Here is a 69,379-nt window from a genome sequence, read left to right as displayed (position 1 = left end):
ACCCAGCAGGTGCCACGCCCGGGTGCAATAGGTTAAGCAGGGTGGTAACCGATTGCATGGCCGCCTCCAGCCAGACCGTGAGCCCCGGTGTGTGACTGTCCTGGTGACGTCTCCTTTGCCCTCTGGGTGGAGGCAGCTGTGGTGGGTGGGGGTCTCTCTGGGCTAGGCCAACAGCTTTTCCCTTTGGGACAGTGACAGCGGCTGGAGGGACTGGCCTTCCCTCGGGTCTGCTCACTCTAGACCTTCTGTGGCTGACTCTCCAGGGATGGCCTGGGGCTGTGCATACTAATAAGCTCCCAGGGGACTCAGGATCTGAAGTTTGGGAAATTTGGGGTCACCATTCCCACAGGGCTTCACGTCCATGACGGTCATAACTCTGTGAAGCAGGTGGCTATTCGCACACCTATTCCCAGGTGAGTTAGGGGAGGCTCAGAGATAGGAGGAGACTTGCTAGAGGCTGCACAGTCAGGACATGTCGCATCTGCAAAGACACATCCAGGCCCCCTGCGTTCCTGCTCCTGCACCCCTGAGGCTTAAGGCTTGAATTTGCATTGTTGCACTGATGACATTGCAGTGGCTGGGGGGAGGTGGGGAAGCAACTGTCACCTGTATCCTGCAGCCCCTGGAAGTGGAGCCGGCGGCTTGGATCTTGCAGACAGGGCTGGCAGCGCTGGGGCCACCTGGTGACGGCTCCAGGAACTGCAGGAAAGTACCCAAGAGGACACAACAGAGGGGATCTGCACCCTGCCCCCGCTCTGGCCCCCAATCTGTGCACAGCAGGCAAAGACCACTCCATTTGTTATGGTGACACATCAGCTGCACAGAGGCACCAATGTCCATTTGAGGGGAGTTCTCATTTTGACTCACGTTGAGAAACCTGGAGTCTCTGAGTCACTTCTGCTCAGCTCCAGGCAAATTAGGGCTCCTTTGGGCCTCAGTTTCCCCGTCTGCAGTGGAGAGGCTGGATTAGATCTCTGGAGACCCTCTTGACTCTGAAAATCTTCTACGTCGTGAGTAAGGACAACTGATGACACTGCCATACCGCTAAGACAATTCTTTTTTGAGTCTGAATGTCGGGATTTGGGGAGAGGTCTCAGACACCTCGAGCTTGGAAATGAGCTTTGCCAACTTCATGGGAAAGAGAAATGAGGGCTGGGGGCTGACGCGAGCCCGGGTCTCCTCCTGGGCTCTTGCACTGGCCAGGCGTGTCCAAAGATGCTCAAATTAAAGCGTAATTGAAAAATGAGGCTGTAATTCCAGGATAGGGGTGGCAGGGCCCTGGGCTGCTGACTTAATCAGGAGGCCTAATGTCATTACCTCCGTATTAATAACAGGCCCTGAGCCGCAGGGAGGGGCCCTGCCCTGGTACTCCAACACTTTCCAGCTGATGGGGCTTTTCTTCCTCCGTTTTCCACTGCAGACAAATGCCACCTGGGTTCTTTCCCCATTCCAGAGAATTCCCCGGAGCGAGATAAACATGGGTGCAGATGGACTTTTTCTTCCTCTCTTTGAAAGCTTTGAGCAGGACAGAGCAGGACAGAGCAGGACAGAGCTGTCACCTGGGAAGAAGGGATGGTCTACGCCCAGCAAGGCCCTCTCTGCCTCCCCGGGCCTGGAGACCCTGCCGCTCCTCTGGGGAGGCATCCCTTTCTTTCCCTGCCTTTCCTTCCTGCCCTCAGGAGGACGCTCTCTCCTGCCCTCCTCCTCCTCAATCACCCAGCCTCTCCCTTCCCCTCCCTTTCCCTCCACGTCGCCAAAGCACACAGGCCCGTGGCACCTTCAGGCCCAGGGAAGCAGAGGCCACAGGGAATGTCCTCTCCGGAATGCTGGTGTCCTCAGGCTGTGGCCCAACCACTGGCCTCATTTTCATTTTGGCAAATTTGGCAAACACAGAAAAGCCCAGAAGGGAAAATGACAACATCCCATGTCCCCTCTACTCTGAATTAACTACTGCTCACAGGGGGCGTGAATACGTATTCGTAGGTGTCGTTTTTGTTTCCAGACTTTTTTTAAAGGAAAAATCGCTCTCTTCTTTATTTTTGAAAAGGACACATGCTCATTTTAAGGAAGTCGAACAGCCAGGAAGGTAAAGGGGAACCAACAACCGCTGCTGAGTCCCGCCACCCCGAATGCGCCCTGCTGGCACTCCGCGGTGTTTGGTCCTGTCATTTCGCTGCGTGTATCGAAGAAATGAGGCCAATGGTACGTAAATATTTCCTCTTAAAAAATTAGAACCCTCAGATAGAGTTAGAATCCCCTTTGTCCGTCACTTTTATTCCAGTAGGAAACCGCTGTTGTCACTTTGCGGCGTGTCCTTCGGGCCCCTTTTAAGCACGTTTACATGCTGTTGGAAATTCACAGAAAACACAGGGGGTTGTGTTGTTTCTGTTGTGTTGTACTGGTCATTTGCAGCTGGCTTTGCTCTCCCCACCCATTTTGAGCTCTACTCCCACTGACCCTCCTTCCTTCATTCTCCCCCTTCCCCTCCTCTCCCCTCTCTCTTCCCCTCCTGTCCCCTCCCCTCCCACACTCTCCTCCTTTCTTGCTTTTTCCCTCAAGGCCCATCCACTCCCTAGGCCTTTGGGTGTCTGCAGCTTCCCCGGGCACACCTCTGAGCTCCTGTGGTGCTTACCTGCTTCCGCTATTGCACTTATCACCTTATGAGGCAGTGATGTGTTTGTTCTTCTCCCCTCTGGGGTTGCAATCTCCTCTCTATTGGCACCTAGCCCCGCGGTATCCATAAATGTTTGTTAATGAATGTGAATTAAGCCACTTCAATGGAGCCACTGTCAAACACGGTTTTGCTTGCACACCTCCAGGGATAGGGTACTCACTAGATCAGGTAGAAGCAGTGGGCTCCCCCAGCAGGACCTATAGTGGCTCCCCGTGGCAGAGTCGGGGATCTCTAGCAAAGGGTGTGGCTGTCTTGGCACACATAATGTGGGGTGACAGAGAGAGAAGGTGCACTGGAGTGAGACTCGTGTAGTGGGTTGAATTGTGTCTCCCCAGAGATACATCGTGTCCTAACTCCCAGGACCTGCGAATGGGACCTTATCTGGCAATAGGGTCTTTGTAGATGTAATCAATTTCAGATGAGGTCATACTGGATTAGGATAGGCCCTTATCCTTTATAAGAGACAGGAGAGGGAGATCTGGACACAGAGACACAGAGGGGACACAGGGGAGAAGGCCGCGTGAAGACAGAGATTGGAGTGATGCTGCTATAATCCAGGGAATGCCAAGAATTGCAGCGACCACCGGAAGCTAGAAAGAGGCAGGGTCCCCCCCAATCCCCCAGCACCTGCAGAGGCCCTGCTGACACCTTGATCTCAGACTCTGGCCTCCAAACTGTGAGAGAATAAACTTCCGTTGTTCTAAGCCACCTAGGTTGTCCTGTTTTGTTATGGGAGGCCTAGGAAACAAACACAGCTTGTTATGCGGCAAAAACTAACTGATACACGCCCTGATTTGTTACGTGGTCATGTGACCTGATGAAGCCAGCGAGGCTGTGCAGGACTGCCAGCTGCTCACCGAGATCTGTCTCCTCTGCTTCCCGGGCAGACGGCCAAGCTCACTAATGGAGTGGGAGCCGGGGTGGGTTATGCCATTGCGGGGCTGAGGCTGGGAAGAAGTGGGTGAGTCACCTGTTTGTATTTCTTTTCCCTTCTGCCTGCTGGATGTGTGTGACTACAGGGCCCTTGGGTAGGGAGCAGCAAACGTGAGCCTAGAGGCCAAATCTGGCCTGTGGGCATGTTTTTGCCTGACTCACAATCTAAGAATGGTTTTCACATTTCTAAAGGGTTGTGAAAAAAAGAGAAGGAAACAAAGAAAGAAAGAAAAAGGAGACTATGTGACAAGAGACCCTCCAAGCTGAATATTTACTATCCAGCCCTTTGCAGGAAATATTTGCAGACTTCTGCCCCCGCGGGCGGTGGGACCACAGGAAGGAAGGAGTCAGAATCCTTAAACCGGCACAGGGTGGGAAGAGCAGGCACACCCACTCTGGAAGTTCCGTGAGGGGGCGCAACTTTACAGTTGGAGCCGTTACAATCTTCGGGTCTGTTTGTCCTTGCAGCTCAGTCCTGCCTAACAAATACAGAGACACAGTGAGATTTTCATTTAGCATTTTCACCTCCTAGATCTAAAACCTGAGATGAGGCAGGAGCAGCGCTGGTGGGACCTACGCCTACAGAGGGGAGGCATGTGACAGAGTCAGAGAGCAACCTGGTCTCGATGACACTGCCTGCACCCTGGAGCTAGCTGTACCTGCAGCTCACCTGACCTTCTCAGCTGACAAGGCCCAATAAATTCTCCCTTTTACTGGAAACAGTTTGGGACTGTTTCTGTTACATACAACCAAAAAGGTCCCTAACCTAGTTGGGTATTATGACAGCAGTAACCTCACATCCGCTGTCTTTCATTCGCAAGCTTTGGTGTTTTCAGTGCTGGCTGTTACAGTGAACCGGCGCCGCATCTCCTTAACAAGCAGAAATCCAAGCGGGGGGTTAAAGGCCATGGCTTGGAGCAGCTGCCCCGGAAACAGCTCTGACTTCAGGACAGAGAGATGAGAGTTGCGATGCCAGGTAAGAGCTTGTCTTTACTCAGCTGATAAAAATGGGAGCTCATTTACAGACTGACGTGGACTGACCACTAAAATAAATCAGGTGAAAAAGGCCAGCACGGAGCCATGGTCAGATGGGGCGTGCTACACTCGTGTCCAAACGTGCACAAGACAGAAGGGGTCAGAGAATGTCTATGCCACGGCTTGGAGCTGCCCAGACCATCTCTGGAAGGAGACACCAGGAATTGGCAACAGTGGCTGCCCCCAAGAGGGGATGAAAAACAGGAATTGATAGTAGGAGAATATACTTTGCTTTGTGTGAGACGAATTGTTTAAGATTAGAGATTAGAGAAAAATGTGCTCTCTCTGATTCTAACTGATGCTATTTGCTTCTGTGACTGTGCTTGCTTTTAGTTGTTTGTTAAATGTAGTTAATCAGAAACAGGAATAAGAGCAGGAGTGACTCCATGACAGGCTGAACTTCCTGGAGTAGGTCTAAGTTTCGGTTTTCCCAAAATGACGCTGCCCTTTCCCTGAAATGACGCTGACCACAATTGGCGGCGGCGCGAAAATCCCGAGGCTTGGAGCCACTTTTAAAGGAACCAATCAGGAGCCAACACGATCAGCCACTTTTAAAGGAACCAATGAACTAAGGAGGGGGGAGGGGAAGGTGTGTCCAGCGTGTCGTGTGAAACCTGTGTGTCGTGTGTAAAACAGAAAAAGGTATAAAAGCTTAACCTCTACCCCAAGGCGGGGTCCTAGCCCTTAGAAGAGGCCATTGTTTTGGTGCTCTGGGACTTGGACCCTAGCTCGAGCTAGCCAATAAACTCCTTTGCCATTTGCAGCCTTGGTGACTCTGCCTCTTTGTTCCTGGGGCTGAGGGGAACCGGCTCTAACAGGGACCTGGGGGCCGGGGCCGGGGAGGGGTGAGACTCACATTTTACTACCTGTTCTTTTGCATCTGCAGGGGAAGGGAGCACAGAAAATGATGCTGTAGCTCTCAGGGCTGATGGAGGCCCCGGGGGCAGAGGGAGGCCCAGGGTTTGGGATCTGAGACTCACCATCTAGACCCCAGGGGCCATCAATGACCCTCCCAGAAGCGGACCAGTGCTGTCTGCCTCTTGGGCCTCTCTGCTGTCAGTCGTGTCCCCAATGTCAGGGTCAGAGAGGCCAGCACTTCTCACTAAGTCAGAGACAACCCAGAAAGACCAAACTGCCCTTGACCAAGAAGCTGAAAATAGTGGCAGTGATTCATAACGCATGATGGACATGCCCTGTGGCCCCCGCACAGCCTCTGGGTGTGTCCTCAGCCCTCTTGCAGCCCCTGCTTGGGAGACTGAGCAGTGCTGGGCGGTCACCTCCAGGCCGGTCTCTGGGCTCATCCTCCAGGCGGCATCTCCCCATTAAAGCTGCTGTAAAGAGGTCCTCTGGGGTGGGGGGACAGCTGCCTGTGGGCTCTGTTGCCTCCATCTTCTGGAGGCAGATGCTGAACCGCGGGGCCCCAGCCTGGCAGCAAGTGCTGGCTTCCCAACAGGTCACCACGGGGCCACGGAAAAGGCCAAATGTCCCAGCAGCGCTGTGCAGGGCGCAGGGTTTGCAAGAGGGAGGCTGGGGCCCAGCCTTCCTGCCTGCCTTGGCCCCCACCCACATGCGCACCCTGGTGCGTGCACCCACAGGCGTTTCCTTCCATCTGCAGTGGTCTTCTCCCACCAGAACCGCTGCTCAGCCCATCTCTCGGAGCCCACTGTGCCGATGCCCTCCCTGCACCAAGCCTCAATTCCCTCCCAGCATGTCTCAGAGACTAGCGCAGTATCTTCCAGGGGCGACCCATACCCTTGCCTACCCTTGAACCTGGAATCCCACACAGGCTGGACTAGGAGGCGGATAAGAGTGAAAAGCCTGCACCGTTCCCTGTCCCGGGGACCGGGTCCTTTAACTGGGCCAGTCCCCAGGCCTGCTGCTCCTCCAACAGGGGCAGTAGAACCAACTCTCACAGGTTCACCTCATCGGGGTGTCAGGTGGGACTGCACGCGTCTGACACCAGGAGTGACCAGCTGACGCTCAGGCTGCCCACCCTCCACCCTTGCCATGTGAAGTGCCAGGGTATACAGTAGGTGCTCAACAAGTTTGAGCTGTTGTGAATAAACTACTAGCAAATACCGATGGAGCTGAGAGCCAGATTCATTGCACAGCCGCCTGTGTGGGCCATGGTGAGGCGACCCCTGAGCCCTGGGCCACCCCACGCCCTGCAAAGCACCGGGAGGAAGGGCTCTGCCCCCGCTGGCAGGGCCATCCTGGACCAGGCCCCCATATCTGCACCCCCATCTTTGGGGACACATCCTGGAAGCCCGGGGGAGCTGCGGGGTATGCCTATCGTGTGTTACGAATCCCTCCTCTGTGAAATGGGATCTGGAAGAATCTAAGACCCACGCAATCATGAAAAGACATTCTCCAGCCGTCGCTGTGGTGCTGATGTGCTCAGACGCCTGAGTCCACATGTGAGCATGTACCAGGCAAAGTCTCCCACCCTGAGCCCGAAGGAACCTGGGTGCTCGCTGTGCTTCCAATTGTCAAGTTCCTTTTGGGCAGCGGTAACCCCCTCCATGCCTCAAATATTTACAAACATACTATGGTCCCAAGTGGGTCAGCTTCACTTGTCTTTGCTTAACTTGCTTCTCACGGGGGCCGTAGGGTGGAGAGGGCATAAGGGCAGGGATGTGATCTTAGAGCCACTGTGGGAAGAGGCATCCCCAGGCTTTGGGGGAGAAAGAGTGGGAACAAAGAAATTTGGGGGACAGCCCAGAGGGCTGTGGGAGCCCCAGGGGTTAATCATTCCTGGACTGGGGGATGAGTGGTCTAGGTTCTCTGGAGGGGGCAATACTTGCACTGGGTCTTGAAGGATGAGTAGGAGTTTGCCAGAAAAGAAGTAGGGGTGTAGCTGTAGGTGGAGGACATGACATCTACAAAGGTGGAAAATGGATGGTCTGGAGACTCCAGAGACCTCGAGTGGACTCTCTGGCCACACCTGTCTGTCCATGTTCCCTGGACAACTTCAGAGAACTGGCACAAGGACTGGGAGTGAGGGTGGTGGAGGGAGCTGAGGCTGGTGGGGACAGCAGGGCCTTCTGTTTTCTCTCCCCATGGCTGGCCCACCTGCCCCCAGGCAGCGGCCCAGTCCTACCCCAGCCCCGGCCCAAGCCTTGCTTTGCTTGTGAATCTGTCAACCCACCTCCCAAATGGAGGGGTCCCAGCTCCTTCCCCTAACACTGTCCCTGCTCCGCTGTAAATGCAACGCACTGCGGTGGCCACTGGTCTCCCAGCTTCAGCCACGGCCTACCTGCCACGTGGCCCCCGACGGTGTTGCTCACTTGTGGAGAATCCTCAGGACTGACATCACCTTTGGAATACGGTCAAGGAGCGCACAGGCAGGAGTGGGTGGCAGAGGGGACAGGCAGGAGATGTCACATGACAGACGCCCCCCCAACCATGCTGGTGCAGCCCAAGCAGCATCCCTTCTGACACTATCCTCGAGTCCAGCCGTTCCCTTCCCCGTGGGCACGAGCCTCCTGTGCCATCATGTACTCACTGGAATCACTCTCTTTTCCAACTCAAGTTCCTGTGTTCGGGAGGAAAGCCACCGCGTGCATGGACGGTCTAGTCCTTGGCCTCGCTGCGCAAGTCAGGGGCTTGGAAATGCCCCGTGGGGACCAGCCAGTGGCTCGGGGACCCTTGGTGCGGGCCTCTCACACCCACCTGCTCGTGCTGCATCATGGCGGTCTGTGTCAGGGTCTCACTCGCCCCCCTGAGCCTCGTCCTCCCCCTGCCCTCTGCACCCAGCCCCGGGGCCTGAGGGCCCAGCTTCCCCACGAAGACAACATGAAGCCATTTGACTAACTCCTCCAGTGGGCTCCGGCTTCAGCAGTTTGAAGAGGCTGAAGTGCCCTCTGCTGGTGGCTGGCACCTCAGAGTGACGATTCCAATTTGGGAGCTGAGAAGCCCACTCAGCCAGGAGGCGAGCCCCACCCCTGCTCCTTCTCATGACTCATTGCCCACGGCCTGCCCCTGTGGTCCCCTCAAGGCACTAAATGTTCACCTCTCCCCTCCCAGAGCACTCCTTCCCAGACTTACCCCGCTCCTATCTGCTACACCCCAATCATCTCTAAGACCCAACTAGGAGTCACTTCCTCCAGGAAGCCTGCCCTGACTTTGCCCAGGGGAACTGGCCTGTTTCTGTAGCACTGCATACTCCTTATCTGTCCATCAGCCCCTCCCTGCTGGAGACCGTGCACTCCCCAGGGGCCGGACGATGAGCCTTATGTCCTCGGTACCCACGGCAGAGCTGCGCAGGGCAGGGGCTCATGTGGGCAATGTTTGTTGAATGAATGATTTTAGTGTCAGTTCACTTCAAAGGTTGTGAGCAGGACTGTTTTGAAGTGGGTACCTTGGAGCAAAATCCAATGCCCATATATATATATTTCTTTTTTGGAAGGACAAAAGTAATATATGTAAATATATTCTCATTGAGAAAAAATCAAACAATATAAAAGTTTATAAGCTATAAAATAAAACCCCTCTCCACTGCTTTGCATCCTACAACCTTTCATAAATCACTGCCGTTCTCAATTTGGGGTGTGTTCCTCCCAGACTTTTCCCAAGCATTCTCTTTTACTTTATTTTACTTTTTCCTTTCTTTTTTGTTTTTTACATAAATGGGTCACACTATACACATAATTCTGTCCTTTATTTTTTCCATGAAATGCTCCATCTCGAAGTCCTTCAAAGTCAGCACCTGGAGGTTTACATTGTTCTTTTTAGTGGCTGTGAAGTGTCCCCAACCCCAGGACTACCGCATTGTCTAAGGCCCAGGCTTGTCAATTACACCTCAATAAAGCTGGGATATTGGCCAGGTGCTTTGTTTTTGGTTTAGCGTTTTTTATTTTAATTTTAATGTAACTTATTTTTTGCAGCTGCAAACAACATTTCTGCAAACGTCCTCACGCACAACCCTTTGTGCCCGTGTGCACGTATTTCCGTAGAATTGACTCTTGGAAGTGGAATTGCTGAGTCCAAGGGCATATCGAGATACTATCAAAATACCCCTCCACGTGCTGTCCCCACCACCCACTCTCTGAAAAGTGGATACCAATTTACAGTCCCATCAACAATGTATAAGTGTATCTATTAATATTTCTCCACATGCCTGACAGCAGTGGGTGTTATTAGACTCTTGAAAAATGTTTTGACATACCTGATCATCCCAGCCTTCAGATTTAGCTGAACCTGGCTAAAATGGGTAGTCAGGTAGCCTTCAGAGAAAGGAGGTTGGGACAGGGTACACAGTAGGTATACGAACCTCCAGTCTCTTGGGGCAGCAGCTGGTAGCCCCACTTCCTTCTCTTGGCCAGGGAGGGAAGGTCCCTCCCCAAAACCCTTGGTCCTGGACTCAGAGCCCAGGCCCCTCAGTGGTCCCCCACGAGCAGAGGGGCTCCAGGGCCAACCCAGTCCTCAGAGAAGCTGATTTGCTTCTGGCAACATTTCCAGTCCTAATGTGACCCCAGGCGGTTCCTAAGGAAGCACCTCCGTCCTCTTCTCGGAGAATGCTCTCCGCAAGGGAGAACCAGAGAATTACAGACTTGGTTATGCACAGTGAGGCCAGAGAATTTGAAACAAAGTCTTATGTCCTGCAAGAGCCATGGGTTTTGGAACATAAACGTGCCTTCTGAGATATCAGGAGTGGTCCCCGGGCCCACAGAGAGGGGCTCACCTCTCATTCCGCCCCTGCCCCACCCTAGACCAGGAGGATCGCATTTGGAGAATGAAACTTGGAAATAGCTTGTCGTTTGTGTTGTCTAGAAAGACCTGGAGGAAGGGACCATGGGGCATTGCCAACATTTGCATAGTCCCTATTCACCCAGATTCCGAGGGCTTCCTGGCCGGCGCCCCCTGGGTGCGGGGGCAGATCCCACAGGTGGTTTTCACAGACTTTAGTCTTCTAAGAGCCCAGGATGGCGTCAGGGCTTGCTGGCCTTCCTGTTTTTATTCTAATGGGCCTTACACAAGGACCTTAGAATGACTCGTAGAAAAGCCAAACTAGGGAAGAGGGAGGGCAGGCCCTAGCGGCTCAGTCACCGAGTGGAGGCCGTGGGAGCCCCACAGGGACTCTCATTACTGACCCAGGAACCCGAGTGGTCTCGAAAATGTGTCTGCAAGAAGATCGGGACAGGAACGTGGGTGCTGAAGGCAAACTGGAGACTCACTGGGTGCGGCCCAAGGCCAGCAACACCTGGGGACAGACGGAAATACTGCTGCTGAAGTACACTCCACGTGGGCCGGTGTTGAGTTTCCAACCTGCTTCCATTTCCATGAGGGAGGCAGCACAGGTATTATGTGTCCCATTTACAGATGGGGACACTGTCCAAAGAGCGGGGGCTCCCCCAGGTAGCACCCCTGCCCCAGAGGTTTTCCCTCGCGGCTTCTTGGGACCTGTAGGCCTATTCGCCTAGCCAAATGCTTTGCATCTTTTAGGACTCTCTGATCAACATGCTGTGTCCTGTCATTGCGTGTTGTAACTGTGTCATCTCCTTGCCACACTGGGTGTCATGAACTCTTTGAGAGCAGGGGCTGTGTCTGCGGGATCCTCGGACCCCTCTCCCGGCTCCTCCACCTGCTCGGCCTGGCCTTCCCCCCAGAAGGTGCTGAGCAGATGTCTGTGGAATAGAGGGACAGGAATGTGAGTGGACGCTCAGAGATACCAGAACAGTGTCACCGTAAGCCCGAAGCCAAAGTTAGCGAGAGTCGCAAATGTGGGGGCCACCTGCTTGGCAAAGACAACATGGGGTTTCTGAGGATCCCAGCTGTGCTTGGGGAAAAGGAGAACAGACAATTCGGGGATGGGGATGCGGGAGGGTGGTGGAGGGTGAAGGTGGGAAGGCGGAGGGGCAGCGATCTGGAATACCTTGAATGTGCTGGCAGGGGCGGGGCACGGGCCGCCGGCCTGGGCAGCCTCGGTGCAGGCAGGTGGAAAGAATCCTTTGCCAGAAGTATGAGGCCCTGAGCAATTCCATGGGCTCCCTCTCGTGGCCATTCGAGGCCAAGGCCGAGCACTCAGAGGAGAATCCTGCATTTTCCTCTTAGCCAGGATGCGGGGAGAATGGGTTTGGAAGAGCGGGGAACAGCTCTGGTCTTGGGGTCAGAATTCTTGTCCAGACCATACCACTAGCTCATCAGGTTGCTTTGGGCCAGCCGCTCCACCTCTCAGCCTCAGTTTCCTTATCTGATTAATACGGGGGTTGGGCGAGATGAACAGGTCTCACAAATGGAAGTGCCGGGCCAAGCACTTTGTGGTGTTACCTTGGCCTCCTCCAAGGACATGGCAGGCAGGTGCCCCCTGACAGGGAAAGGCTGAGGGTCAGAGAGGTTAAGTGACTTGCCCGTGGCCATTCAGCCAGTGAGCAGCAGAACTGAAGCCAGGCTTGTGCCTCCCGAGCTCCTCTCCCCTGCCCCACAGTGTTCCTCACGGTTTCTGAGGTCCCTTCCATCTCTGACTATCTGTGGCTTAAAGTGTCTACTGGAGAAAAGAGACTCACTGGAGAAAAGAGACTCACAGGAGACAGTGGGGTCCTGGCAGGTAGACAAGACAAGAATAAGTCAGCTGACAGGACCTTCAGGCCTAGAGTAACCTCATAGACAAAAAGCATAGTTTTTGCAGGAGAAGAAGTTATGGCCACCATTCGACTAGCCACCAAACAATGATCTCTGGGCCAATTGCCCCCCAAGAGGCATGAGGAAGGGCACCATTGTTTGAAAACATGTTGAACAGAACCATCATCAGATGTTGTTTATTAACCTTGCAGCTGCCCACATCAAGCTTGCTGCCTCTGAGCAGCTCAGCAGTTCTTGAATACCCGTCCATCCATACATACACCCGCTCCTCTCCCCATCCATTCATCCTCCCACCCATCTACACATCCATCCTTTTATCCATCCCTCCATCCACTCACCCACCCATACATCCTTCCATCCATCCCTCCATCCACCCACTCACCCATCCCTCCATCTACCCACTCACCCATCCCTCCATCCACTCACCCACCCATACATCCATCCACCCACCCATCCCTCCATCCACCCACTCACCAATCCATCCATCCACCCATCCCTCCATCCATCCATCCCTCCATCCATCCATCCATCCCTCCATCCACCCACTCACCCATCCCTCCATCCACTCACCTACCCATCCATCCATCCATCCATCCCTCCATCCACCCACTCACCCATCCCTCCATCCATCCACCCACTCACCCATCCATCCATCCCTCCCTCCATCCATCCATCCCTCCATCCACCCACTCACCCTTCCATCCATCCACCCATCCCTCCCATCCATCTGTCTGCTTATCAAGCATTGCTGAGCCCTGCTCCTACCTGGCCTTGGTCTTGTCTAGCCCTGCAGGAAATGGGTTGAGACAAGGCCGAGCTGCTGCTCCCAGAGCCAAGGGCCCAGAAGCTGCTTCACCCTCCAAACACAGGATTAGAGTGGACAGCTCCCCCAGGCAGGGATCTTTGCTTTAATCAAGGCTATAACTCCAGAAAGTGCTGGCACATAGTAGGTGCTCAATAACCAGTTGTTGAATAAATGTGTGGAAGGGCTCGCCCACTTCCTAACTGGGCTTTGCAGCCAAACTGTCCTCCCAGCGTTGTCCCAGGCCTCGAAGAAACAGTGAGCATGCCCAGCTTGATGTGTGGGTGGTATTGCGGGTGCCGACTGTGGAGCCGTGAGGGCCTGGGTCCAAGTCGTGATTCTGCGCTTTACTGAGAGCTCGGCTTTCATGGGTGTCACCTCATACAGCAACCCTGTGAAGTGGATACCACCACGCCCATTTTACAGATGAGGGAACTGGGATCCTGAGAGATTGAGCCACTCGCCTGAGGTCACAGATTTTGGCAGTCTTAAAACATGGCCCCAAAATTCTTTGACACCCCCTCCTCCCATTGACAGGCAGGGTCTGTGTCCTTTCCTCTGGAATCTGGGCTCAGCGGCTGCCTGACCAAGAGAATACCATGAAAGTGACATAGTGCCAGTTCCTGGGCCGTGGTCATAAGAAGTGGTAGTTCCCACATCTTGAGATGCTTGCACTGAGCCCAGCCGCCATGCCGTGGGGAAGCCAGAAGGCACGTGGAGAGGCCAGGTCCTGCAGACCCCAGAACCCATCTCTTACCCACTGTCCCATGCTGCCTGAGTTTACCTGGCACATCTACACTTCAGATGTGTTGGCCGAGGCGATGGGGCCCTTGAGGGGTGACTTGGGCATGCCTACGAACACTCCTGACTGTTCTGTGGGCTGGCGCATCTCTGCTGGGCTGGTCCCTAGGAGGAGACAGATGGCCAGAGCGGACCAGCTCCCTGAGCTCCCTGGGCTCAGCCCTCAGGCCTGCCATTCCTAGCTGTGTGAACTTGGGCAAATCACTCCGTGCCTCAGTCTCCTCCTCCGTACAATGGGCTTACTAAGGGGAACCCTACGGCCCCGTTGGAGGATTCAGCGCTCAAGCTTGAGGTGCTGTGTGCCTCCGTACAGTGACTGTAAAACTCTTAGCAAGGCTTAAAAGTCTCAAGGGACACCAGCTCAGGCTTGCCAACGTTCAACAGGAGCCATCAGAGGCTGGGGCAGGGTGCCGGGAGGAATGACAGGGGAGATTCAGATGATTAGTGTTGTCACTGCAAGACCCTCGCAGGACACTGATGCCTTTGAACTTGGGGCTGGTGGTGGTCAAGTCCTTGAGCACTGTTTGCGGCTCCGTCTTCCCTTCCCCCACCCCTTGGACAGCCTTGTAGCCTGGTCAGATCCAAGTTATCCTTGGGACCCATCCTTGCCTCTGTGGTCCCAACAAGCCCAGCAGAGTGACTAGAATCACCCCCACTTTAGAGATGAGAAAAATGAGGCCCAGAGAGATGAAATCGCCTGCCTAGCTTAGCAGAGACAGGAATAGAACGGGGTTGTCTGATTGTAAGGTGTGTGCATTACCTCTGCGGGGACAAACATGCTCTGAGGGGTGCCTGACACATGCCAAGCACTGGAACACATCCACGGGGACAGTGCTGGCCCGGGGGAGCCCAGCCTAGGCGCTGGGGTGGAGGTGATGGGCCGCAGCATCCAGTCCCAGCACGCCTGAGCAGCGCGCGGCAGCAGCCAGGGAACCGGGTGCCCAGGGCAGGCAAGGATGGCCCTTTGGCTGATCACGTAAGTCCCTTTCCTGTGGCAAGACTGTATATCAGAGAATTCTTTAGAAGTGTGTCATGCTGGATTTGGTCACAGACAGAGTGGTAAGCAGAGGCCAGGAAACAAATGTCAGACAACGACGAGGGGGTCTCCAATATGTTACCCAAGTGGGACAGGCACTCCAGGCAGTTGGGGGTGGGTACTGGGAATCCATGAGACCAGAAGGGACAAAGCCCACCCCGACCCCACCTTCCCTGAAGGGGCTGTGGTGTAGACACAGACTGAGCCCAAACCCCAGGTCCTCTGCCGCCCAGCTCAGTGACGAGGGAAGAGTTCTTCTAACTCCCTAATCCTCGGTTTCCGAATCTGTCCAATGGGAAAGACAATGGCCACCTCAGGTCTTATTCATTCATTCGTGTGTCTGTTTACTGAGGATTCCATGAGCTGACAGGTATAAAACTCATGGCGCATCACTCTTCAAGGGGAGTAGACCCCTGCCCCCACCCCCTTCCTCTTGGCAATCCCATTCCCAGGAGGCAAGGGTTCCTCTCACATGAGGACGGTGTGTTCGTGCAACTCCTCCGAGGGACAGTGTGGCCAGGGGGGCGGAAGTCAGGCAGTGAAGGTGCACTTGCAGTTTACGATTTATTTTGCTACTGGCCATTGGAGCCCCCAGAATGGCTCAGGAGTCAACCAACCATTTCCCTCCATGTTCTGGTTTGTTCATTCATTCATTCAGTCAGTCATCGAGCATTTATTATGTGCCTACTGCATGCATAAATAGATGGGGGACTCAACCTTTCTTCCTAACCTTACCTCTCCTCCCTCCCTTGCACTCTTCCCTCCACTGCACTGAACTTCTTACCGTCTCCACTCTCCAAAATGCCCAGTGTCCTCCGTGTCTCGGTGCCTTTACTCAGGCCGTGGTTGTTGCTGTCACTGCCGCCTCTCCCCGCTGCAACAGAGCAGCGTGTTAGAAAGAGCCCGGGTTGTAGAGTCAGGAGGTATGGATTTGAACCTTGATGCTGCTTCTCGCTAGCTGCTAGGTTCTTTAGCCTCCCTGAATCTAAGTTTCCTCATCCGCAAATGGGAATAATATCCCGGTCTATCCCAGGAGGTTGTTGAGAGAATGAAATACGATCGGACACGTAAGACATCTACTGTGGTTAGTGCTGTCCTGGAGTTGAAACTTTTCATAAGTGTCTGTTGAATTGGCCTGATGAACTCTGGCCTGGGAGGTGGGAACCTGGAGTCCTGGTCGTGGGTATATGTGCATGGATAAGTCACCGCCCTTCTCTGGGACTCGGATCGCTTGATTAAAATCTTGGGGTTGGGTTTCCTGAACATCAAGCTTTTGTGCCCCTGGCTTTGTACCTATGACTTTGAACTGGGTGCAGGGACACCCGGCACGCAGCTGGCTGCATCTCCCTCCTCCCCCCCAGGGAAGACATCACTAGTTGATCAGAGCATTCCAACTGCTGGGCCCTGCGGGGGGCTCGGAATCTTTCCACGGGACACCTGCCAGCCATCACCAATCAAATCTGAGGTGGCAGTTGAGATTAAACGGACTTTTCATTCCCAGCCGGTGCCTGGGTGGGGTGAAGAGGCGCATCAGGAAGGTGCTGAGGACACAGTCAAGGTGACGGCCGTGAGGTGGGGCAGGGGGTGGTACAGAGCAGTGGCGCCAATGTGGGGCAGTGGTCCATTTGGGATGGCCCACAGGGGCACAAAGACACTGCCGCCGTGTCATTTCTGTCCCAACAGCCCCTCTTTGTGGGGACACGTGCCCAGGATGGCTTCACCTGGGCAGGCTTTGTCTCCATCCCGGAGCAGAGGTGAAGGTGAGGGAGGGGCACCGACTGTGGACCAGGCGACGTGTTCTTTTCTTTTTCATGGATGGTCCATAACCCTCACTGTCAGCCCCGCCGGGAGCTCGCATCAGCTCCTCTTTCAGGCTGAGGAATGGGAGGCTGGGAGCTTACCGCCCGTGATGCTTGGTCATAAACTATAATGATCTGCGGGGGTCGGGCTCCTGCTTCGCCCCTCCACTCATACCCCTTTCAGGAAAGCACAGCGGAGCACAAATGGGTTTACCCGATTTTATTATGCTGAATCTGCTCTAATTTTATATCAGGAAAAAGCAAATCACTTGCCAAGTTTGGGACTCTTATAAGTGACACTGACTTGTGCCACACCAGTGCCACAAAAGTGGCCACGTGTGCAGCATGGAGTCCAAGAATTGCTGACGTCATTCAACAGGGACACTGAGGCCCAGGGAGAGGGTGGTGACTGGCCCAACACCACACGTGCAGGCAGGGGCAGAGTGCCAAGAGCTCATCCTCACAGCCAGTCTCCCTTTAGTGGTACAGTCATGTGGCTGAAACCACTTCCAACATGGGACTGGATCACACTGACAGTCGCCTCTGTCACTGCAGTTGGGCTGCCTCCAGGACGTCACTAGGTCTCTGCCTCCTCTGAGGGCATGGCCACGCCGGTGCTCGGCCCTGGCTGTCAGGGCAGGAAGCCCTCGGCTGGCAGCCAAAGGGGTTTGAGGCCTCCCATTCCCAGGAAGCATGTCTGCTGTGATTACGGCTGACGGCAGGCCCCGGGCTGGTTGTAGTGCCATTACGTAAGGGAGTTACATAAATCATCTTGCGATGTCCGCATCCCACGTCCACAGAGGCACTGGCCGGGCCACCGTGTCCCCCATGCGGCTTTCGTATGTTCCCTGAGTGGGGGGGGTTGGGCCTAACTCTCCAGGGCCGGGGCGGCTGGGAGGGTCTGTGGCCCTGGGCCAGCAAAGCCCCTGGGGGCGCGTTAGGCCCGTGTGCGGCTCGCAGTCGTCAGAGGAGCAGCGTCTCAGGATCAGCCCCGTCCCGGCTCTGTCATTTACTGACCATGGGACCCTGGGCAAGTTTCCTAGCCCATTTGTGCCTCTGTCTGCTTATCCACTAACAGCAGTCACGGCCCCTGGGAAGAACAGGTGACAACGTATGTCATGTACTTTGATCAAGCAGGCTTTCACATTATTATGATCGGGTGTGAGTGTGAGCACAGGGTGGCCGCCAGAACAGAGCTTCCACCTGGGTCCTCCTCCCACCTGGCTCTGCCGCCCTGGGTGAAGCACTGCCCCTCTGTGGGCCTCTCTTTCTCCATCTTTGAAATGAGAAATTGGTCCATCTTTTGGAACTGAATTTTCTGTAGAGGTCAGAAAATGTTAAATCTCCTTCAAAACTTATTTTTGGCAATTTAAAACATTATGTTCTAAAAACTGTATCAACAAACAGATGCACATTCAAATGCATTGTAACTCACAGGCTGTTACACCGGGCTGCCGACTGGTCAACTCAGGGGTCAGGTGACTCCTCTGGGGACCAGGTAATAAAGCTTCTCCCGAGATTCCTTTTCATTGATGGCTGTCCTAAGATCACAAGATAAATTTCGAAGAAAACTACCATTTCAGCTACTTATGTCTATAAATCAAGACTGTAAATGTTCTGCAACCGAAACAAAGTGTGGCTGGTGTGAGACCGGAATCCATAACTCCTGATTTCAAAGGTTTATGTCATCAAAACAGCCTCCTCCGTGTCCTAATCCACTGTTTGCAAAACAAGCAGAACGTATGCATTTGAATGTGCAAAGTAACTGTGTACTCAGCACTTTGCTGTCACAGTTTTACACATTGGGCTTCCAAACATGCTCACATGGACATCTCTGCTTAAAAGCAAGCAATTTGAGAGCCGGTTGCCCCAGATGACCTCCTCGGGTCCCCTCAGGCTTGGCCTGCGAATGTGCCTGCCAACTGCCTCTTCTCACTTGCAGTTCCAGTCTACACACATTCCAGGCTAAAGCCTGTTGATACCCAGAGGATCTGGATGACGGTTTGTTAGGATGTTGTTCTGCTTCATTGTTGCGTGGGCGTAAGATGGCTGTTCAGTCATCGAGGCAAAGCGGGGATGCCACCTCCACACCCTCTGGTCCCTGGCGCATAGTAGGTGCTGGGTGGGTTGGTGTGAAGCAGTGGGTGTCTGAGGCTGGATGGTCTGATGCCCTTGAGGCAGGGTCAGCACAGCTGGATCTCGGAGGTCCCCGGCAGCAACAGCTGGGCGGGAAGGGGAGGTCAGCAGCCCCAGCCCATCTGAATCCAGTTCAGTTCAAGTCGGCACAGCTCACTTGCCTTTCAGAGAGCTTCATGGAAGCCCTGTTCCGGTGCAGGGCGATTCAGTCGTGAAAGGGTGTGTCCAGCTTTCAAGTGCCACATTTCTGTAGGATCACAGACAATTCCTCATCAAGTACAGCCACAGCACCACAGGGTCTCTCACTGAGACCTGCTCTGGCCGGGACCATTCTAGTCACTGGAGATACAGAGATGAACTTGAGGACAAGCTCCCTCCTCTCCTGGAGCTCACCTGGGTGGGGTTTGTGGCAAACGATAAACGAAAAACCTAAGCCAAGAAGCAGCTGTTTCTAGTCCATAGTTCAGTGGAAGGGGAAAAGTATTTAATTCATAGAACATTTGGTAAGAAGCTACTCTGTGCCAGGTTCTGGTAGGGGGCCAGATTACAAAGGGCCTTCTGTGTCTGTCTAAGGAGGTTAGACTTCATCTTTGACTCTACGAACATAGGAATGGGAGAGGGTGTCACTAATGATTCTGGGAGTTGGTGGAAGGCTTCCTAGAGGAGGGGATGTTTGAGCTGGGCCTTGAAGAATGCCAAGAAGACAGGGATAGCTGAGTTGGGCCCCAAAATCAGAGGTTTGAGGTATCTATGTGTGTGTCACCAACTGTAAATAGCGAAAATAATTCCCTCCCCACCCAGACATGGGACCATAATGAGAGAACGACTGGGAAAGGGCTCTCTAGAGGGAGGCAAAATTATTATTACTGCTGTCGTTCCACCTGTCAGTACGGCCTGTCCGGAAAGCTTGGAGGAGCCTCCCTGCCCCTGCCTCCCCACCCTGTGTCAGAGGCAGCCCCGGAAACCTGGCCTGAGGCCTGGGCGTGGCGTCAGTGCGGCTAGATCAGGTTCTCAGGCCACTGTGCCTTGAGCCAGTAAGACCCTCTCTCCTGACCTCCGGAAGCTGCAGTTCCCAAATTGCTGAGTCAGAAGTTGACAATCACTCCCTGACCTTGGGATACAAGAGCAGGACCCAGGACTTGTGTAGAAAATCTGGTCTTCGAGGCCTTCCAAGCCGAAGGCGCCAGGGTAGCGGCTGGGGTCAGCGACGCGGGGTGGCGAGTCCAGCACAGGCTCTGCACACGGGCGGCCTGGCTTCGAGATCTGGCATCAGCTGCGCAGCCTTGGGGAGGTGACTCACGCTCCTCGTTTGCAAGTGGCAACAGCAGCACCCTCGCGGAGCTGCCCAGGGGGTCTGGCCGGGTCTTCCCCGAGAGATCATCGAACGTGGCTCTCGGCGCAGAGAGGGTGCCCAACAACTGTCAGCTTTCTCCGTCCTGTTTTTCTCTCTGCTTTCTTCTCTTCCCTCTTCTTCCTTCTTAACTCAAAAAGCGGTTGGTGAAAGAACAGCCCACGTCATGAGCTACAGCAAGACTTTTTAAAGACATCAACTTCACTCCCACGGAGCCCCCAGCCTGTCGGAGGAGACACCATGAGCAGCGGTGCCAGAGTGGGTGACACGGCTGCAGATGCGATGGCTTCTCGAGGAAGCTGAGACCTGAGCCGAGTGGCTCGATGCCCTTAGAAGAGGCGTGTCCCAGAGAGAGGGAGCAGCACGGCACAGATGCAGCGCACAGAAGGCCAGCAGGGGATGAGCAGAGCGCGGGGAAGCAGGCAGCTAAGAGAGCGGGCGCCGGTGCCGGAGGGATCCCAATGCCAGGCTGTGCCCACCAGCCTCACGCAGTAGGCAGCAGGGAGCCATGGGGGGAAACGGGCAGGAGCCCACCCTGGTGACCGTGGGCCAGCAAGGATGTTTCCTGCCTGTGCCAGTCCAGTGGGCTGGGACATGCCACAGAAACACAGAGCCCCCCAATCTCTGGCGTTTAAAACAATGAAGGTTTAGCTCTCGCTCACGCCAAGGCTGCTGCACACAGGGGCAGCTCTCCAGAGCACGTGGAGGCCGCACCTACGGCGCATCTGTCTGAATCCACACGTCCCTCACTCCTGCGGCAGGAAAGGGGCATGGGAAATACCGCACTGGCTCTTCAAGGCCTAAATTGTGTCGCTGCTTGTCAGCACAGGGCCACCTCCTCCAACCCCCTCGTTTTGCCCGTAGGGACCCTCAGGCTGGAAGGGACTTGGCGTGGCTTCAGGCTACCGTGGGCGGGTGCCTGATCCTGACAGTAGCTACCTGTTGGCCAGTGGGAGGAGTGAGCCCGTCACTCCTGGTGAGGCCCCGGCCCTGCCCTGCCGGGGCTCCCAGTCTGGGTGGGCGGACTCAGGAGGGGGGCCCTTGGCATTTCAGGATGGGGCACAGAGGTGTGGACTGGTGCACAGACCACCAGCCATTGGGCTGACGGAGGGCAGAGGGAAAAGGCAGCAGAAGAGAGGGGAACAGGAAAGGAAGGGGAGGGAGAGGAGGGCAGAGGAGGAGGCCGGGCCTGGGCAGACAAGCGAGGGGGCGTGAACGGGCCACGAGCTGGCTGGCACGGCGGCACGGCCATTAGCATTTCCCAGGCAGCCTCCCTTGCCTTCGGCCTCACCTTCCCTCCGGCCAGTGGTGGGCAGGGCCAGCGCCGGCTCTGGGCTCCTCGCTCGCTCAGAGCGGCCCTGCTTGCAGCCCTGCTGGCGTTGGCACGGTGACAGTAGCCAAGTGTGCAAACTTGTGCCATTGTCCCCAGGCCAGGGGGTGCCATGGAGACTGGCTAATATGACACAGGAAAATGTTTGCTGATGGCAATTCTATGGGCTTTGTCCACCTCTTTCTCCATCATGACGACTCGATTTAAGTCCCTAACTGTTTGACTACAAATGCAAGGGGACCGTGCAACGCCAACCTTTTGTCCGGCCGCGCTGAATGGGCAATTCAGGCTTTGTGCAGCTCGATTGAGGAAGCAAACATAAAGACAAGATTCCTGAGGGCTCCGGCTCCTTCCCATGGATATCCCAGCTCCTCGTTAGAGCCGTCCTCGGCCACCTTTCCCGACAGACATCAGTGGACCTCCCGACCTGGCAGGCCTGCTGTGCCCGATCCCTGGGGGATCCCGGGGGAGGGTGGTGGGGAGAGAGAGAAAGAGAAGGAGAGAGAGACAGAGAGACAGAGAGAGAGAGAGCCACTCGACGCTCAAGGACAGCGGGAAAAGCAGCCCGCCCCGGCTTACCCCGTCCGATTGTCTGTCTGCACTGGAGCATGGCAGCCGTGGGCCCCGAGTCTCCGCTGCGCCCGGCCCCTCCTGAATTCTGGACGTTTTAAACACACACACACACACACACACACTCCCCACCCCCTTGAGAAACCAGGGAACCGAGGTCAAGGGGAGGAGGGGCGTGGAGGCCGAGGGGAGTGGGGCTGAAGGGTAGAAATTTACCGGGAAATGATTGCATTTGGGAGCTGTCTTTTTTGTGATGGTCCCCATGGTGACAATTTGTGACAGCAAAGAATGTGGGAACGGGGCGCCGCTGCCTGATTGGGATGCTTTGTATCTGGAGAGGCGCTCCTGATTGGCCTGAGGGGCCCCCCAGCTCCGGGGAGTCGTCCTCCATTCAGCCCACTCAAGGGCTGCACAACTGCTTCCAGCCGGACGGAGCGCGGCCCGCCGCGCCGGGCCTGTCCCAGGTCTGCGGTGGGGAACCTGCCGGGCCACGTTGGCGGGCCCGGGGCCCGCGCCTTCGGTCAGTGTGGAGGCCCAGCGGCTCTGGCCCGACTGGGTGGGGGCGTGGGGCCGGCGGGGGCCTGGGGGAGGGGCGAGGTGCTGTGGGTGGCGGCGGAGGAGGCATGAAATTGCTGCAGATGCTTCCTCAGGGGAGTCCCTGCTGCACGCAGCCTGAGACCAGCCCGCAAGGCAGGTCTCGATTAAGTGCCAGACAGGGGTCCCGCCTGGTCCTGCGTGAGAGCTGGGGGTGGAGCGTGGGGACTGAGGAGGGGGGCTGTTGCTCCTGGGACTGGGGGCAGGGGTGGTGGGAGGGGGAGGCCACCACCAGGAAGGAAGAGGGCTTGGCCTTGCTTTAAACTGGAGCGGTTGCCTCGGCTCAAAAAATAAAAACCTCTCTGGCAAGTTGTGCACGTTGGCAGCGTGGTGTGTGGGACACACGGCAGGCTGGGAGCACGGGGGCTTGTGCTCCAGCCCCAGCAATGCCACTTGTAGCTGGGTCACCGTGGCCAAGTTGCTTCACCTCTCTGAGCCTCAGCTACAAGAAGAGGGCAACGGACCCCAGGGGGCTGCATGAGGCTCTGTTAGTGCCGGTTCCATCGCAGATACTCAGGAAATGCTCGGTGACCGGCACAGGTGTCCCCCTACCTAGGGCTCTGTCCAGGGCTGAGGGGTGCTGGGGTTGGGGACACTGTTTGCAGCCAGGCGGTGCGGCCTTTGGGGAGGCCGGTGTGGCGGCCCGGAGAGATTCCAACGGCCTGTTGCACTCCCAGGTCAGCTTGGTGCCCTTCCCTGGAGCTGTCGGCCGCCAGCAGAGCCCACCCTCTTCATGGAAAGCCCCGAGCAGTGGCCCCCTGGTGATGGCATCCGACAGTGACGTGAAGATGCTGCTGAACTTCGTGAACCTGGCGTCCAGCGACATCAAGGCAGCCCTGGACAAGTCCGCGCCCTGCCGCCGCTCCGTGGACCACCGCAAGTACCTGCAGAAGCAGCTCAAGCGCTTCTCCCAGAAGTACTCCCGGCTCCCGAGGGGCCTTCCCGGCAGAGCGGCCGAGCCCCACCTGAAGAGAGGGTCCGAGGACCGGCCCGGGAGGCTGCTGCTCGATCCGGGCCCCGAGTCCAGCCCCGGAGGGGGTGGGGGCTGCAAGGAGAAGGCCCCGGGGAGTCCCTACGGCGAGGAATGTCTTTCTAAGGAGCAGGTCCTGCAGGGGCAGAGTCCAGAAGCCACCAGGCCTGGCCAGGTGCCCATGAGGAAAAGACAGCTGCCCGCGTCCTTCTGGGAGGAGCCGAGGCCCACCCACAGCTACCCCATGGGGCTGGAGGGGGGACTGGGCCCCAGGGAGGGACCTCCCTATGAGGGAAAGAAACATTGCAAGGGCTTGGAGCCCTTGGGGCCTGAGGTTGCCCTGGTGCCCATGTCCCCAAGGGCACTGGCTGAAAAGGAGCCGCTCGAGATGCCTGGCGTGTCCCTGGTGGGCCGTGGCAATGCCTGGAGCTGCTGCCCCTTGCAGTACCATGGACAGCCCATCTACCCGGGCCTTCCGGGGGCCCTCCCCCAGAGCCCTGTCCCCAGCCTGGGCCTGTGGAGGAAAAGCCCAGCCTTCCCCGGGGAGCTGGCCCACCTCTGCAAGGATGTGGACGGCCTGGGGCAGGTGTGCAGGCCTGTGGTGCTGAAGCCCATCCCCACCAAGCCGGCCATGGCCCCGCCCATCTTCAACGTCTTTGGCTACCTCTAGCAGGGCCCCAGGGCCTCGGCCCCACCTCCAGCCTACAGGAGTGTCGGGGGCTCCAGGCGCTCTCCTGTGAGGAGGGGCTGGGTAGCGGCGTGGCTTCCTGGGCATTCCCCAAACCCCTTCCCTTTGTGTGTGGGGAGGCTGGCAGGACTGGGGCCGGGGCAGCCTTGTCGGGCTGTGGGGCTGGGCTCTGTGGGCCCCCTCTAGCCAGGCCAGAGCCCAGCAGCTCACCCGCTGTCCCTGCGCAGACCACGGGCAGTGGGACTGGGCCCTTGCCTGCCAGCCACCCCAGGAGCCAGTTACACACCTGTTCATCTGCCACCTACTGTGTGAGCCAATCTCAGTTGTTTTTTTTGTTCTTTGTAAATATTAAGAAGGTTAAATGAATAAAGACATTTCTTTTACAGTTTCCACATCTTGGGTGTCATGAGGTTGACTGGTCCCTGGGCCTAAGGTAGCACTGGCTGTGGCAGGCTGAGGGCTGCTTATGGCGGTGGCTGGTCTGGGGGAGGCCAGGAGTGACTGAAGCCTCTGAGATGTCTGGGAAGGAGAGCTGGGGGCCAAGGGCTCAGTTCAAAGGAAGGACGATGGGGAGCCCTCAGGGAAGGACACTCTGGCCTGAGCCCCCAGGGGGTCCAAACTGCTCAGGAGACTGGGAGCCGGAGCCAGGAGAGGCGGGGTGATGTGGGGCCGGCCCCTGGTCTCGGGGCTGCCTTGCCCCAGCTGCAGGACGGTGGGGTGGGTGGGGTGGGTGGGGTGAGAACAGGCCTCTCTGCGGGGATTTCAGCTCTGCTTGCAGCCTCAGAGCAGACCTGTGCCAAGGTGGTCACGCCACCTCCGGCCGGGGGAAAATCAGGCCAAACAGGAGTTCGGTCTCCGAGGACAAAACAGGTGTCCTGACCAAATTGTTCCTCTTTTAAGCATAGTCTTTGGTTCTATGTCCCCAGACAAAAATAAATAAATAGGTAAAAATGTTTAAAAACCCCATGCAAAGCAATAATCCCTAGCTAATTCAGATTCCCAGTTACCCGAGGACAGCCCCCTCCTCGGGCAGGTCTGGCACATGCCCCCTGGCAAGGGAGTGATGAGGCTTCTGCCTGTGCCCATGTAGAGGTGGGCACAGGTGGCAGGCAGTGGCCCTAGGTTTTGTCCTGACAGTGCCCAACTGGCAAAGCCACTGAGGGGCTTCCACCTGCATGCCAGCCGGGTTTGCTCTGCTGCCGGGGACGGGGCTCTGCGGCTGACGGTGGGCGACCTGCCTGCCAGGGTGCGGGGCTGCTCATTTTGTCAAAACACAGTTACCACAACGAAGACTGGTGCAGGGGCCGGCCCTGGCTGGAGACTCTGGCACTCCAACCAGCAGCGTGATGTGGGACAAGTTAATCTCCCCTCTGAGCCTCAGTCTCCTCCTCTGTAAAATGGGGGACTATTACAGATTAGGGCAGCAAACAGATGCAGCTCCCTCTTCTGCACCCCAGGCGAGCATCGACGGGTCACCAGCTCCCTCCTCCAGGGCCCAGACATGGCTCTGACCCTTCCTCACTAACGCAGGCTCCAGGAGTAGCGGTTGCCAAGGGCCCTTCCTACCCCGCCTTGTCTTACTCCCACATCCCCCAGAGCAGGTCGTTCACGAGGGGAAGCCCACTCACTGGGAAGCCATGGGGTTTCTGGTGGTTTGTGCCTGATGGCCTCAGAAGACTTCAGAGCCAGAGAACTGTATAGCAAAGAGGCTCAAAGCTCACATCCTTACCCTGCCACCCATCAGCTGTGTGATCTTGGGCAAGTTACTTAACCTCTCTGTGCTGAAATTTCCTCATCTGAACTATGTGATTGGTAATAGATCCACCTTGTAGGTTGTTGTGAGGCCCATGTGAGTGCCTGGCACACTGTACCACATGGATGCTCAAAACTACCAACCAAGTGACCTCTTGTAGTTATCTGGTACTGTCTGTGGGCCACATGGCCCTGCCACATGGGTATTTTAATGTTTATGGACTGTGCTGTCCATGGGAACAGATGCCTGAGCATCCAGCCAACCACACCCCCTAAAGGGGGAGCCGAGCTCTGGGAGACACGTTCTCTTGGGGTGCCACCTGGGCTGCCCTGCGTGGGCCCTCTGCTGAGACCGGCAGTCCCCACCCACTGCCCTGCTCCTCTCAAGCTTCCCAGCGGGAACCTGCAGATCCACTCATTCCAAAGTCACCAAGTAGAAACCTTTACTAAGACAAGACCCAACAGAAGCCCATGGCACCATGATTCCGCCACGTGGCAGCGAGTTGGGGGAAAAACACACATCTAGGAAAGTTTAGGTATTTAAAAAAAAAAAAGGAAAAAGCAGCCGCAGTTACCGCAGCAGATACTCCCCTAACTGGAACCGGCCCAGGACCTCCCCACTGAGCCACATCCACAATTCCCACCACTGGGTCAAGCGTGCTCCTGCCCGTGAGATGGAGCCTCTGCCGGACCTCAGGGCTGGGGTGTTCCATGATGTCGGGAGGCTTCTCTGAGGCTGGAGACCCTCCTAGGGGGTGTGGGGGATGGTGGCTTCTGCAGAGAGAGATGGCTAAGTCCTCTCAACAGGAGTGATAGTCAAAACATGTAACGAACAGCACAACTTGAGCACTGACCAGGCAGAACTGACCCACTGGAGCAGGCCCTGGGCCAGGCATTAACCCGTTAGCTGCTGGATTGTGGGAGGTGGGGACAGGACCTAAGAAGTCCTCGGCTGCACATAGCACGTGGTCGGAAGGGGCCCTGACCAGTGCTATGACCAACTGGCCAACTGGTATGGACATACGCACATCAATATTCTAAGGACCCAAGTATTCCAAGCGCGTCCGAGGCCAGGGTCCCAGCATCCTGCAATGGTGACGATGCTGAATGCAGCGGCCGAGCCCCCTCCCCTACACCTCCACCCAGCTCCCTCAGACCAGCACCCGCCCTGCCCCGGGCCAGGGAAGAGGTTTGCAGCTGCTGCCTGTTAGAACTCTCTGGGATATAAGGTGGCCTGCGAAATGCCACAGTTTAAGGGTTTGCCTCGTTTCTGCCCCCAGCCCACATGCACCCCAAACAACTCACAAACCGGCCCTGTCTGCCTGAGCCCATCCTCACCTGCCACCCTTCCAGGCACTTTTGATCATCAGTCACCCGAGGTTAAAATGCTCTCTCCTGGCTGCTGACTCAGCAAAGGCTTTCCTCAGTCAGGGTCTTCCCCACGAGCGGAGCCTGGTGGCTTCCCCCGGGCCCTTGGGGTTAAGCGACCCCGAGGAGCAGGGGAGGGGATGCAGATTTCCTCTGGGATTTCTTTAGGATCCCTGCGGGCTCTGTGGGATCTACAGCAAGGCAGCGTGGGACCGTGGCCAAGCGCTGGAAGCCTAAGGACACCCGGGAACCTTGCTGTGTGTGTCCTGGCAAGTCCCTTCCCCTCTCTGGGCCGGTTTCTCATCTGTACCATGAAGAATTGGGCTAGAATGGCTGAGCCCCCTCTGACCTGTGGCTGGAAAGTGCTGCGTGGAAGACTTTTCCTCTTCACACAGACACTGGGATTTACTGACGCCACAGAAACCCAGTGTGTCAGAGCTGGCGAGGTCACCAGGGGCCACCACGTCTCACTGTACAGATGAGGAAACTGAGGCCCCGGAGGAGTTAGCAATGGCAGAGCCAGGCCTGGAACGAGGGCTCCTCCCACCCAACCAGCTGCTTCCTTTCCAAAATCCAGAGACTGCTTTTGACCTTAAGTCTCCACCAGACCCTGGCTCGGGGCCTGGCGCGGGCTCTCGGCCAGGGGCGCTGCTCTGGTGCCGCGGCAGAGCCGCCCGGCCCCCAGTGGCTCCGATCACGCTTGCAAGGAGAACGCTGGTGAGTCGGCGCAGCGTCCGTCGAAACAGGGCATGCCAGGTCTCAGCCCAGGGGACCTGGAGAGACCACGAGAGAACGCCATGGCCGTGGCGGGCCTCAGCTCTCCCCTGCTCAGTCCACAGGGCCCCATGAGGCCCAGGGCTTCACGCACACCCAGGGTTGGTGCCTTTGCAAGGGCTGACCACGGCCACCACGCCAGCACCGCTGCCCATAGCGGTATTTGGATTTCCCCCCTGGCATCTCAACTTTTATAGCAAAACAGGGCGAGCATGGCATGAAAACAGAGCGGCAGGAAACCAGTGTACAAGACGATCCCAGGTGCCGGGAGACAGCGGCACTGAGCACCTGTTTGTGATGAAGCTCCTGTTTCCGTGGTGATTACACCAGGAGAGGAAAGCCCTCTGGGTCATCAGGTCTCTCCTGGTGGAGAAACAACACGCCCTCTTGGGTGGTTCAGAAACCTACACAAAGTGACACGTTCAGGGGCCCCTGTGCCCTGTCTCCCCCCACCGCCGGCCCACCCCACTCCCACTACTGCCAGGGGCCAGCGCTGAGCACCTCAGGCCTCCGGGAGTCTGATGAGAGGGACTTGGCCGGGCAGGGCGTCATGTGTGTCACGTTTATTGTACTTGAGGAACCCCCCAGGGTCTCCCTCCCCCGGCCCTGGGCCATGTCCTCCTCTTCATCTTTGGAGGGAAAGAGCAGAAGTCAAGGGGACAGTTTCACAGAGCAAGGGGGAGTGCTCGGGGAATGCTCTGAAGCCAGGGATGGAGGAGGTCCCCGCTGGCCCCCAACTTCCCCAGACCACCTCAAATTCTGCCCTGGCCCCTCCCCTGGCCCCAGGAATGGAGGTTTCTGCCATCCCCAGTGGCACCGAAGGTCTGGGATCTACGCATCAGTTTGAAAACAAACGATTCTTCTCCTGCTTGACACGTTCTGTTCTCTGCTCTGGCCAAAGTGCTGGCCCTCAGACCCAGCGAGATCCCGGCAGCTGCCATAGCTGAGAGGGAGGCAGCCTGCAGCCTCATCTGTCACCAGGTCCCTTTGGGTGTGGGGACACTACCGTCCTGAGACTTAGTAAAAACAGTCTGAGGGTCACTCCTCTCTCCCAGTGGCTCCAGTTACTGGGTGTTCTCGTATTTCAGGTATCTAATCAGTCTGCCCGGGAGGGGCAACGTGTCTAGGAGTTTTATACGGTATTTCCCAATGGCTTTTCGAACTCGCAGCCGGCAAAGGTGAGCCAGAGGTCTTGGAGGTTCTGGAAAAAGGAGGGAAAGAGAGATGCTGATTTGTCATTTGCAATCGGCAAAGGGTGTGCATCTGTGATCTCCCGCCTAACGGGAGGTGCCCAGCTGACATGGCTGGGTAAGAGGGCAGGTGCCTGCTGCTGGTAACCTGGCCCCTGCCAGCTAAAGGGATCTGGCAAGGCACCTTCCGGATGGTTGCCCTTCACACCTTGCCCACGGCCTCTTTATCTCATGCTCCCCCCTCTTTACACACAACCTGGGCCCCCAAACACAGCCTTAGTGACAGGTCAGAGCATCTGACTTCTTAAGTGCCCCCACGTGTGGAATTCAGCTCTGAGATCCTAGCTGTGCAGAGAGGTCAGGGTAAGGGGGCGCGTCCCAGAATCTCAGCCGGCTGCCTCCCCCAGGAGTCACGCAGTGGAGTTTTCTCAGCTGGGGGTGGGGGGAGGAGAGGGAGGAGCAGGGACCGATGCATGTAGGAACAGAGTCACTTACTTCAACCCTGGGCACAGAGTCCGGCACAGAGAAGGTGTTTGTTGAATGACAGAATGTCATTCATTCATGCATCCACTCATTCGTTCATTCATTCAACAAGCACATGCTGAGCCCCTGTGCTTGGGCTGGGGCATAGAGGTGCCCACTCAGGCGCTTTGGGCAAGGGCTGCACATCAGGTGGTGCCCTCCAAGTGGGGTCCTGAGGAGGGGGCAGGAATTTGCCAGGTGAGGAAGGGAGGCAAGGGCACTCCAAGCAGGGGAAACAGCAAGTGCCAAGCCAAGGAAGAACAGGCGAGTAGGGGGTGTGGAGGGAGGGCGGGGGGCCAGGCAGCGGGAGCCTACTGAGGTATCCACGCGCCTGTCAGGGTGTTTCTGACACTTCCCCTGCCTTGGGGCCCGCTCAGGACAGGCCTCCCCTCTGGGAGCTCAGCACAGGGCTCCTGGGAGGCAGAGGACACGGAGCCATGGGCAGGCACCAGTCCCAGGCATGAAGGGTGACTGGCCAGCCTGCAGGCTCTGAGTGCCACCTCTCTGAGCCTCTGTCTGCCCTTCTTCCCAGAATAATGGTGTCGATACCACACCGTTAAATGAACAAGCGCGTGGAGAATGTTCTGAGGGTAGAAGGTGGGCTTTGAAGTAGCCAAAATAGGCATTGGTTAAGAATGATTTGTTCTACCCACTGACAAATGTTTACCGCACGCTAAAGGTCTCTGCAGGCGGAGGAGACAGACGGGTGGGGCCCACATCTAGGCATGGACTGCTCCACCCTCTAGTGGCCAAGGATCACGGTGACAGCAACCAATAGGTTTACTGTGCATCCAGAGCTGCGGCCGGCGAATGGGCAAGTAGATGCCTCCCTCCCTCTGTCGCCGCCCCAGTGACTTTGCCAAAAGCCTCAGTTCAAGGGCTTTCCAGGCATCTGTGGGAATGAAAAACCCTACAGCAGGTCTGGGTTCAAAGGGTGTGAGGATCAAGGAGGGACTTGGTGAGTCAGAGTTGGGGCACAGAGGGCAGCAGTCTCACCTGGGGACAGGAGCAGCAGTAGAATGACAGTCACCTGCAGCAGGCCAGTCTCTGTGCTACTCAACTGACAGACATTTGGCCAGATGGGGTCACGCCCTTCAGAGCCACAGAAAGCCCTGGGGTAGCCGGAACCCCTCTGTACAGACGCCCCTTTCTGTCACCTGCGGCATCCAGTTCAACTGCCTCTGACATTTCACCTGCCCAGGTGAGCTCCATAATGCCTAACAGGGATTCTAGCCTCCTAGGCCTGACTTAGCCGGGCAGCCCCATCTACACCGCACACGTCAGAGGGACAGTGGCCAAATCCCACCTTGCCAAGCCAGGTACTGCCACTTGCAGACACCTCAGGCAGGTGCAGCTGGGAATGGCCTGGACAACGAGCCTGCCCAGCCACCTCTGCTCAGATGGGGAGGGGCCCTGCCCACGGTCACCAAGCAAGGCCCTAGCAAGGCTTCCTCCAGAGCTAAGGGGGCCTGTCTCCCAGACCGGGGTGGTCTGTGGACCAGCAGCATTGGTGTTACCTGGGAGCTGCTGAAATGCAGACTCTTAGGCTCTGCCCCAGACTTGCTGAATCAGAGAAGCCATGTTTTTAACAAGATGTCCAGGTGCTTTGGCAGTTTGAGATGCCCTAGACCACCATTCTCTCCTCTACCCCACCATGCTGCCTCTCAGGGGCTCCCAAGCAGGGGCATCATACTCCTTCATGCCCTCAGGGACTGGAACTGTTTACAACATCATGGAAAGATTTAGCGGAAACCCTGGGGTTAGCCAGATGTGGGTATGAATCCCAGCTCTGCCACTAACTAGCAGTGACTCTGGCCCAGGTGGCATTATCTCTCTGAGGGTCAGTTTCCTCATCTAATCCCAGGAGTCACAGACACACAGCACAGAGTAGGTGCTCACTGTGTTAGTAACAGTCGCATTCCCCGAGGCCTGCCCCTCTGGGCCAGGCAGGGGTGACCGCCAGCAGCAGCAGCAGCAGCAGCTGTCCCTACCTGCCTTCTCCTTTATGACGGCCCAGTCCTCGTAGCTGTCAATGTGCTCCTTCAGCCTCGAGCAGAGCTGCACGTTGCCCACGTAGTCCAGGAGGACATCGATGATGGGCCCCGCCCAGCGGCTCACCTCCGGGGCAGACAGGAACTCACAGAACTGAAAGAGATCACACGCCAATGCTGGTGCACCCAGGACCAAGGGCACCGCCTTGGCGAGCTCATCCTGCAGTGGGGAACCTGAGGCCAGGGAAGGCAGGGGACATTTCCAAGCGCAGACACTGGGCACGCCCAAGCTAGGATCCTCTTCTGCAAATCCACCCCCCTCAACACAGGGCCCCTCTCAACACAGGCCTCTGCTGCCCAGAGTGGAAGATGGGCAACTTGGACAAGTCACATCACTCCCGTGAGCCTCACCTTCCTTGTCTATAAAATGGGCATGTAAACTAACTCCAATGGGACTTTTTAAAACGAGAATTAAGGTAACATGAGCATAAACTTTTTTGCACACAGTAGGCGGCCCATAAATGACGGCCATTAGCCATTGTAATTATCCCCATGAGATGGATGTTTCTAACTTTTCTTTCATTTTAAGTTTTGACTTTTAAAGCAACAACAGCCTCTGGGTCTCTGGCTGTCTGCATCTCACCTGAGCGTACACCAGCCTGCTCTCGTGGCCCCCTTTGAGGTCCCGCTCATTTAACATCATATTCCAGGTGTAGGTTTGCTGGAGGTGATGAGCCCCTCAATTTTGCAGAGTTCCCCACCAATTCCCTGCTCCACTGTTGGTTCCTTAAATTCCTCAACACGGTGGATCAAAAGAAGGAGTTAACTGCTCATATGCACCATTAAGACCTTCGGTCTCTAACGTGTGCTGATTAATCCCAGGCTCCGCTGCCTCCAAATCGTGCTAGTGACCAGGACTCGCCTGTCCCAACGTATTAACCACTAACCCACACTGCCTCCGAAGCACGTTAACCACCATGCTCTGCTGCCTCCAAAGCCGTCCACACTCCCGCCAAAGCGCGTTAACCCCTAGTCGACACTGGTTTCAAAGAGGCGAACCACCCCGAGGCGTGCTCCCCGCCGCGCACCTGGACCACGCCAGGCGGCTTGTCGCTGGCGGGCGCGTCGTTGAACCTGTTGGAGCGCGGCGGGGCGGGCGGGTGCGGGCCGTTGCCGTAGAGGCACGAGAAGCAGGGCTCGCCGTCGCAGCCGAGGTCCATGAGGAACTTGAGCAGCGACAGGTACTTCATGGCGAACATGATGGTGGCGGGGAAGGCGGTGGGGTGCGTGGCGATGTAGGCGTCGATGTTGGCGCCGTGGTCCAGCAGCAGCTGCATGGTGCGCAGGCAGCCCTGGCGGATGGCCACGAGCAGCGGGCTGATGAGGTCGCGGTTGGGGTCGGCGCCGGCGAGCAGCAGCAGCTCGGTGGCGTACACGTTGTTGTTGACCACGGCGAAGTAGAGCGCCGAGGTGCGGCGGTCCTCGTACAGGCGCGCGCGCTCGGGCGCCAGCGGCGTGTTCACGTCGAAGCGCGCGCCCAGCAGCGCCTCCAGCACCTCGTCGTTGTTGCGCTCGGCCGCCAGGTGCAGCGGGCTGATGCCGCTACGGCGCACGCGCGTGCGGCTCGTCACCGGCAGCAGCATCTGCACGATCCTGCGGACGGGAAGGGCACGCGCGGGTCACCGGGGCGCTGCAGGGCCAGCCTTTGTCACCTCATTGGAGAAGGCGGGCCTGCGGCTGTCCCCACTTCTCAGGTAAGGAAACCGAGGTTCAGAGAGCTTCACCCGCCTTCCCAAAGTCACATAGCCAGTAAGGGGCAGGCTGGGCTTCGACCCTAGAACCCTGGCTCAGTGATCTAGAGGAACGGACTGGAAGGCCCAGACTGAATGGATGTCCAACCTGCTGCCTGCAGGAGGCGCTAGAGCCAGAAGTTTGGAGCCAGACCCTGCCCTGCCCCCGGGGAGGACAGACAGGGACAGCCATCCCCAAGAGCTCACTGTGTGCCAGGACACTTTGAAAGGCTTTACAAACGCGATTTGGTTTAATCTTTACAACAACCCATGAAGCATATCTCATCATTCCCATTTTACAGATGAGAAAAATCAAGGCTCAGAAAGGTTAAGGGACTTGCTCAGGCCATACGGTCAGGAAAGGTAAACCAGGATTTGTGTCCTCTGACTCCTGGGCTCAGCTGTTTTGCTTCCCTGTCTTGCTTCCCTGGGGGACAAGAGGAGACAAATGTGTCTGGCCCCAACCACTCCTGTCCCAGGCCCCATTCAGCCTCCTGTGACTGTGAGTGGCTTGTTCCCCTCTCCTGGGAGTCTCAAGGCCTCCTGTCCTGAAGGCTGATCCTCCCTCCTCCCAGCCTCTGCCCTGCCTTTGGCATGGAGCGCTTGGTCAGCACCACTGAGGCTTGAGCTCCCCGAAACCCCTGGTTCCTCTCTCCCCGAAGACTTTGGCACTGATATCAGCACTTGACCTGTATTTGTCTCTTAAATCCTCCCACTAGCCCTCTGAGGTGGGCACTGATATTATCCTCATTTCACAGGTGAGGAAAGGGAAGCCCAGAGAGGGTTTGTGACTTCCTCAAGGCTGCATAGCCAGTAAGTGATGGAGCCAGGATTTGAACCCAGGTAGTCTGACCCCTGAGACTGTGCACTCTTAACCACTCCTCCACTTCTTGTGTGAGTCGGGCGACAGCTGATGTGCCGTGGGTTTTGCAATCTTCACAACATGTGTGCTTGCCTGCCCCATTTCACCTTCCCTGCAGCCCTGGGGGTAGCCAGAGCAGGCCTGTGGCCATGTTTTTAATACAAATGGCTCAGAGAGCTGAAGGGACGAATCAAAGGTCATAGAACAGCTCTGGGGCTCAACCCCGGGACTCTTGGCCCCTTGTCTTTGCCCTCTTCCCCTAGACCCCTGCCGCCTGCAAGAACAAGCTCCTGCCACTGACATGATTCCAGACCCTAATCCGTCCAGTCCCTGCTGACAAGTGACCTCACAGCCTAGTGTGGGGTTCCAAGGAGGTGGCCATGTGGGGGAAGCAGGTGCCACCAAGCCCGTTCCCACGCCTCTCCCGTCCTGTCCTGGCACCCGGACTTCCCTCTGGCTTCCTGGAAATCTGATGCCAGCGACCTCCCGCTGGGATCTCAGTGGAAAGTGTTATTATTGTTAGTGACGCTGTGTTTGGCTAAAATCTGCCTCTAAAACCTCAAAAGGAAATTCACACACCCAGGGGGGCTAATTGCCTCCTAATTTCTATTTGTGCAAGCACAGGAGGCCTGACCTTGCTCTGCAGAGGTGCAGGTCAAAGGCAGGGCTGGGGCCTCACCCTGGATGGCGGCCACCGCACACAAATGCTCTGTTAACAGGCGTGACGTGCCCAAGCACGGGAAAGAACAGCGAGAGGGGCTGCCCCGGGGCCGCTGGCCAGATGGGGCCGGTATGTCTGGCAGGTTGCCGCTGGTCTCCAGCAAGGCCCTGAGAACCAAGGGAAAGTGGCAGAAATGTAGGAGCTTGACTGGATGTCACCCAGGGTCGCAGAAGCATTGTCTGAGTAAAGCAGTGAATCCCCCTATTGCTGCAAGCTCATGTGGGACGTCACCAGAGAGTGAGTGTGTGACCCCAGACAGGCTCTGGAGATCAGTGTGTCCAGTCCCTCCCATTTTACAGAGGGTGAAACTGAGGCCCAGGTATGGTGGGGGAAGAGAGTGGGGTTAGGCGGAAGGTGGATGGCGAACAAGGATGGAGCATAGGTGTCTGGGTGCCCAGAGCTGGCCTTCCGTGACGCCCCCTGCTCCTGACCACGGGAGTGGCTGTGCTGGCAGGTGCCTCTCCCTAGCCTATTTGTGGGACAGTGGGCAGGAGGACGAGGGGGCAGCCCCCCCAAACAGGTTGGGTCTTCCCACTTCTCCCACAGGCAGGCACTGGGACCTCAGAGTGCTTTTGCTCAAGTTGCTCCTTATGAAGAGCGACAAAGGTGACCGTTGCCCGGTAGAACACTAGAGGTCTGGGACGATGGCTCCCTCCCCGTCTCCTGTCCCCTCCCCAGTGCAGGGGCTGCACCTACCAGCACAGCGTTGCCTGTCCAGGCCCTGAGACCAGAGCAGACCCAGCTGAGGGCTGTTGCAAGGAGACCCAGCATGGCAGCCCAGTGGGTGTAACGGACTGCTGAGCCATCTCTGACCTCGGACCTCTGTCCTGGTAACTCCCCGCTGCCTTGTTTCTGGGACTGACCAGCAACTGAACCCCACTCTCCTTGCCCCAGGCCATGGCTCCCCGTCCAGGATTCTAGTCTCCTCAAGGCAGTAGCGTCTCCGTGCTGCCTGTCCCTGGCTCTGAGGTCCTGCTTGCGTCCTGCCCTGCGGCAGGGTAGAGATGTTTGGGCCAAGGCAAGCTGTCCTTAGCAGTGTGGGGTCCAGCCTGGGCAATGAGGAAGCTGGGAGGCTTGGAATCAGCAGGGCCCGGGTTACACAGCCAGGACGGGGCCGTCTCAGGCGTGTCACTTAATCTCTCTGAACCACACCTAAAGCAGAGGGGTGATGAATCAGAACCATAGCGATGAGGGTGGTGATGATGATAGCCCCTTTGTTGAGCCCCTGTGGATTGCTGTGATTTTGTCCTTCACCTTCCTGAATAATAATTATAGTGCCATTGCTGAGCACTCACTATGTGCCAGGCACCATTTACAGAGCTTTACACATTTACCTCGTTTAATCCTGAAATGACCCTAACGAGCTAAGTATTTTGTCTCATTTACTCATTTATTCATCTCACTTATTCATAACAACCCAGCAAAATGGGATTGCTATGCCCAAGTTTCAAAATTTAGTACAATTTAATAATATTTTTCATCAAGTGTGCTTTTGAGGATAAAATGAGATCTTACACATCAGTCCGATTGGCATGTACTTGGCAGTCAGTAAACAGTGGCTGTTGGTGTCTGGACCGCAGTGGCGACTGTATCCCACTGCCCTCGCTATGCCAAGCACAGGGCGTTCTGAGCCACCAGGTCACAGCGGTCTGACTTTTGTCAGCGTTCAGCGTAAATTTGGCCGGCGGACTTGACTTTCACATGAGAACCAGTCGCCCACAGACGGCTTTGCCACCAACACCGCAGAGCCTCACTTCGCAGACCTGCCTGACTTCTGTGAGGTCTTGAGGTCTGAGCCTCAGTTTCCCTTTTAATTAACAGGGATACTAACTTGCTTGTGAATGCATTTTATAAACTGCTTTTTAACATATTAAATGTTCTCCATTTTGCCTTGTTTTAGAAAGAATTTTAAGCGGCTTGCAAAGATTGATAAAATGCAGCAAAAGTAATATAAATTGGAAGTAAAAGAGAAAGAATATGTAACAACAAGAAGACGTGAGGCCCAGCATGCAAGTCTGCGTTTTCTGCTGGCCACAAAAGAGACTGATTCTGAGATACCGGTTCTCTCCGTGGGATGCACAGTAAAATCACCTGGACGGCTCTTAGAAACCCTGAGGCCACAGCCAGGACCAGCCACAGCCCAATCTCTGACGGTGGGGCCCAGGCCGCAGGGTTTTCAGTGATCCCAGAGCTTCTGGTGTGAGGCCACGGTTGGGAACTGCTGCTTTTGGTGCTATTATTCTTGAGGCATCTGCTCTTGCCTACCTCACACAGTTCCTTAATAAACCTATCTCTGGTGCTGGTCTTTAATTCCATAAGGTGCCTTTGCTAAACTGGAAATGAAACACAGGAAAACCCCTCCGGGCACTGCGCTAAAGAGAAGGCACCATGTGGCGAACGCCACCAGGCTCCCTGTGCTGCCTTCCGCGCCGCGGACGGGCAGGGTGTTTGGCAGGTGGCAGAATGCGGAATGCCTACGGAATGTCACATCGAATCCCGAGCAGCCTAGCAGTCTACGGGAGGTCGGTGCGGAGCCAGAGAGGGCCTTTCGTGCCACAGGCTCAGGGAGGGAGTGAAGAGCTCAAGGCTTGCTGGCTCCGGGCCCTGCCAGGTGGCAGAAGCTGCTGGGAACCAGGCGTTAACCCTTGGCTGGGCAGCCCTCAAAGAATAGCCTGGCCCCTCTCAGCCTTGGGACACAGAGGGAGCTGGGGCCTGGGAACCCAGGGTGAACAGCCAGGGAAATCGCCCAGGGAATCAGCATGAATCCACAGCAGGGGACTCTGGGGGACACAAACCGTGTACACAGTGGCTCCAGACAGGACCGCCCTGCTCCCTGCTCACACCTAAGGACACCCAGTGCTCCTTCAACTTCTCATGTAGCTGGGGCCAGACTGCCAACATCTGGGTCCACTTGAAGGCAGCCCAAGTGGCAGTCCCAGCTCTGCCACTAGCTGAAAAGCCATTTCCCATCTCTGGCCTCAGTTTCCTCCTCTGTAAAATCGGGGGCTGAATTAGATCAATGGTTTCTGAAGCTATGGACCGGCCGTGTCTGGTTTGCTCAGGGAGTTTTCAAAGAGACAGTTGGGCTCCTTCCCTCCTGGAGACTCCGGTTCATTGGTTCTAGGACATGACATTTAAAAAATATCCCAGAGTGCCTCGGGTGGGCAGGAAAGTATGGGGCAGGGGGCCAGGAGATTCCAAGGTGCAGCCCCTTCCCTTGCGTTCACTCTGGATCTCTCTGGGGTCAGGCTCAAGGGGAACCGTGTTTGCCCAGCTCTGACGCTAGACGCCATATGGGGCGGAAGAGAGCGGTGCCCTCTTGCCCGTCCCCACTGCCTGACGTGAGTTGCTTTCTTCCCTCCGTTGGCTGAACTGAAAAACGATAGACCCAGATCTGTCTGCATCACAGCCTGCTGTGCAGCCCGGGGAAGGCTGGTCTCCGTGCGTGTACGCGGGTGGGCTGCGGACAGCGTCTTTGGTGGGACTTGTGTGCCGGCAGCCTGCAGAGGAGGGGCCTGAGCTCTAAGAGCTGGCTCTGAATGCCGAGTCCCCATTTCATTCCCTGAAATGTCACTGTCACCCCCACTTCCCTCTGCCTTAGTGGAGACAACAAGTGTCCCTCCAATACACGCAATCTGTTTTTCCTCTCTTCTCCCTGCCTGGAAGACTGAGGTGTATTTCCCAAAGCATCATCTGGGGTACATGAGATGGGATTTTAGGGGAAAAGAATGGTTTTATTTATTGTTAATTGATAGTTATAACAATATATATATGATAAATGTTTCCTTGTTAAAATAAATTCATTGTAAATTTAAAAGTTATTTAAAGGAAAATACTAAGCAATGAAAGTATAGGATGTCTAAAATCAGGAAGAAAGTCTGTGAACGGCCAAAGTTTGGGGAACACCAGTCCAGTGGAAGGAGTCTCATCACCCAGGTTTAAGTCCCTGGAGGTGGCTGGTTATGGGGTAAGTCTCTGGACCCTGAGCCTTAGTGTTCTGTCCTGTAAAATGGGAATCTACCCTGCAGCACAGTGGTGAGGCCTGCGTGGGGAACAGATGCGTCATACTTGGTAAGTTACGGAGCCGTGTCCATCCTTCACGGGCAGCTGGAGGTTCCCCTCCTTGGCCCAGCCTTTTCCGACACAGCGGTGTTGCCGGTGAATGTTTAACAACTGGCTCTGTCAGGGGAAAAGGAGGAGGGTCAAAGGGCCCTGGTTTGTAGCGTTTGCCAATTTCCGTGGTGTAAACACTCCCGCCATGGCAGTGTGAGGTCAGCGAGTGTGGAGCTGGGCTGAGATGCATGTAATGGTTCACGTGGGCTGGCATGAGTGGCTCCAGCACACCTCTGCCTCCAGCCCAGGCTACTCTCTCCCCCAGCACCGCCACGGGCTTAGTTCTGCATGCTCTTTCGTCATGCCCTGAATTCACCTGCATCTCCCCTCCCGCCAGATTGCTCCCTAGGAACCTAAGCTTCTCTCATCTCACTCAAAACCCGGCACACAGCAAGTGCTCAAAAACTGTTAGCTGTTATCACTGGTGCTGTTGGTGTTATTGTAGTCGTTTCCTGCATGCTTGCTAATTGCCTGGGAGGTTATCTTTGCGTCCCCTCCCTGCCTGGAAAAATTCATTAGTTCAGACTTATATCTGGTCCCCTGAGTAGAGTTCTTGTAGATGTGACATTTGGAACGGGTGAGCTCCTGCCATCTACAAGCTGTGTGATCTTGGGCAAGTCACTCAACCTCTCTGTGCCTTCTTAGCCTCTTCAACTAAACAACAGAGATAATAATATCCACCACAAAAAGCTGTTCAAAGGATTCAGTAAGTTTTAGAATGTAAAATACAGGCCAGTGCTATGCAAGTGTTTGCTATTATTATTGCTGTTGCTATTGTTGTAGGCACTCCCTCCATGCTTGCTAACTGCTGAGAGGTTTGCCTCTTTTCCACCAGAAAGGTGCCCTCTGCTCTGACCTCTCCCGGGCCTCCCTAATCCCATGGGTGGGACATTCAGAGCAGGCCTGTCCCTCCCACTGCCCCCCAAGTGTGGGTCCTGGGAGAGCTGCCCCCGGTGGTGGGGGCCTGGGCTGACCTGTAGTTGCCCCTCTTGGAGGCGATGTGCAGCGGGAGCAAACCGTCCTTGTTGGCCTTGTTGGCGTCGGCGCCCTGCGACAGCAGGAACTCCACCACCTCCTCGTGCTCATTCTTGCAGGCCTCGTAGAGGGCAGACGCGCTGTCGCTGGCCTGCGTGTTGATGTCGGCGCCTGGGGAAGGAGAAGCCGATCAATGGGTGCTCCGGGAGTTACTGTCCTTGACGTAACGTCCACCGCATGGTGGGTGCTGCTGTGCTAACCATCCTGGCGCACTGGCTCTTTTGTGACCCCTAGGAAGCAGGAGCCCACCCTGAACCCCCAATCCTCTTTCAGCCACGTGGAGATCCAAGGACCTGCCAGCCTGTGCTGAGGCCTCTTAGAAGCTCAGAGCAGCCACGATGACACTGGCGTTTACTGAGCGCCTACTACGTGCTGGGCACCGTGCTTTCTATGTGCTGTCTCTGAGTGCACAACATAACCTTGTGAGGTCTCCTCTTACCTCCACGTTACAGATGAGGACACTGAAGCACCAAACTCCAAACTCCCCGGGTTCGGAAACATGAGCCAAACCTGAGCCCAGAGAGTCTGATGGCAGAGGCCATGGTAGTCGGTCTGATGGCAGAGGCCATGCTCTTAACGCTCACTTCGTGTAAGAGACCCCGGCTCTGTCCTGAGAGAGGCCTCACAGGTCTAGGAGCGCAGGAGCCCCTAGTGAAGGAGACCCTCAATAACTTTATTAACTGGGATTTGCCTTTTTCTGCCTTTCTCTTCAAGGAATAAGAGAAGAATTACTTCCTGTCTCCTCCGAAGATAACACTAAACCATGCTGCTAGAAGTCGCCTTCAGCCCAGTCTCCTACACCTCCTGCATCTCCTGGCAGGTGGGGGAGAGAACTGATGTGCTCCCGGCTTTCCCTGCAAAATGAGGGCTCACCAGTCCTTCCTCATTCTGGAAGGAGTGGAGCTAAGATGCTACAAGATGTCAGCGAGGGCTTCCATGAAAGGCATCTGCTGCCCACAGCTCGCCCCGCTGAGCGTCTGCTTAGCTTGGGCTTTCTGGTCACTTTTTACTTCTGCTGCTGGTGGGACTGGTTTCTGGCCTAGCGGAAAGAGCACAGGCTTTGGTGACGGATGAGAATCGGCTGAAGCTTCTGGTCCATTGCTCACAAGCTCTGTGGCCTCAGAAAGCCTTCAGGAACCTCAGTTTTCTCATCTGTTGACCAGGAGTAATAGGACCCACCCCTTGGAGCTACCGCGGGGAGTAAACAAGATAACGTCAGTGAATCTCTCAGCACAGCGCCTGGCACAGAGAAGGTGCTCTGCAAACATCCAGTTGTCCAGGACAGAGAGAAGCTGGTTCTCCCCTCTCCCCGGGCCAGCCAGCTGCTCTAATACCCTGCCTGGCTCTCAAAGTCAGACTCCCTGGAAGGCCTGGACCCCGCCAGCAAAGCAGCCTGCTCACACAAGAAAAATATTTGCACTGGAAAACGGACTCAGCCCATGAAGGGAACAGACCCTGACTCAGAGTGTCGGCGGGAGACCCGGGCAGATGTTAGGAGTTAGTGGGGTCGCCCTCACCCGCCGAGCACGCTGCCCTTGGCCCAGCCTTCTGGCCTGGGCTCCCAGGACCTGCCCGTGCCCCTTTGTTCTTACGCTGGTCAGTCCACATTTGTTCCTGCGCAGGGAGGAGCCTGTGTCTGTGTTCCCAACTGCTCGGGCACATGCTGAGTTCCTGGACGCTTTGGGCATGGTCCCGCGCCAGTAACTCTCGCAGGCAGAGGTGGTACGGCAGAGCGCAAAGTATGTGCAGTTTGGAGTCAGATGGCCTCAGGTCAGAATCGAGGCTCTGACTGTGACCAATTAGTTAACCTCTCTGAACCTCAGTCTCCTCATCTATACAATGGGACGAGGACACTACCTACCCCGTGAGGCTGTGGGGGAAAACTCCATTGACCTAATCTGTGTTCCTGCTTAGCGGGTCCGCAACAAATTATTCCAGTTCAGTGTCAGGGTAAGGTCTAGATTACCTCTGGCCTCTCTGTTGCTAGATGGGAAGGGTTACTCCCCATGGGGAGAGGAAAGAAATCAAAGGTGTTCTTGGGACAAATCAAAAAATAATTCTCTTTAGCCAAAAGAACATCTGGCATGTCTCAGGGTCTTCTGCTATCGGGATGTGATAATGTGGGCAATGTTGTTTTATTTTCTTCTGTTAAGATTTTTCTCAGACAAAGAAGGCAGAGACCTGGTTTCCAATCCCAGCGCTGCCACTGATTTGCTGTGTGACCTTTGGACCCATCACTTTCCCGCCCTGGCCCTTGGGTTCATCGCCTATAAATGAGGAGGTGACCTGCATGTTGGCTGAGGTTCCTCCCGGCCCTGAAGCATGATGTGGTGGAAAGAGAAGCAGTTGGGCTGCCGGGAGAGCAAGAGTCTGGCTGGTTCTACAACGAATCTGCTACATGACTGTCGATAAGTCACTTCCCCTTTCTGGGCCTCAGATTCCTCATTCGTAAAGCGAGGACGTTGCCTAGGTTAGAAATGGCAAATATGTGGCACGTGTGTCACATGCCCCATGTTTGTGCCTAATGGCAGATGTCACTAGTGGATCTCAACACTCTTCCCGCTGACCCCAGACACGGCCTCCGGGAAGGTACTATCGCTCCATCAGCGTGCGCCCATAAGGTGACCCCTAAACTTGCCTTCCCTTAGAGCTGGTCTCTGAGGTCCCTCCCAGCCGTGCCCCTTGGGGACTCCATGACCTAGGGACCCTTAGCCACTTACCGTGCTTGACCAAGAACCTCAGGGCCTCCAGCTGCCCGCTCTGGGCCGCCACGAACAAGGGGGTGATGCCGTAGGCGTTCTTGGACTCCACCTTGGCGCCGCCCTTCACCAGGATTTCTATGACCTCCAGGTCATTGCGGGAAACAGACTCGTGCAGAGCCGTCCAGCCTCGGTTGCAGCGGTGGTTGGTGTCCGCGTTGTGCTGCACCAGAATCCTCACGGCCTCCACGTTCTTGCGCTCACAGGCTGCGTCCGGCGGGAGGCGAGATGGTCAGCAGGGCCCCGGCAGGACCTGGCCAGCCAAGGCCCCATTTGTTTGTTTGTCCATTCACTCATTCATCCATCAGCCATTCATTCAACGAACACCCATTGAGTCTGTATTATGTTCCAGTCCCTGCATTGAATTTAGGATATATGACTAAAGTGATACTAATACTAATATTAGCAATAATACTTGCTGATATGTATGTAGTACTGGTTCTGGGCTGGGCTCTCTGTCCTAAGCACTTAACATGATTAATCTAATCCTCCCAACTGCCCCTAAAGGATGTAGTGTTGTTATCCCCTTGCACAGATGAGGAAGGTGAGGCACAGAGAGGGTGAGTGACTTGCCAAAGGTCACACAGATAGTAAATGGCAGAACTGGGATTCAAACCCGGGGAGTCAGGCCCAGAGTCTCTGTCCCCTGGAATGTCCCAGGATGCCCTGTCATCTCCCTTCCCGTGCTACCCACCTTAGTCCTCCATGTTACCAAGGCTAGAAGAATCTTCCTAGATGAGGAGTGGACAGTGTCATATTCCTGCTCAAACCCCACCTCCCTCTAAAGGCTGCTCATTTAATTTGAGGTAAAATTTATCTTCTGAGAACAGCTGGGCAAGTCTTCCTCGACCTGCTCAAACCTCCTTTTTAAGCCTCATCTCTGTCTACACCCCAAACGCACCCCTGGCTCTGGGCCGGAGTTATCAGCAGGGAGCTGCAGGTGGTGTCGGGTCACCTGGGCACTTGTGGACATTAACACCCCTGGAAGCTTCTCTGTGTCAGTGTTGGGGGTGGGGAGTGGGGAAGAGGGGAGGGGGCTGCCTCTGCAGTGTTTCGAACGGGACCACGGGCCGAGCTCTCCACCTCTCTAAGCCTCGGTTTTCTCACCTGTAAAGTGGAGATATTGAAATCTTCTGGAGAGGACACTACAGGAGGACCAAGGCAGTGCGTGTGAGGCGCCAGTGTGGTGCTTGGCACACGGTAGCAGCGCACGCAGCACCCGGGCCGAGCTCCGGCTGTGACTCTCTGGGACGGCTGAGGCTCCGGCTGATGGCTGTGGTGCCCAGGCAGGCAAGGGTTCTAGGGGCAGCAGTGGCCCCAGTTCCTGCTGCCCGTGCAACGTTCCAAGTACCGACACCAGACACATGGGGAAGCAGGGGTAGCTGCAGTTTTTCAAAGCACAGAGGCGCAGTCATTTTTGCAAGCCCCGAGCTGATTGCTTAAGCTCGTGGGCACGAACGAGGTGCTTTAGCATATAGCGGTTCAGAGCGTGGTGTGGCACTCCGCTCCCCGGGTTTAAATTCCCGGGCTGCCCCTTGATGGCTGTGTGATCCTGGGCAACTCATTTCCCATCTCTGTGCCTTACTTAGGTCCTCGTCTGTAAAATGGGGACACTAGCAGGGTCTACCTCACGCGTAGATGGATGGGAGGGTCCAGTAAAGAACAAGGCCAGGCACATAGCAAGCGCCCACAAATGCCAGCTATCATGGCCATTCAGATGTTGACTCTGAGTACTGCCTGGGCACCAACAAATGTCCCTGGATGATGATGCACTGAGTGAGCCAGGGGTTTTCGTTTTTCTTCAACAAACATCCCACAGGTGCACACTGCCCCCGATACCTCCTTGCCTTTGCCCGTGCTGTTCGGGTGCAGCTCAGGCGGCCCTCCCCTGGGTGCCCCTTGCCCTTGTCCCCGCACGGCCTCCCGCCAAGCTGCCCATTGCTGCTGGGTGTGTGTCGGTGCCCCTGGGGCTGGGAAAGCACGCAGACGCGGACCGTATCTTTCCAGCTTTGAGCCCTCGGTGCTCCTCAGCGTGCCTGGCCGCTGGGAGGCACTTGGGAAGTGGCTGATATGTGCATGAATGAACCACTCAGCAGGGCCTGCCCACTTCAAAGTAGACCGCTCGGTGGGTTATGCACTTACGGGAGCAGTGCTCCCCGATTGCTCACCTAGCTTCCAGACTGTTCCTCAGAGAAGCCCACCCTGGGCAGGGGGTAGGGGCTCACCTTTGTAGAGCGGTGTCTCCCGGGACTTGTTGGAGATGTCAGGCTCCGCACCTGCCTGGAGCAGTGACAGGAGGCAGTCCAGGTGTCCCCTGCATGTGGCCAAGTACACGGCTGTTTCCTCCTGCAGGGTGCGCTGGTCGATGGTCGCAGGGTATGCTGGGGAGGACCCACCGGAACATTCATGCAGGTGGAAGACACCTGGCCCCTCGATGCAGAGAGGCTCCCCATTTCCTCCCAGTTCCAAGGACAGACATGTATAGCATCCTTTGAAATTCACCAACCACAGACTGCATTCATCTCACCCTTTCACAGGGCTCTGTTAGCTTTCTGGTCGTACAAATCCAGCTCAGATGCCACCTCCTCTGGGAAGCCTTCCCTGATTGAGCCCCTTACTCTCTGAATGTTCCTGTCCTTCTCTTGAACTCCCACCAGCCATTGCTGGGAACTGGATGTCTCATGTGCTGTTTCTTGGAGTGCGGTGGGCCATTTGGGGTCTGTGCTGCTTGAGGGCAGAGGTGATACCTTCCTGCAGGTAGGTGTTACCCACCTAAATCTGGCTTGGGAGGAAGGTGGGGCTCAGAGAGGAAGTATGACTGGCCCAGGGTCCCACGGCGGGTGGGGAAAGCTTTGGCAGGGCACAGGCACAGCTGCAGTATTTTTCACACCAAATCAGCCTCTGGAACATTCTGGAACAAGCTGGCAGTGGCTCTCCCAAAAGTCAACCCTTCCTCATTCCTTTTCTAGGAATTAGGCTCTCCTGTTCCGGGTGGCCTGGAGAGGTGGCAGCAGGGGGTGTCTGTTGGTGGTGTCGGGGGGTGGAGACAAGTCACTTCCCCTCTCCCAACTTGGTGACTGTGACTGCCAAACGGGGGTGGCAGACTTGCCTGCCCTCCTCACCAGGGTGGCAAAGAACATGCAGCCCCAGGAGGAGGCAGCCCTCCCCGCAGCCCCTTTCCCTCTTCTGGCCGCACCCAGCGCCGCCCTCACCTCGCTGCAGGACCTTCAGGCAGCCCAGCTGGCCGTAGTAGGCGGCCTCGTGCAGCGGCAGCCAGCCCTCCTTGTTGGGCTCCGCGAGGTTCTTCCCGTCCTTGATCATGGCCCTCAAAGCCTCTTCGTCGCCCTCCTTGATGGCCTTGAGCATGGGGTCCACAGCCCTGGGGGAGCAGGGGACAGGCGGTCCTCAGGAGTGGGCAGAGGCAGGGCCTGCGGGGGGCTGGAGGCCAGTGGCGGCTGTGGGGTCACTCAGTCCTGCTTGTCCCAGTTGGTGCTAGGACAGGTGCTCAGCCCCCTGCAGCTGGGGGCCACAGGAGCTATTTTCCAAGGATCCCTCTGTCCCCGTGGCTTTCCGTGGCTGCAGCTAATGTTATGTCCAGACCATTTCTGCCCTGAGTTCCAGGCAAACAGTGCCAGCTCCAGAGGGACGGACAACTACTCACAGGAGATTTTACAACAACGAGATGCCTTCCCTGAGCATAGTGCGCCCGTGTTTGCCCAGTGTGCCCACCTTCGGGGCCTGTCTGGGCTCTGAGCAGCCCCGGGAGGGAGGCACAGAGCCTCTCTCTAGCCTCTTCCCACTCCCCTCCTCGCCCTGTCCCTTCTCCTCACTCCCAGTGCACCTGGCTGCCGAAAAGCTTAAATACTCGAAGGATTAATAAATCCAAAGCCTTTATAATTTAAAATTTCTGAACGTCAAAAAGGTTTCAGGGCTAAAGAACCATCTTCTTTGGTTCATTAAAGTCGCTGTGTTCATTCATTGATTCACCGAGCTCCCTTCCCCATCCTTGGAGAGTGAGTGAGGACCACAGCTGCTGGGACTCCCAGATTCACTTGGGGAGGGTTCTGCATCAATAGTCCCATTTCCCAGGTGGAGAAGGTGAGGCTGGAGGCAGGCCGTGTTCCGGGACCCCACCGTGTCAGGGGCTAGGAGGGGCTCTGAAGTCTCCAGCACCAGCCCCTACCCCTCCCAGCTGCTTCCCCCAGCGCGAGCAGCACTTCCTCCTGACTCTCAGCCTCTCTGGTTATTAATAGCATCAGAGCACAGATGCCGGTTAAGCTACAGACCCAGCAAGGACGATGGGAAACTGACCAGATAAGTCCTGACGTCCCCATCAACACCATCTTTGCCACCTTGACGAGTTCCACTTAGGAGCAGCCAGAGCAGCCACTGTCGGCACCAGGAAAAGCCCCAGTGGGGTATGTGTCCCCTTTCCCCTGGAAGGTCTCTGACGGGACCCCAGCTGAAGTGGAAGGGAGGAGGGCCGGCTGTCCGTGCGGCCTTGGCAAGGGGGGGCGCGGCGCAGTGTCATGAGAACACTGTCAGGACGCACCGCCCAGCTTGGGTGTCTCCAGCTGTTGTGCAAGGACCCTGGAGCTCTCAGCCCCACACGCTGATGGCTTCTCCATGAGCTCAAAGTCCCTGCCCAGAAGGTGGGGGAGGTTGCTGGAGTGTCAACCCATCAGAGTCTGACAAGCTGGACGGGACCCTAGAGGTCACTTTGTCCTCTCCAGCCACATCCTACAAAGCAGGGAGACTCGGAGGGGACCGCGACTCTCGGATAGTCACACAGGAAGCAGCAGTTGTGCTGAGACCAGAACTGGGTCTCTCTTTTCCAGACTGTTAACCCCACCTGTGGCACCAAGGAGGCGGAGGGCGGCAGGAGTTGAGACAGGCTGGGAAGGAGAGACGAGACACTGGCCAGTTCCCTCTCCCCTCTCCACAACATAACTGAGCAAGGACATAGGGGCTCCAGCCAGGGGTCCCCTCTTTTGCTTTTAGCTGCTTCCAGGGTCACTATTCCAGGGGTACAGGGAAGAGAGGAAGGCAGTTATTTTGCAAGGATCCCACTGGCCCAGCACCCGGGTGCCAGGCAGACAGAACCCCCCTGCAGCTCGGGTTACCTCTGGGTGTTAGCACCTGGCACTTAAGAAATAAAGGAAACAAAGCAAAACAAACGCTGTGGTGTGGGGCTTTTGGTGTGCTCAGATACACCCACGGTGAGGGTGTGGGGGAAAGCCAGAGTGGGCCAGAGGGTGCAGCTGACTCATCAGCTCCAGCTCTGAGCTCCCTGGGCTTCTGGGGTCTAAGGACGGCCCCCCATCTCCTTCTTGCTGAGTCCCCAGATTCAGAGCCTGCAGGGGCCCCTGCCACACACAGGCCTTATGCTGGGGGCATCTGAGGAGTCCCTCATGAGCACCGCCTGGGTGGCAGTTCCTTGAGGACCGAAGTCTGTGGCCACCAAGCCCAGCTTAGAGGGAAGAGCGGTCCCCTGGGGACACACCTAGGAGGGGTTTGCCTGGGAGTTGCCTCCACAGTGCCCCCATCCCGACTTCCTGGGTGCTATGGGCCTGCTTCCCATCCCCCACCCTCCCTGCCACCTCAGGTGGGGGAGTGAGCCTGGCGGGTCTCAGGGCGAGCGGGGTCACTTACGCTGGGTGGGAGGTCTTGAACAAGCTGCTGCTGTACTTCTGCATGACCCCTTGGAACAAGCCCATGGGGGCCGGGGCCGGCGGGCTGGCGGGAGGCGCAGCGGACCTGGAGGGTGCAGGGCAGGAGTGAAAGAGGGAAAAGTACTCTGCGTATGAGAAGCGGGTCATGGCTGGAGGCAGGAACGAGGATGGAGGCAGAGCCGGGGGAGAGACTGACAGACAGACACAGGGCTCTGAACCAAAGCAGATGGCCGGGTCCTCTCTGTGTGCTGGACACAGCTGCTGTGTCTCCGGATTATTTTTGGCCCTTGGAGGAAGCCCTGGGAGATTTAAATGACCATATAAGACAACAATGAGGTTAACCTCACCCCCACGCCCAGGGTCCCTCTCCCCAGCCAACCACGAGGGAGGCAGATACGGAGCAAGGTGACATTCTTCACCCAGGAGGATGGGAGACGTGGTCAGCGGCAGGTCCCAGGATGAAGGGGGCCCAGTCTCGCGGCGGGCCAGGTGGGTCCCAGCAGGGCTGGACTAGAGATTCGTGGGACGCGTGGGGACAGGGGAGCAAAGCTGAGAACCCAGGGCGTGGCTACGCCCCCACCCCACCCTGCCGGCTCCTCATCAGAGGATCGGGAGCACACAGCACGGAGGTTACGGCAAAAGGATGCACGAGGAAGGCCATCCGGGGCCACGGCTTGGAGTCAGACAGACACGGGTTCAAATCCAGACTCTGGCACTCCTGAGCCCGTGACCCGGGACAGGTTGACCTTCTCTGTGCCTTAGTTCCCCCACCGGGAAGGTGGCATGAGAACAGCCCCATCTTGGGGGTGAGGATCGGAGAGGCCTCAATAAGCCTGGCATGAAGTGCTTAGCTGAGTGCCAGGCGCAGAGGGGTGTTCGACCTGACACACGCGTCAACCACTAATTTTAACATCATTTCACTTCTCTCAGCCTCAGTTTCCCCACTCCACTGGACTGTTGTGAGGTGTGGCAGCCACTCTGTGAATCTGGATTGGTCTGGGGTTGTAGTGGGAACGGGACCTGCGGCCCCTGCCGGCTCCACTCCTGGCAGGTCAGGCCCTGGCGCCCGGGACACCCAGCAGGCCCAGCCTCGGTGCCGCACACTTCTGGGAGCCGCTGTGGGACTGAGGGGGACGTTGCTGCTGGCACCCCCAGGGGCATGGGGGGCTGCTGTTGTGACCCTGAGAAGGACCCACACTCTTTCAGGCCAGGCCAGACCCTACGGCTTCTGTGGGACCCCCAGCAAGCCAGGGGGCAGTGGAGAGGAGGGAGGGGACAGAGAAAGGAGGGAGGACTTGCTGGCCCACTCGGGGGGTTGGCAGCAGGCCTGGCCACCTTCTCCATCCTCATTGTCCCCGCTCCCATCTTCCTTCTGGACCCTGCCTTCTATTGACACTCACCGGGTTGAGCAAGACACCTCCTGCATGTGTTCATTCATTTACCCTCGTTCATTAGCTGAGGATATGGGCGCCAATGTCACTGCTTTTTACAGATGCGGAAACCGAGGCTCCGAGCAGGGAGGGAACTGCCCAGGGTCCCACACGAAGATTCGGATGCATCTGTCTGCCAGAGCTCCTAATGCCTCCCTCCGAGAGGCAGTCAGTTTCCTCATTTGGAAAATGGGGAGGCAGGACCAGACAGGGGTGTCCTCACAGCTTTTGTAGCCGTGGGGAGACTGTCAAACAGATCCAAGAGCTGTCGTCTCAGGAAGGGGCAAAGCCTGGCCCAGCCACGGCCCCTCTCCTCGACCCCGAAAGCTGCCTGGCTCCGTGTCCTGTGTTCCCTCCTGGCCCTGAGCAGGAGGGAGGCCTGGTCGAGGGGTAGCCTGCTCCAGCCTGGGGTCTCGAAGAGGTCCCCGGGGTCGCATCTCTACAGGATCCTTGGGTCGTGGCCGCCTTCATCGTTTGTCCATTGTGGCCTCTGATTACTTAGAATGTTTTTAGCAACATAATAAGCATTAGTTAAAAAACCCACCACACCGTCCTAACACTAGGAGCTATCTCTGCATGGTAACAACAGCAACCTGTTGGCACTTGAGGCTGATGGAGCTGGGGGCAGGTGGGGGCGATGACAGCTCCTCGGGATTGTGAGGGGCAAATGCCCACAGAGCCGTGCCGAGCATGCCCCCAATTCCATCCTCCTGCCGCCTTGGAGGAGGGGGTTGTGTCCTGTCCCTGTTGTACGGATGAGGACACACGCAGACTGAGTGCCCTGCAGCAAAGATTTCCCGGCTCCGCTCAGTCCCCAGGGCTGTGCTGGGGGCAGGGGGTGCAGATCAATGAGGCACGTCTTTTTGTGGGTCCTCAAGATGTTCAGAGGCCAGCAGGGTGGGAGCCAAGGACGCACAAGACCACAGAGCCACTGGGGAGGGGCTGAAATAGAGGCAGGAGGACTCGCTCTGGGAGCATTGGAATCGGGGTGCGTTCACTTGGTTTGGGGGCCAGGCGGGGTGATGGGTGAACGTACCGAGCTGTGGGTCTGAGAGCTGCATGGGGGCCAGGCCTCCTGACCAGCTTTTGTGCTCTTTCTGCTATGGCTGGAGGCTGAACGTCCCCTCTGGCCCGGGGCAGGGGGATTCCCAGCAGAGCAAACCACCCTGAGTCACAGAGGTGAGAGGAACCTGGTCCCGGGCAGGATGTGGGCACAGGTCATGCCCTAGCAGAGGCCCAGGTAGGGGCCCCGTCCTTTGCATGTCAGCAGGCAGGTTCTGAGGTGGAGAGTGTGTCACCAGCCTGATCCTGGAGTCTGGCTGGGCCCAGCTTCAGACAGGGTCAGGCTCAGTGAGAGCGGAGAATGGGCAGGGGTGACAGTGCCCCCAACTCCTCGGTGAGCCCATGGACGCTGCCCTGTCTGAGCTGGTAGGAAGCCCAGGCCAGCCCCAGGAAGGGAGGGATGGGGCAGGGCCTGGCTGAATGCAGGTGGCAAGCAGGCACCCTAACAGGGAGGGATGAATCTGAGAGTCTGCCCCACGCCTGCCACCATACTAGGGTCCTCTGTTCATTCATCCATGTGATCCTCATAGCATCCTATGTCGAGCACAGATATCGAGGGTGTAATGCCTGGCACATAGTAGGTGCTCAATCAATTTAAGTGAATGAGACAAAACGAAAGCCTTTGAAGGACTAAAACCCCATATGGGAATCTTGGTGGTGTGTGTTTGTGGGCTAAGGCCTCAAACCCCTGGAAAGCCAGCCCCGCTCCTCCTGGGTGGAGAGAGGAAGCCCTCGTAGCATATGAGCAACCCACCCTCATTCCCGCAGGCTCTCTGGAACCAGCCTCGCACCCATGAAGTTTCTGTTTCTCCCTCACCCAGCAGCCAAGCCATCGTTTCTGGGCTGGCCAGGGAGGAATCACAGGTGGAGAAGAACGTGAATGCCAAGCTGCAGCAAGTCTGATTTCATAGCCATAGCTGAGATTTCATTGAGCACTTGGTAAGTGCCAAGTCCTGTGACAGGCACATTGTACGAAGCATCTCATTTAATTCTCCAGTCCACCTTGTGAAGATATAATTGGTTTGCTTTGCAGATAATGAAAGCGAGGCTCAAAGAGGTTTGTTCCCTCTAGTCTGCATGACAAACTCCTATTCATCCTGCAAAGCCCACCTCCTTGACTAAGTGAATTGACCCTTTCTGTGTCCCTCTGAAACTGAGCAAGCCCCAGTGCTGTACTCTCCCTGTGGTGTCATCGTGTACTTCTGGGCATTTACCTCGTTAGACTTTGGGCTTAGGGAGTGCAGGGCCCAAGCCCAATTCATATCCAGGTGCCGGCAAGGCACCTGGCATATCCTAAGCACACAGTAGTGTGGGTGGCTTGATTTGAGTTGTTTGCAGCTGTGCACACATGAGCCCAAGCAAGTTCTTGCTTCATGTTTTCCTCCTCTGTCTTCTTAGAAATGTAACCTTAAATAAAATGCAGAAGTTTGAGGACTGCGAAGACCCAGCTTCCTGAACTCGCGCTGGATGGCCCGTCCATGGGAACCCTGGGCTCCCCGTGTCATGGGTGCCTGGACCCCACTTCTCCATGGGACAGGAACTGGGTCGGCCTCTTGGGGAAGCCTCAGGAGGCCAAAGCTTGGCAAATGATCCTCGTGCGTGTTTCACATTGTGGTGGGAGAGAAACAAATTGGGAAATGGCTTGAAAAAGAATTATAGTTTGTTGGATGCTGATCTTGCTTCCATTTCTAGGATCCCAAAGACTCCATCGACCGCCACTTTAGTCACAAGATGATAACGATAAATTACATTGCTAGAGCAATATAATTGCTCAAAGTGCATTTATCAACCTAAGAACATTTATTAGGCCCCTACATCAATCCAGGCTCTTAGCTGGGCACTGAGGATAAAAAAAAATGAACATCAATCAGCTCCGTGTCCCTAAAGAGGTCACCGTGTGGCTGGGGACCCTCTCAGGAGGCCTTCCCAGGGTGACCCAGAAGTTTGTGTATGAAGCAGAGGCAGTGGTGAGGTTGGTGCCGGGGAAGTCAGATTGGGAGGGGAGTGATTAAGGCTGCAGGATGTGGGGGAGGCTCCAAGGCTTGCCTGTTCTTGTTTGCGTTCATAAAAATACCACAAGGTGAGCACAGCAAGCTTTTGTCATTGCCATTTTGTGGGTAAGGCCATCGAGGCTCAGAATGGGTCAGTAATTTGCCTAAGGTTGCACAGCCAGCAAGCGACAGAGGGAGAATTTGAGTTTCCAAACCCTGCTCTTTTCACTCTGCTGCCTCTTCATTCCTCCTTTATTCATCCCTTCACTGGCTCACAGCTATTCAGTGCTTGCCATGGGTCAGGCACAGGGCTTCCCAGGCAGGAAGACAGATGCGAGGCCCCCGCCTTCACGGCGCTCACAGGTTAATGGCAGAAACAGGCAGATCCGTAAGAATTGTCAGTCGTAGTCAGGGCCACGAAGGAAACAGGCTAGAGAGGAGGAGGGGCGAACGACTGGACCTGGGAGGGAGGTCAGGTCAGGGCTTGCTCAGGAGGTGACATGTAATCTGAGACCCGAAGAATGAGAAGGAGCTGGACATGTAGAGCCCTTGGGGACATGTGTGACATCCTGTTCTATCTGGATGGAAACTGTGATATTCGGGGATTAAAGTGAACCAGAACTCTTGGGTCCTGCCCTCACTGTAACACCGCGTCTGGGTGTGTGAGCACAAGTGCGTGCGTGTCGTGTGTGGGTGGGAGGCAGATGTAATTAGGCCAAAACCCCACTTCCAGGTGGGGGAGGGGGAGGAAACAGAAAGAGGCCTTTGCGGTGTCGGCAGCGCCTGGTTAGATGTCTGTCTGCACTTCGGAGCGGGGCAGACTTTGGTTCAGTTCCTGGCCGTGCCGTGCACACGTTACATCATCTGTAAAATGGGCCCAGAAATGTCCATGTTGAGTGGCTTTTGTAGGCATTGAGTGAATGAATGTGTGCCAGGCACATGGAGGTGCTCACCGTGCCTTTGGGGGGGGAGGAGGAGAACTGTGTTAAACATCGTATCAAAAGGCCTTTTCTTCCCCAGCAGGGTCAAGCCCAACCTCCTTCCAGAGTCGAAGGTACAGAACTGAATCTAGCAGACTTAAGGTCACAGCAAGGTGAGTAGATGCAGGCTGACCCTCCCTGCTACACTCTTTGCACCTGGATCTCTGAGGGAGGCTGCCCGGCCTGAGAGAGTGGTTTCCGCTCTCTGGGAGAGCTGTGACCTCGGAGGCCGGGTAAATGCACACGGCCCACGGTGGGCTCCTTCCCTTACCCGCTAGATGGATGAGGTCAGTGTCAGAAGCTCAAGGGCCCACTCAGCTCTCATGTTTCTAAGTGTTGCCGGGACCCCTGGGAGGGGCTTCACCCTGGCAAGAAGGCTGCGGACGCTGGCGGACAAGCAGGCTTTGTGCGGCAGGCCCTGTTTTCAGATCCTATCTTTCGAGAGAGGATGCCCTCGTTGTATCTGATCCCCTTCTGAGAAAGAGGAAGCTATGGTCTGACTTCAGCTGAACCGGCCAGAACAGGAACCAGGGCCCCCTTGAACGCTGGTCACGATGAACCCAGGCCTTGACTGTGGGTTTCTGTTTTAAAGGTTGGGTCCCGGAATACGGTATCTGCAGGGGCAGCTCAGTCACCTGCAGTCTTCGTGCTCCTTCGAGCTACCCAAAGAAGCTGCCTGCCTTTGCCTTTAGAAGGGGCTCCGTGGCTCTGGGCATCCCAAGCCTTTGTCCCGCCAGCCTGACAGAGGTGGCTCAGCCTTGCAAGGGCTGCAATCACTGGAGGAGAGCCCTGGCCGGGGGAGAGGGCCGAGATGCACCGGCGCCCACCTTCGTCTTCGTCTCCTGTCAACTGTGACCGCAGCTCGGAAAAAGTCTGTTGTTGTTGTTGTTGAGAAGGAAGCTGAGGTTCTGAGAGGTTAAGTGACTTGCCTGAGGTCAGCGACTCACCCCCAAATATACACTTGACTCTGGCTCAGGGGTGAGCAAAAGCATTTTGACAAAGATCAAATGCTTCATTTCCTCTTTGGCTCCCTCCCCCTGCTAAGAAGGTGTCCTCTAGATCTGCACCATCCAATAGGGTGGCCGCTGGCCACACGTGGCCAGTGAGCACTTGAAAAGTGGCTGGTCTGAGTCGAGATGCGCTGAGTGCGAAATACACACTGGATTTCAAAGACTTGATGGGCAGAAAAGCAGGTACAAATCTCATTCCTAATTTTTATATTGATGACGTGGAAATGATATTTTGGACATAAAATACCTACGAAAACTAATTCCACCTGCTTCTCTTTACTTTTTAAATGTGGCTATAAGGCTATTTAGAATTGCATCTGTGGATTGCAACTGTGGCTAGTGCCGTAGTTTATTGGGTGCTGCTGCTTTGGAAGGTCCAGCGACGGAGATGGTAAAAAGGTGCCAGAACACGGGGGCAGGATGGCTTTGCTCGGGTGACGTATTTTGCTCCCCGGACATGCTTTCTCAGGGAGACTGTGTAGATCGGGTTGGAAGCGCTGGCCGGGTACAGAGCATTGGCGCCACCACACTCAGCATGAAGCCAGTAGTGCAAGGCCAGGGTGTGGGCTTTGGAGCCAGGAAGCTCCAGTCTCTGAAGCAGCACCTACTAGCTGTGTGCCCTGGGACCTCTGACTCAGCCCTAAGCTTCAGTTTCCTCATCTGTAAAGTGGGACTATGATACAGATCCCACCTAGAGGGTCCTTAAGAGGATTAAATGAGGCAGAGCATGTCTAGCACCCACCACAGTACTTGGCACTGCCCGAGCTCGGTAAGTGTGGATAACACATGTAAATCATTAAAATGTTAAGAGGCATCCTAGAGACCAGGATAAGTTGGTTTTGGATTAACAGCATCTGGGATCTGCATCTCATGGATGCCCCGATGCCCCCACTGCCCTCATTGGCCTCGCCTTGCTCACCTGGTCCAAGGGTAGAAATGGGCAGGTTGGCGGTTGGCACGTGCAGACGCGGTGGCCTCAGCAGTGGGTGGGCCCCGTGTCTTGTCTGCCAGGCTCTGCTCGATGGCCATCTGCATCAGCTCTTCCTCGCTCAGGCTGCTGTACAGGCTGTACTCCTCGTGCCCAATGGTGCCCTGGCTGCCCCGCGCACTGATCTCCGTGGCCATCCTCTTTCACCTCCCACTCCGGCCTCCAGAAGAGACACTTGGTGGGGAGGAGGAAACAGCAAATCAGAAAATCCTGTGAGGAGACCAAAATCACCCTGGTCACAAACAGTTTAGCAAGATAGCTATGTTGCCCACAGAGAAGGCTGTGTGTTCCAGTGGCAATCACATATTCATTTTTTATTCCTTTATTTGGTCATATGATCCACCCACCCATCCGTCTATACATCTATCCATCCACTCATCTACTCATTGACCCATCTATCCATCTAACCACTCATCCATTCATCCATCCATTTATTCATTCTCCCATACATCCAGCTCTCTACTGACCCACTTATATACCAGTCCATCCTCCCATCCATCCACCCACTCCATCCATGTATCCAACTATCCAACCACCTACCCACCCACCCACCCATCCTCCTATCCATCCATCTACCCGCCCAACCATTTAGCCATCTACCCTCTCATCAATCACTGCTCATCAATCTATCCAACCTTCCAATCATCCATCCATCCATCTGCCTATTCATTCACTGATCCATCCCTCCGTCCATCCATCAATCTCTCCATCCATGTACTCATCCATTCATCTTTCCAACCATCCAGCCATCCACCCTTACCTCCACCATCCATCCTCCTGTCTGTCTACCCACACACCCATTTATCCATCCCTCCTCCCATACATCCATACATCTATCTATCCAATCACCTATCCATCCACCATGTGTTTGTCCATTCCAGACAGCCTATCTATCCATGTACGCCTATCTGTACATTAACTAAAAGCCTGCTTGTTGAGCACCCACTCTGAGTCAGGCACTCTTCTAAGCACTGTGGATACAACAATGATGCCAACAGACAAAAGTCCCTGCCCTCATGGAGCTTACGCAGCAGTACATGCATTCCTCCCTTCTGAATACCAGCAGCATCCTACCCTGGCATCTCCCCATTTCTCTGCACTGTGGTAGGGCTGAGAATGCTAGGGATGAATTGGACACAGGCCCACGACTTGAGATCGCATGATCTAGTTAAAATCAATCATTAAAATAATTTTCCATGTGAATCCCAGGCACTCCCTTCTAACAATATGCCTCAAAGAGAAATGGACTTTGGTCGGGAGTCAATTGCTTTTAGGAAATGGAGTAGAATCAACTAAGCCTGGTTTTCGTTTTGACTGGCTGACTTGCGCGGTGACTGCAGGTCAGTGGTTCTTGGCCCTGGAGGAACATCAGAATCACATGAGGTCTTTTTAAAAATACCCGAAATACCAGTGCTATACTTTGGTTTGTTCAGCAAATATCCACTGCCCTCCTGTGGAGGCAAATGTCTCCCATCCCTTCCCCGTTGATGTTGGACCCAAGTTTGCATGACTTGCTGTGGCCGGCGAGTGCTGATGGACACGAGGCAAGCAGACACGTGACAAGCGTGTGCAGCGGGGTTTGCTCTTGCTCCTCTGCCATCACCTAGAGAAGAGCTCCCCACTGGAGCTGCTGCCCTTCAGCCTGGGCCCCAGAGAGAACCCCGCGGGGACCACCTGAGCCCAGCCTGCCCAGAGGAGCCCCATCCAGCAGGGCCTGGCAGCCTGAAGCTGGGTCTCCCGGCCTGGGCTGGCCTGCAGATCCAGAGCAGGAGAGTAGATGCTTATTTGGGGTGCTTTGTTACGCAGCATTCTTGATACCCAAAAGGCTGAGACAGGCGCTTCACAAAGACGATATCCAAATGGCCAGTAAGCAAAATTAAAGGCACTTAACTTCACTAGTGTTTGGGGAAATTCAAATTAAAACCCCAGTGCAATACCACTATACACCCACCAGAATGGCTCAAATGAGAAAGATGGGAACCACCAAGCGTTGGGTAGGATGTGGAATAAGCAGGATTCTCCCAGCATTGGCGGGAATGTAAAATGGTAAAGCCACTTCGGAAAATTGATAGTAGCTGTAGAAGCTGAATATAAGCCTGTCTTATGACCTAAAATTCCCCTCCTAGCTATGTGACCAAAAGAATAACGTACATATGTTCACCAAAAGACAAGGTCAAGAGTATTCATAGCAGTACTGTGCACAATAAACCCAGCTAGAAACTAACCAAAGATTTATCGCCATTTGAACGGGTGAATCCGTTGTGGTATAGTCACGTGATGGGTAGTACACACCAGTGACAACAAACAAACTACAGCTACATCCAACAGCAAGGATGAATTTCACAAGCAACAAGCCCTGTAAAAAATAACATATACACGATTCAATTTATATCAAGTTCAAAAACAGGCAAAACTAACTTATGGTGATAAAAGTCAGAAAGTGGCCACCTTTGGCAGGTTACTAATGCAGAGGGGGCGGGAAGGCTTCTGGGAGCCACTTGTGTTGTCCTTCTCGATTTGAGTGGTTACGTGGCGTGGCTCCCTTCGTAAGCATCCCTGGAGCTGTTTACATACGATCTGTGCACTTCTATGTGAGCACATTATACTGCAATAACATAGCTACTTAAAACATGGAGAAAATAAGCTTTAGAAAGTATCGATTCTTGCGCCCCATCTCAGACCAATTAAGTCAGAATCTTTAGGAGCCTGGCCCAGGCATCAGCCTTATTTGATGAGCTCCCCAGGTGAGCGGAACCTCCTCTTCGGAGAATGACCAGCCATAAAGCACAGGCAGATGCGGGACCCCTGTTGGAGGAGGGAGGGGTGGGACCCCACACTAAGCCCTCTGCTGAGCCCTTTATAGAAATTCTTTTGTTTAGTCCCTGGAACAGCCTTAAAAGTAACAACTACTGCTCTGCAAAGCGCCAGCAAATGAGTTATTAAACAAATCTGGGTTCTTCCAAACACAGCTGGAGGAGGCCGCAGACCATGAAGATGGCAGAAGGGCATTTGGGAGCAATGATTTCCATCCTCTGCTCCTGTCCTTCCTGGCACCCCTCCGCCTGCCTCTCTCCGCTGATTCTGGCTGGCTCAGGCTTGACCTCCTGCTGAGCCTCAGAAGTGGCCTCCGTGGGGGGTTCCCAGCCTCAGGCCTCCTTCCCCACCTGTTGTCTTCTCTGACACCCCAGACCCCAGTCCCCAGACCCCAGACCCTAGGAAGTCCCTCCTCTAACGGAATAAAGCCTGCGCTGCTGGCCCTGGCTTTTGGGTCCTCCAAAATCTGGTGCTCATGCTCCCTTCTCCTCTTCCTCCACACACCTGACCTTCCAGCCGGGGCGGATGGCTCACCTTTCCCCCAGCATCCCGCAGCCCACAGGCTTGTTAGGCTATGCCTGACACGCCTTCCTCCGTTCTGCACTGCTAGAACTCCTCCTCATCACTCAACGCCCGGAGCATGTGCCCCTCTTCTGGGAAGCCTACCCAGATTCTTCCGAGAAAAAGAACTTCTCCTTCTGGGAGAGCTTCTCCTCTGTGCTGTGGTCAGAGGTTCATGTGTTCACTTGACCCTGGATCCTCGTCCCACGGCCGGCGCCTTTCACCTCCTTGGTGAGGAGGTCAAAGTTCACTGCCCGGCTGGTCAAATTACCTCCGTCACGCAGCGTGCGGCAGACCCTGCCGACGGCTCACCCAACAGCCACTTCCCCACCTTCCCTGACCATAGATCCTGGCTTTGCCCAGGCCACAGTGTGCCTGTGCCACGGATAAATCACGATTGTTCCAAGCCGGGGGGACCATCCTGCCATCCTGCCCCCCGGCCAGTGACTAGTCTAGGGGTAGGCTGGGGTGCTCTTAGGAAAGACTTTCCTCCCTAATAAAAGAAAGTAGTGAAGAAAATGACTCCTTGCCCCAACCCCTTTTTTGTGCTTGGAGGACTTGATGCTTGGAACTGTGGCAGCCACCGTGTGACCACGAGGGTGACAGAGTGAATGATAGGCTGGTACAATGAGTCTGACAGAATGAACGATAGGTCTCTGGGCCCTTCATTGTACGGCTGAGCTGCTGAACTGATGCCGCGTCCGCCCACCCTAGCCGACTTGCCGGTATAGACCGAAGATCCTCGTGGTTTCGGCCAACGTTGGCAGGGTTTTCTGTTATATGCAGTCAATGTCACCTTAACAGATGGCCCTCAGGCCCGGCTGAGAGTCTTAAAAGCACACCAAGGCCCTGACTGCACCCGAGACCAATGAACTCAGAGCCCCCAGGGCCGGGGCCACACACTATAACATTTGAGCCTTCTCCGGTGATTTGAGTGTGTACCGAGATCAGTACGTCAGGTGGCTGCTCTGTGGTCCACACGGGCGGGGGAGGGGGAGGGGTGTTGTGTGTGACCTCAAAATCCTTTTATACCTGACATTTGAGGTGCTATTTTTTACAGCAGCAGAAGCATCAGTTTTATTTATTGCAAAAAGAACCCAGGACTGGGAACCAACCATAAACCACTTGGGTTTATGTCCCAAATCAGCCAACAGCACCTCTCCTCCTCTCTTGGGTCCTCAGTTTTCCTGTCTGTTAAATGGCAAGATAGACTAAAGCCTGTCCAACGGCCCCCATACTGGCAGGGCTGCCTGTGCAGCCAGGTGGGTCCCCCATCTGCAGCTGGCCCAGGCCTGGCTTCCCGCCCCTTCCCCGCTTCCATGTGGCTGGGGTCCCGGCCAGGACTGGGCTGGCCCACGTCTGCCTTCAGAGGGGTGCGGAAGGGGCTCTGCCCAGTGATAAGTGACCTACTTGGCTTCTCCAGAGCTGGGGGACAGCTTTACCCACACACATGGTGCAAGGCAGGGGCTCAGCATGTGCCCAGCGCCTGGCCTGGCACCATGGTGCCCCTATCTGAATGCGTCTGCTCGAAGCCAGGGGACAAAGCAGGAAGAAAATTGGACTAAGAGTCATAGACCTGAGTTGTAATCTGCATGCTGATGCAAAGTGCTGTGTGACCTCGACTCAGTCCCTGTCCCACTCTGGCCCTCAGTTTTCCCATTGCGAAAGGAGGATTTGGGGCTAGAAGGTTTCCATGGCTCTTCCAGTTCTAAGGACTCTGCAACTCAGTGAGACCTTTGGTTTAGCTCTGTGCTACCAAACCCCAAACTCCCTGTCCCTGGGGATCCCCTGTGGCCACCTCAACAAGTCCCCATATGGAAAGGGCTTAGCACTGGGGGAGCAGGTGGGAGTGGATGGATCTCAGGTCTGGCTGTCAAGACGCCTAGGTCTAGTTTCAATTTTGCAAGTATGTGACCTTGGGCAAGTCACTTCCCCTTTCTGGGCCTCAGTTCCTTTATCAGTAAAAATGGGAATGAGACCAGCTGCTTCACTGCGTTGCAGAAGCAACATGTGTGCTAAGGTTGGGTAGGCAGTTTATAGGGCGTAAAGCAGTTATTTCATGGGAACCCCTCCAGCCCCCCATCTCAAGGCAGCTACTGGCCCTGCAGCCTGCTATGCACAGACAGCACTTGCCACAGTGCCCCTTCCCTGAGCACGTGCCTTCCCGGGGGCCAGGGCAGCCAGGTAATGGTCACCTGGCATTAAGTCAGCCAGGTAATGGTCACCTGGAATGGCCAGTCCCGCAGCAGCTAATTCCAGACTCTCTAGGTGCTTTCCGAGCCTCTCCCCTAGGTTGGACATCATCCACAGACTTGACATTTGCCCTGTCATTGCACTCACGACAGCCCTGGAAAGAAGAAGCTTTTTCAATGAATTAACTTAGTTCCTTTCCAACCTGCTCCTTCCAAAAGGAACTCGATGCCTCCGTGTCATTGGTCCCACTTTACAGACGAGGTGATTAAGTTTCAGAGGGGGAAAAGAAGGGTTTGCATGAGGACAGACAGCTGGAAAGTTGGGATTTGAAGCCCGATCCTCCAACCTCAAACCTGGTGCTCCTTCTGGCAATTCCTGGGGCACCGATGTAGCTGGCGCACACCTGCGTTCTGAGCAGGCCCGTCCTCATCCAGCTGCAGCCGGCTACCCAGCCTAGTGCCCCGGCCTGCATCTGTGCACTGGGCACCACCCAGGCTCTTTGTCCCCCGAGAGGAAGCTGCATGCGGATGAGGGAGGGGAGGGGTTGGACTCGACAGGACGGGAGAGACGGGGGCCCTGCCTCTGAGGAGGCAGATGCCCTGCCCCGCTGTGGGCCCACATATCTCTTGTTTTCCCTACTGAAGTCCTCAGCTTTTGAGGGTTCTTGGGCAAATGAAGCACCTTTACTTTCCTTGTGCATAAAGCGGAGATATTAGTATTACTTGGGGTTGGTGGTAGAATCAGCGGGGCTCCTGTGTGCACAGGCTCAGCGGTGGGCCTGGCCGTTACCAAGTGTGCGACACGGGCTGCTTCGGGAGAGGAAACTCCCCCTGGCTGGACCGATGCCATCGTGGGCTGGTGACGCCTGCCAGGGGTACTGTGGGGTGTCTCCCTGGGGGCAGGTGTTGCTGCTCAGCCTTAGTACGAGGGGGAAGTTATGAAGCAGCCTGTGTCATTAGCTTGACTGAATTCAAATCCCAGCCTTGCTGATTATTAGCTGGGTGGCCTCTTCCTGTCTCAGTTCCTCTGTCTGTAAAATGGACATAATTGGGGCACTTATTTCTTGGAAGGGGCGATAGTGATCCCAGGTGAGACCTTGGCCCTCTTTTGACCTCAGTTTCCCCTCACCTTCATGCTGCCCAGCTTGACTTCTGAGTCCTCTGCCTGGGGGCTGGGCCACCTTCTGGGCCCCTCCTTACAAATCCAGGGCCTGCCTGGAGGGAGACCAGCAGCCCCAAGGGATGCTCTGTGAGGCTGATTGGGATAAAAATAGCCCTTTCCCAGGGAAAGCCGGACTCTAGAGGGCTTTGCCTGGTCCAGCCAGGGGCCTGAAGAGGGAGGGGCATTCAAGGGCTGGCCAGTCCAAGGCCAGCTTGGAGCAGGGGAGACCAGGCCACCCTGAGGCCTCCAGGAGCCCCTCTTTTGCCCTCTTTGCAGCACTCCAAACATTGGCCCGAGGGGAGCCCCCACCTCTCCCAGGTGGCATCTGTAAAGTGGCTGTGACAGGGTTTCTTGAGTTACATGCCAAGCTCTCAGAGCAGTGCCTGGTCCATCCAGAGCCAATGCTCGTCTAAGCTGGGCCTCAGTCGCTACATCTGTGCAGTGGGCAAAGCAACATGGACTCCTGCAGGGCTGTGGTGAGGATTACAAACTAGCATTTGGAAATTGGTTGTTCTTCACCCCAGTTCCTCCCTGCTACCCATCCAGGGTCTGCCTGGGGTGTCTGCCTGGCGTTGGTGTGTGGTTGTTTGAGGGGCTGCAGTAGGAGGAGGTTACTCCCTGGATATCTAACAGAAAAGTAGGGGCCAGAGGGGACACAGCTGGGAGGGCTGGGCCCGGAAGGCAGGTGGTGGCCATGCTCCTGACGGGCGGGGATGTGGGTGGGGCGTGCGAGGTTGAGCAAGCCACTTTCCATCTCAGCGGTGTTTGCACGTGGAGCCACTCACCAGCCCGACCTCGTCCCAGGTGTCCTTCCAGACACGCTCAAGCATATCCTCCACCAGGAAGCCTCCCTGGTGGCTCCCAAGGAGCACAGCTGTCACGGAGATGTCTGCCGTGCAGTGGGAGACGGTGGCGTGGCCCTGGTGCCCAACCGTCTCGACTCATCCCCGGCTCTGCCACCTACTGGCCGTGTGATGGGGAGCAGGTTACTCACACCCTTGGTGCCTCACTTTGCTCTTCTGTAGAATGGGGATGATCATGGCATCAGCCCATGCTCTGATTGTTGTCAGAGGAGAAGAGGCAACAGGTATAAACGCGGAGAGCAGCTACCGGCTTGCAGCCAGTGGCTGCTGAGAATCTGCTCATGTTATGCTACAGCCCCCAAGATGCTACAGTTCTCTGCTCTGAACCCAGAAAGTGGGCAGGATGGCTGTGGCCCGTTCCTGCTGGGAGGACTCACTGGGGGCTCCTTCCTAGCTGGTGTCCCCAAGGAGGCTCTGTCTCAGAGGTTTGGATCCCCCACACTCTCCTCCATTTAAAAAGAGCACGAACAAAAGTGAAAGTGAGCCCCAGGCCTAGCCTTCTTTTGGCAGCTGTGGCCAAAAGGGAAAGCTGTGACGGTCAGCTCCACGGGCTGTGCGTGGAACCCGCCCAGCGGTGCCAAGGGTCACTAACGGGGTCGGAGGAGCTCCGGGAGGAGGGAGACCTCCATGCCCTCCAGCCTGTGCGTGGGATGGATGCTGCCTGCGTGTTCCAAATTCTCCACTCCCAGGGCCCCTCCCTGCGCATGTGATCTGCTGTCCTAGAACTTGGGGAGGACCCGCAGCCGGGTCCATTCCACTCCTCTCAATCCTGGGCTTGAATTTCTGCACAAGGTGACCGCCTACGAACGACAAGAGTGGCTGTTTAGTGAGCAATTCATTCACGTAGCGGGGCTGGGCGCATACTAAGTACCGTGTGAATATTTCGGTGAGGGTCCACTTACACCTTTTAGGTGTGGGAGTGCAGTGTAGACTGCTAAATGCAGCTCTTCTGCAAAGCCTTCAGTCTGGAGCCATCGGTCACCCTCTGGTCACTACCGCCCCCCACAGCAGCTCACCAGTTATTTATTTATTTATCTGGAAGCCACCCCAAAAAGAGAGTGAGAAAGAGGGTGATCAGAAGAGATGGAAGAAAGAAAAACACGGAGAAAACATCCCCTGCTTTTCTGCGGAAAGCATTCTGTTGCAAGGAGAAGGGTACATTCTGCACAGACCCAGAGGCCACTCTCCGAGGCGGTGCCCATGAATGCGAACACCAGCTCAGAAAAGCATCAGCCAGCGCCAAGTTTCCATTTTATTTCTTTGAGCCCCAGAGCTATTGAGTCTCCGGGCCTGTGGGTCACCTTCTTCTCCACCCCCTGAATGGAGGGCACCTCCCCTGCCTCCTGGACCTGCAGGGGGCTGGCTCCCGCCCCAACCCCACCCCACCCTCTCTCTGTCTTCCCACTGTGGCCAGACTGATCCATGTGGCTCAGCCACATATGGCTCTGGACATAGGATTCCACGCCCCGACTCGTTTTCTGCCCAGGGCTCTACAAATGCCAGGCTCTGCCATCTGTGCCAGCGACCTGGGGTTGGGGTGACAGGGGTGGGAAGGGCTGGCAGGTCCACTTCTGAGCCTCCCAGCACCTCCGTCCAAGTGTAGCCCTGCCCGGCCCTGTTCTGTTCCCTGGGTGCCGGGAGACCACGGGCCCTCACCTTGGTCCCTGCCTGGCAGAACACACAAGGGGTTCTGGAAGCTCTAACTACAGGTGGCAGAGCCCCTCCTCACACGGGCCTCACTGCAAGCTGGCTAGAAATCTTTTGAGCTGGATTCCACCCAAATCAGCTAGGACATTTTCCTTTCTTTTACCCTTTCTCCTTCTGGGTTTGTTTTTGTCCTCTGCTGCCTTTATTTAAACTTTTCTCTTCTCTTTCTGCTATCCCTGTCTCTTTCCTCTCTCCTTTTCACTCCTCTCTTCTTTAAAAAAAACATCAGCAGATTAGGAAGCAACTTACTTTTCCTCACCACCACCTGCTCAAAGCATCCCTCTCAACCGCAAAGCTATTGACGCTTCATTTATATTCCCGCATTAATTATTTCAGAAATGCTGCTAAGGAAAGAGAGCCCCAGATAAAAAGCACTCCTGAGGCGGCTGCCTCCTCCAGGCAGCCTGCCACCTTGCAGCTTAGAATGGAAGGCCCCTGGGCGGGCCCAGAGATATTTTTGTGCCTCCTTTGGGAAGACTTTTGGATCTAGCCTGTCCACAAAATACAGGCACCTTATGATGCCTTGATTGTGCCAGGGACAGTTCCCTGGGTGCACGACAGTCCTGTTTACCATGCCGCAGCCCTGACTCCAGCACCTCTTAGCTGTCCAGCCTTAGGCCAGACCCTTAGCCTCTCATAACCTCAGTTTCCACATCTGAAAAACGGGAGTAGCAATCACGTCTAACTCACAGCAGCCCTGGCCAGAGTCACTGAGAGAAATCTCCACGAGTGCTTGGGCAGTGCCCGCTCGCAGCAGGTGCTCAGTGAATGCTTGCTGGTGTTGACTGTGCTATGGCTCATTGTAAGGTCCCCATGGGTGGATTATACAGGCCCCCACCCCAGGGAGGAGGAAGAGGGTGCTCCTCCACCCCTGCTGACACGAGGCACCCGTGGCCTGGCCTGTGTGTGCAAGAATCGATGATGCAAACTATCACGGCACCCAGTGGAGCCGCCGCCAGCTCCTCCAGGACGCAGCGTGGCACACAGGCCTGCCACCGGCTGCAGGGACCCGTTCAACTGTTTTGGAAGTGACTCGAGCATCTGCTGCTGGCTGCCTCACGGCGCTTCTGCCCAGGCCTCTGGTGGCAGAGGTCGCGGTTGTGGCAGGGGTGCTGGCCCCAGCTGGCTCTGCCTGAGCCCCTCTGAGCTCCCTCAAGCCCCCGCCTCACAAAGCGAACCTTCCCTGCAGCGGGGAGGGTGCTCCTGTCCTGTGCGGGGCTCAGCCTCTGCTCTGCTTCAGGCCTTTGACATTCACCTGCCCTCCTGAAGAATCTCCAGCCTCCCTGCCCCTCACCCCAGTCCATCCCCCAAGCCGCCGGAGCAGCCTGAAGTCCAATCCCACCCGCCCCTCCTCTGCTCACAAACTCCCAGAAAAGGTTCCATCTTCTCACCTGGCCAGGACGGAGCTGCATCTCTCTCCAGCCTACGCCCCCAGCTTCTCCCTCACTTCTCACCGGCAGAACCCCTTGCTGTGGCCACACTGCACTTCCCACCAGCACCCCGGGCGCCCCCCACCCACTTGTCTGCCTTCCTCCGAACTGCTCGTCCACCTGGAGGTCCCTGGCTCCACCCTGGTTACACCCCACCCATGTTTTTGAAGGCCATCGCCTCCTTAAATGTGTCGCGCATACATGTGTGTGCACACACTGCCTCCCCCAACGAGGTATTCCATAGCTTTGTTAAATCTCACATGCATAGCATTTCTCTCTCTGTTTCCTCCCCTAAACCCCAAGCAGCTGTAGGGACAGCCCACGGCACCTTGACTTCTATGGCTCCCCGCAACACCGTGCATGCGTGGGCACTCAGTAAATGCTACATTAGATTGACTCCCCACGCGTGAAAATACCTATCTGTTCACCTGACCTGAAAGCACTTCTGAAAGTCATTTGTCTGCGGCAGACATTGCCCGAGGCCTACGGACCCGACAATAGCATCATTGATAACTCCTTTCACATTTCCATTTTTAGAAGTGCACGGCAGAGGGATGTTCTGAGCAAGAGTCCTCTGGAAGAATTGGAATGCGCATGCAAATTGCTGATTCTCTGTCCCCCAAATCCAAAGTGAAGGTCACCGGCATGCCGTGTAACTCCAGAGAACAGGAGAGAGAAGGAAAGACCACAACGCAGTGTGACTGCAGGAGGTTTCCAGTAAGTACTGCAGCCCTAAGTCCCAGCTGGCCACACGATCGTTTGCTAGGTCTGGGTAAGAAAGTTGAAAGCATGCATTACCTGTTATGCTCTGAAACAAGGCTACCATTCAGGGACAATAAAACAGTTTTTCTTGAGAGTGTCTTAATTCAGAACATGCTCTCCGACTTTTCCTTCTGCCCTGGCCCCAAGCTGCTGGCTGCTCTGCCAGGCAGTTCTGAAACGCTCTCCTTTGAAGCAGAGAGTTTATTTCGGGCCCACCGCATGACCAGTGATGACAAGCCAAACTATAAGATGTTATGAATCTCAGATTTCCTGTTTGAGGATTGCACCGAGGAAGCTGCGATCCTGCCTTCCGTTCCTCCAGGCGCATGGGATGCAGACTCTCGCTCCAGAGAGCATCTCGGAGCTTCGGCCTCACGTGATGTCATCATTTGTGATCCTTGACATGGAGGCCATATATGGGTATGTTTCTGGAACTACCCGGGAGCGAGCGAGAGAGGAGAGAGAGATGCAGAGAGTCACAGACAGGAAGACAGGGGACGAGAATGGAGAGGCGCGGAGTGCAAGAGTGAGGAGCAAGGGAGGGGAGGAGTGGGAGGAAGAGGCCAAAGGGGAGGGCAGGCCAGATGGGAGGAAGGAAGATGGATGGGTGAAAGAGAAGGGGAGAGAGAGGGAGGGAGGGGATGAAGGATTCCGTGTGAAAGGCCTGTGGGGAAATCGAGGCTTGGTGCTGAGCACGCAGCAGGTGCAGCAGGTGGCAGAGCCTGACATTTGGAGACACCAGGTGTCCTGCTGCTGGCTGCTGTGGGGTGGGGCTGGGGGCACAAATGGAAAGGGCACAAACCGAGCAACCAACCAACACGAAAGCACGTGGCCAGGCCCTGGGCAGAGACACAGCGGAAGGGAACCCTTCCTCAGGTCTAGGGAAGAACGTCCCCTGCGTCTGGGACAGGTTGACTGGCAAAGACAGTGCACACACAGCCGCAGGCATCAAGCATCCAGGATGTGGCCGGGTTGCTGCCAGGCACTTACACCTTTCAGAGCTCAGGCCCCAGAGTCTGGGCCCAGAAATGTCACTTGGTCTATTAAGTGGAAAATAATTTCCATTTCAATGGGCGTTGCCCTTGGAGGATTTTGGATTTATGACAGCCATGGCATGATTCCGCATCAACTCGAACCCAGGAAACTTCAGGATGCCTTTATACCCCCTTCACATATTCCACAGGGAAATAAATCTCAGTGACAACAAGGTGCCCTGGGGTTGGGTTGAGGTTCTCGAGGTCTGACTGGCGCTGGAGATGGGAGGGACAGCATAGGTTCCCGGCTGTCTCCCTGCTACTCCGGCACCTGCCTGGCTGTGCATTGCCCTGGCTGGGACGGTCTCCCTAGGCCACTGTGGCTGGGTGGTCCCTCAAGGTTAGCTCTGGCTCAGCCCCTTCCAGACCCACGTGCCAGGGCAGGAGGGCAGGAGAAGGGCAGAGAAGGGGCCGTCGACTCTCTTTACTGTTCAGAGACTTTCCTCAGCAGTAAGACGTCCCCGTGGGCTCTGGAAGATGTTTCCCTGGAGTCTTGCTGCTTTCCTGAGCTCCTTGCTGGAGACAAAACACAGGTGCCCCTGCT

General features: G+C 55.9%; 2 protein-coding genes across 3 annotated transcripts; one reads left to right on the top strand and one right to left on the bottom strand.

The window, feature by feature from the left end:
• The first annotated feature begins 22,462 nt into the window (after nt 1–22,462).
• FAM181A (family with sequence similarity 181, member A) lies at nt 22,463–24,379 on the top strand. Of its 2 annotated transcripts, none has more exons than XM_012655198.1 (2): nt 22,463–22,568; nt 23,320–24,282. In XM_012655198.1, the coding sequence occupies exon 2, from the start codon at nt 23,407–23,409 to the stop codon at nt 24,280–24,282; it is 876 nt and encodes a 291-aa protein (XP_012510652.1). In that variant the 5' UTR covers nt 22,463–22,568; nt 23,320–23,406. The 2 variants fall into 2 exon arrangements, with proteins under 2 accessions (XP_012510652.1, XP_012510651.1); XM_012655197.1 differs by lacking the exon at nt 22,463–22,568 and adding an exon at nt 22,661–22,738 and having other exon boundaries at nt 23,320–24,379.
• A 4,546-nt stretch (nt 24,380–28,925) lies between these two features.
• ASB2 (ankyrin repeat and SOCS box containing 2) lies at nt 28,926–68,134 on the bottom strand. The gene is made up of 10 exons (XM_012655196.1): nt 67,838–68,134; nt 56,242–56,520; nt 48,830–48,934; nt 46,390–46,556; nt 45,403–45,558; nt 43,139–43,384; nt 40,358–40,529; nt 32,986–33,550; nt 31,898–32,051; nt 28,926–29,395 (listed from the first exon to the last, which is right to left on the bottom strand). The coding sequence occupies exons 2-10, from the start codon at nt 56,445–56,447 to the stop codon at nt 29,259–29,261; spliced, it is 1,908 nt and encodes a 635-aa protein (XP_012510650.1). The 5' UTR covers nt 56,448–56,520; nt 67,838–68,134; the 3' UTR covers nt 28,926–29,258.
• Nucleotides 68,135–69,379: the final 1,245 nt, after the last annotated feature.

This window comes from Propithecus coquereli, unplaced genomic scaffold (genome assembly GCF_000956105.1).
Source record: "Propithecus coquereli isolate 6110/MARCELLA unplaced genomic scaffold, Pcoq_1.0 Scaffold468, whole genome shotgun sequence".
Classification (NCBI taxonomy): domain Eukaryota; kingdom Metazoa; phylum Chordata; class Mammalia; order Primates; family Indriidae; genus Propithecus; species Propithecus coquereli.
This window is presented reverse-complemented; position numbering and strand designations above follow the sequence as displayed.

Excerpts from the sequence above, each read along its gene's own strand:
- FAM181A (XM_012655197.1), top strand. The coding sequence starts at position 23,407 with ATGGCATCCGACAGTGACGTGAAGATGCTGCTGAACTTCGTGAACCTG.
- ASB2 (XM_012655196.1), bottom strand. The coding sequence starts at position 56,447 with ATGGCCACGGAGATCAGTGCGCGGGGCAGCCAGGGCACCATTGGGCAC. Across the intron at positions 48,935-56,241 it reads CATTTCTACCCTTGGACCAG|GTCCGCTGCGCCTCCCGCCA; the intron begins GTGAGCAAGGCG and ends TGCACCCTCCAG. Across the intron at positions 32,052-32,985 it reads AGCCGCCTGGCGTGGTCCAG|TTCTGTGAGTTCCTGTCTGC; the intron begins GTGCGCGGCGGG and ends GATCTCTTTCAG.